This window comes from Lontra canadensis, unplaced genomic scaffold, assembly GCF_010015895.1.
Source record: "Lontra canadensis isolate GAN:19392208 unplaced genomic scaffold, GSC_riverotter_1.0 scaffold7, whole genome shotgun sequence".
Classification (NCBI taxonomy): Eukaryota; Metazoa; Chordata; class Mammalia; order Carnivora; family Mustelidae; genus Lontra; species Lontra canadensis.
In genome coordinates, this window is record NW_022631001.1 from 29,247,380 (window position 1) to 29,319,468 (window position 72,089).

At 38.0% G+C, this 72,089-nt stretch overlaps 7 protein-coding genes and 1 pseudogene across 7 annotated transcripts; 5 read left to right on the top strand and 3 right to left on the bottom strand.

Moving 5' to 3' along the window:
• Nucleotides 1–407: 407 nt before the first annotated feature.
• Nucleotides 408–1,348, top strand: LOC116864903 (olfactory receptor 52N2-like). The gene is given in 2 exon segments (XM_032852715.1): nt 408–1,299; nt 1,302–1,348. Coding segments are annotated over 2 exon segments (939 nt in total).
• Nucleotides 1,349–12,645: 11,297 nt separating this feature from the next.
• Nucleotides 12,646–13,568, top strand: LOC116864904 (annotated as a pseudogene).
• Nucleotides 13,569–21,157: 7,589 nt separating this feature from the next.
• LOC116865392 (olfactory receptor 52E4-like) lies at nt 21,158–22,088 on the top strand. The gene is given in 2 exon segments (XM_032853662.1): nt 21,158–21,321; nt 21,323–22,088. Coding segments are annotated over 2 exon segments (930 nt in total).
• A 5,210-nt stretch (nt 22,089–27,298) lies between these two features.
• Nucleotides 27,299–28,240, bottom strand: LOC116865391 (olfactory receptor 52E8-like). The gene has a single exon (XM_032853661.1). The coding sequence runs from the start codon at nt 28,238–28,240 to the stop codon at nt 27,299–27,301; it is 942 nt and encodes a 313-aa protein (XP_032709552.1).
• Nucleotides 28,241–32,824: 4,584 nt separating this feature from the next.
• Nucleotides 32,825–37,483, bottom strand: LOC116864905 (olfactory receptor 52E8-like). The gene is made up of 2 exons (XM_032852717.1): nt 36,555–37,483; nt 32,825–32,873 (listed from the first exon to the last, which is right to left on the bottom strand). Exons 1-2 carry the CDS (start codon nt 37,475–37,477, stop codon nt 32,825–32,827), a joined length of 972 nt encoding a protein of 323 aa, XP_032708608.1. The 5' UTR covers nt 37,478–37,483.
• Nucleotides 37,484–42,395: 4,912 nt separating this feature from the next.
• LOC116865393 (olfactory receptor 52E4-like) lies at nt 42,396–43,327 on the bottom strand. Its single transcript, XM_032853663.1, is given in 2 exon segments — nt 42,396–42,853; nt 42,856–43,327. Coding segments are annotated over 2 exon segments (930 nt in total).
• Nucleotides 43,328–47,319: 3,992 nt separating this feature from the next.
• On the top strand, nt 47,320–48,276 carry LOC116865394 (olfactory receptor 52E8-like). The gene is given in 1 exon segment (XM_032853664.1): nt 47,320–48,276. A coding segment is annotated over 1 exon segment (957 nt).
• A 7,180-nt stretch (nt 48,277–55,456) lies between these two features.
• Nucleotides 55,457–56,388, top strand: LOC116865395 (olfactory receptor 52E4-like). Its single transcript, XM_032853665.1, is given in 2 exon segments — nt 55,457–55,928; nt 55,931–56,388. Coding segments are annotated over 2 exon segments (930 nt in total).
• The last annotated feature ends 15,701 nt before the right edge of the window (nt 56,389–72,089 follow it).

Below are 72,089 nucleotides of genomic sequence, written 5' to 3' on the forward strand. Positions count from 1 at the left end.
ACAAACATGATTTTAGTGATAAGACTCATGAAGAATCCAAGAGGAGAAAATAGGAAGTGGCTTTTTGGGAGGAAAAGATAATTATAGCTCAGTTCACTACTTTTTACCAGAATGTGATGGAATAGAAGAGGTGTGCTGAGGAGAGGTTTAGAAAGTCAGGATAGTTATTTAGACAATCCAAGGAGACATCAAGTAGTACTGTTTAATTATTTTTAGATACAATAGTTCAAAGACTCTCTTGCTAGAGTGGGAGGAAAAATACTTTCTTATCAATACAAGGTTCATGGCACTTGTGGGTATTATTATCCAAACCACTCTCTCTTGTCTGGTTTCTAACCCCACTTTTCTCCTATGTAGGAAGCAATTGCTGACAAAGGATGTAAAATGCAGACTTCCTATGAGCCATTATGTGTGGGGGAAACAGCTCCAGCCTGACCCCAGGATTCTTTATCTTGAATGGTGTCCCTGGCCTGGAAGCTGCACACACCTGGATYGCCCTGCCCTTCTGCTTCATGTACATCATCGCTGTCCTGGGGAACTGTGGGCTCATCTACCTCATCAGCCATGAGGAGGCCCTGCACCGGCCCATGTACTACTTCCTGGCCCTGCTCTCCTTCACGGACGTCACCCTGTGCACCACCACTGTACCCAACATGCTGTGCATATTCTGGTTCAACCTCAAGGAGATTGACTTCAACGCCTGCCTGGCTCAGATGTTTTTTGTCCACACGCTGACTGGGATGGAGTCTGGGGTGCTCATGCTCATGGCCCTGGACCGCTACATCGCCATCTGCTACCCCTTACGTTATTCCACCATCCTCACCAACCCTGTCATCGCCAGGGCTGGTCTTGCCACCTTCCTGAGGGGTGTGCTGCTCATCCTCCCATTCACTTTCCTCACCAAGCGTCTGCCCTACTGCCGGGGAAACTTCATTCCCCACACCTACTGTGACCACATGTCTGTGGCCAAGGTGTCCTGTGGCAACTTCAAGGTCAATGCTATCTATGGTCTCTTGGCAGCCCTCTTGATTGGGGGCTTTGATATGTTCTGTATTTCTGTGTCTTACACTATGATCTTGCGAGCAGTGGTGAGTTTGTCCTCTGCAGATGCTCGCCAGAAAGCCTTTGGCACCTGTACATCTCATATCTGTGCCATTGTGATCACCTATGTTCCAGCTTTTTTCACATTTTTTGCCCACCGTTTTGGAGGACACAGTATCCCCCACCATGTACACATTATTGTAGCCAACATTTACTTGCTACTGCCTCCTACAATGAACCCAATTGTTTATGGAATCAAGACCAAGCAGATCCGGGAAAGCATGATCAGGTTTTTACTTGGAGATAGGTTGTCACTAGTCAAGACAAATAAATCATAAAATAGACATATTGCTTAGGGGAAAGGGGGGTTAAAAGGAAGTGGAGAAGACATTTGTAAATGCTGAGTAAAATGGTATTAAATACACAAGTCTCTCTAATACATAGATTTTCTGAAGCCTTTGTAACTATCTATTATGAAATAGTTCTTCTGTGTAAAGATCTGCCAAAGAAACGAATGCAGAATTAAAAAAGTAATGTACCCATTCCCTACAGGTTTTATGTTTTACAAAAGGGTTATAGATTTCTGTGTCTAGTAAGAACAGTCAGGTAATAAAATGAGGGATGCAGGCCTGGTGTTGGTGCATGTTCTGTGTGTGGGAAGGGGAGACCCTATGATGGGGAGCAAGTAGAGCATGTCTAGGAATCACTTGTTTTCCCCATTTCATCAGTTTAGGACCTCCATTTAAAATGTACCTACAGGGGTGCCTGGGTGGGACAGTCAATTGAGCATCCAGCTCCTGGTTTTGGCTCAGGTCGTGATCTCATGACCATGAGATCGAGCTTAACATCAGGCTCGGTGCTCAGTGTGGAATCTGTTTGAGAGTCTCTCACTCTCTGTCTCTCCCTCTGCCCACTCCCCACATTCTCTCTCTCTCTCAAATAAATAAATAAATAAATCTTTAAAATGCACCTATAAAATATAATTGTGATGTTATCAGTGAAACAGACAAAAGCAACAATTAAATGACTAGTATGTGTTATAGTTCATTCACTTGTTCATTCATTTTGAGATACTTTTTTAGGTCATATTATTGGTCATACCTCAGGTTTAATGAGAGAGAGAAAGGCAGAGTTGAATGGAAGCAATCCCTGACCTCAGGGTGCTTAGAACATGGACTCTGGTCAGGGACACAGGAGAGGAAACATAAAGGAAATAAAGGAAAGAAAGAAAAGAGATGATACAAATGTGCAGTATGGAGAGAATAAAATGTTACTTAGGAAAGATTTGGGTGAGTTTTGGATCCAGATAGTCCCAAGATTTAAATCTTATGTCTTCATTTTTAGCCACAAGACTTTAACAGGCCATTTAATCTCTCTAAATTTCAGCTTCTATACTTTTTATCAAATGTGGGGAAAACATACCACAAAGATTATCTGGCTGATTAAATGCTCTAATGAAAAACAAAAAAGCACTTAGCATAATTTCTAATATGTACTAACCATTTAATAAATTAGAGCTGAGATCATTATTATTATAACCTATATTTTTCAACTCTGATTCATTCTGAACATTGTAGATTGAGGAGAAATCTTTCCAATTATATAGGTAGTAGAAAATCAGTTTTATTTCATCTCCCAAACATGTCATCAAAATCAGCCCACAAAGTTTTCTGCATACCTTCTATGTGACTGATTCCATGTCATGCACTGAAAGATAGAAGGGAGTACAAACACACTAATGAATTTCTAGTTTAGTACAAGATATAAAATGCAATGGAATCATTATTATAAAATGGTAACAGGGTCATTGCACAAAAAAATTATTACAAAATTCATGAAAACTAAATGATTCTCAATGGCCATTGTGGGCGGTAAGTAAAGATTTTACAGAGAAGGTAGGAGATGAGATGAATCTTGATATATGTATAAGTATTTTAAAAGAAATGGTGGGTAGGGATTGTTATTCTTAAAAATGAAACAATACATGCAAAATTTTGAGGCCAAAGTGAGCACAGCCAGTTCGAGTCTAGAAATGTTTTGGGGTGACTGGAGATGAAAGAGAAAAGAGAAGGAATAAAAGACTCAGAAAAATAGATAGAAGTGGTACCTGGAAGTTCCCTGTCTGTGAGTTTCTGCATGACCTCAGGCATGCCAACCTCTGCTCTTGGACTTTGAGAGACACCAAGTTCTTAGAATTGCCCTTGACCAGAAAGTAGCTGCAGCTTCCTTTGTCACCTGCCTGGACTCTTCAGATCTCTATCATACCTTCTGCCCCTGAAGCCTATCTCCCTCTCCTTCTTCCTCCTCCAATTTTTTTCTCTCATCCCTAGGAACTCAAATTTCTTAGTGAGTTCTCCAGTGCCCCATCCCAGCTTCTGAAACTTTGACTCATGGCAGAGTGGAGATTCCTTGTGTATTCCCCCAAGTAACCTTCTATCAAAGGGTGGACAGCTTGCTTCCACAGAAAATGGTTTTGCAGGAAATAATAGTAACAACAAGAAAGATAACACAGCATTTATTTTCCAAGTACTTTTTCAAGAATTGTATACTTATTGGATCCTAAAAATAACTATGAGGATGATGCTATCTTATGTCCCATTTTCAGACAAGCAAACTGAGGCACAGAGAGGTTAATGACTAAATGAAAGTCACATATCCAGTAAGTGATAGAGCATGGATTTTAACCCAGCCAGTTTGGTTCCAGGGCTTTTGACTGTAATGTCTATAATATACTGCATGGTTTCCCTAAGAGATTAAGAATTGCTGGTGGCCCACTCTTCATGACTGGAATGGTGAAAAGTCCCCTCCCTGATGATCCTGTATCACTTCAAAGGACATTTTTAATGGCTTACTAAAATACAGAAGTTGGACATCAGATTCTTCAAGGTCCCTCACTGTATGGTCTCATGAGCAAACACTATTATTGCCTCTTTTCTAGTTTACACTGACAGATGACTACTACAAAGGGCCTGCGGACAAATTTTAGCAATTACATACTTTTCACTGTAACTTCTGGACTTTCTCCTAGCACGAATGGAAATATCAATTTCTTGCTCAAGTGCCGTCACATCAAAGATATCCACCCTAACAAGTCCTGTCTAGTACTCTTGATTTTCTTTGTCCTGCTCTCATGCTTTTTCATAGTGCATAGCCCTTTCTATTTTATAATACATCTTACCTAGTCATTATGTTAATATTTATTGGATGCCCTCCCCCACTCTACTCTTTAGGATTTTAGTATCCTGAATATAGATCTTTACCTTATTTGTTTACTGATGTACCTCAAGCTCCACATTGATTATCTGTTCACATAATAGGTGCAATGAAAGCATTTCACCAGGTACTTAGTCTAGAAAAGGCGAGTAGGGAGTCTATGCTGAGAAGGAGGCATTTAAATTGTTATGTGAAAGTAGAGGAAAAAGCCAACTAAATAAAGGAGAGAAAAAAAGATCTGTAACTGACTTGTCTTATGTGGTCACTCTGTAAATTTTTTGTAACTCATTTTATTTCATAACATATTATGAACATTTTTCATGCCAATAAATATACTCCCAACTTATAATTTTTGTCCTAGATAGTGATCATATATTTTGTTTTGCAGGGGATGGAAACCAGAGTCCCTGATTGGTCTGAAATTTTAACTGACAAAGAGAGACTAACAGAAGATAAGCCTGCACATTGTATCAAATTCTTACATGTATGTGGGAGCCTTCCTAAGAGAATGAAGTGAGGAAATGACCAGAGCAGGAAGTTTTTTTACTTTTCAGACAAAGAATAGACTTGGGAAGAATTGACACAGAAGTTTGGTTTAGGGGAAGTAAATAGTAAAGAAATAACTAGAAGATAACAGTGTAACAACGTTTGTTTGTAGGTTACTTTGGTTCCATTGCTGGGCTGGTGAGAGTCTGTTTCCACTGAAAGAATTTATTTCTTGCCTCCAGGCAAAAAAGCAGAAACTTTTTCTGCATTTACTTCTAATTGCCTTCAGCTCAAAATAATTTTTTTATGCCAAAGAGGCATATTTTGAGCTTACATATCCGGGTTTCCTTTAGTTTCATACATATTGATCATATATGCATGAAATTCAAGACTCAAGTTTACCAAACACTATATAGTGACATAAAATCTCTCACAACTTGGGGTGCCTGGGTGGCTCAGTCTTTAAGCATCTGCCTTCGGTTCAGGTCATGATCCCAGGGTCCTGGGATCAAGCTCCACTTTGGGCTCCCTGCTCTGTGGGAAGCCTCCTTCTCCCACTCCCACTACCCCTGCTTGTGTTCCTTCTCTTGTTGTCTCTCTCCCTGTCAAATAAATAAATAAAATCTAAAAAAACAAAAACTCATACAACATAAAACTCCTCTCTGGAGGCAATCACCATCATCAGATCTTAATGTGTTCCTTCAGATTCCTCCATGTACCTGGACTTTTTAAAATCTAGATGGTAGCATACTCAATACTTGAGTTATTATTCCTATATCCCATATCTCTTTATATACAACTTCTTTCCTCTTTGTATGATAATTTCCTTCTTTTACCTTTGGAGTGTATCTAAACAATGCTGGGGAGCATAAGCTTTACAAACTTCATTTTTTCCACTTAATTTTAAATGGAAACTTAAAAATTATTTCTGGGAGGAACTGTTGGATCTTAGTTAGGACACCTTCTCTTTCTTCAGAGAGCTAATATCAATGTATATCCCCATAAAGTACAAAATCTACTTTTTTTCCTATGTCCATTAAAATTTGTTTTAGTAAGCTTTCAAATATTTGCCATTTGGAGAGGTAAAACAGTGTACCTTTGTAATTTATACATTTTTTTTATTTTGAATGAAATTAAGCATACTAAAAATGCTTATAATTGATTTTTATGTGCATTACCTATTTATACCCTCACCTGTAATTTTATTAAGCATTTGAAAGTGATTTGTTATAGCTGTTTACTTATTTAGGTATTCATTCTTTTGATTTTGAAATGAATCCCAGCCCTCTGTGACCTTGAGTCTCTCTCTGGACCTTGTTTATAGCTATCTGTCATAAGGAAATTTATTAATGTATTTATGTATGTATTTATTTATTTAGCAGAAAGGAAGAAAGAGAAAGAGAGGCAGAGGGACAGAGAGAATATTGAGCAGTCTCCACCCCCAACGTGGAGCCCCACACAGGACTGGATATGAGACCATCACCTGAACCAAAATCAAAAGTCAGACACTTAACTGACTGAGCCAACCAGGCGCCCCAAGAATATTTTTGAGTCAAATGTACTGATCTTTCCTTTAATGACTACTGAGTTTTATTGTGAGCTTAGAATTGTTTTTAGCTCATCTGGAATTATTAAAATAAAAGTATTTTTATTTTGTTCATCTGAAATTGTTAAAAATATTCACTCATATTTTCTTCTATATTGTTCTTTTAATTTAATCCCCACTATTTAAAATAAGTGCAACGGAACACGTGTACAAAACAGTGCACAAGGCTCAGTAAATTATCAACATTCATGCAATGACAACATAGGTCAAGAAGTAAAACACTGTCACCCCCCAGAAGCCACTGTCATGGAAATTCTACTTACTACCTTTTCTTCCACACACCCTCAAATAGTAACCACTATCTTAACTTCCTGTTAATGTGTCCTGCCATCTAAGTTTATGGTATAATAAAGTGAGGCTAGTGTATTTGAAGTTGTCTTGGGCCACACAAGTGAAATGAGACCCTACGGGTAGGGTGGCAGTGAGAAGGAATTATGGAATATCTTGCTTAGCAGTGTTTCTGTTATAAACACTAAGGAAATGGTTTTTTAAAAACGGAGTACTTAAAGTCTGAATATTATCTGCCTCATTTAACAAAGTAGAAAGTTCATCATGGGTTTACTTCTTGGTTAGTGGCAGGGGAAGGCTACACATGTTAACTAGAGCATCCCCTAAAAATTCTGCCCTTCGTGTAAAGTAAAAAGATGTATCAGAGCAAGTACCCCTACTCCATGGAGGAGATGCAAATAATACCTCTTATTGAACTTCTGGTACAGAGGCTGAATCCCTCCTTTTCTGCCTCAAAAGCTCCAGCTTATTCCAGTGAGAGTTTAAAGGTTGGAGGTTTAGCTCTAGGCTACCTGAGTTCAGGCCCTTCCATTTACAGGAGCACCTGTCCTGGCTGTGCTTCATGGCATCTCTCAGGATCACACTGCTTCCAGCTTCTCTCCATTTGTCTATTTGAAATCCCTTTAGAAGATCATTTATACCCATGCTGCAGTTTCCTTTTAAATTTCCCTCTAAGAGGTATGAAAAATTGGCATGACTGCAGCCATTTTATGTTGGCTAACTAAATAAAAGAGGAAGAAAGATAAGAAAGGAAAGAAAGAAGAAAGGAAGAAAGAGAAAGAAAGAAAGAAAGAAAGAAAGAAAGAAAGAAAGAAAGAAAGAAAGAAAGAGAAAGAAAGAAAGAAAGAAAGAAAGAAAGAAAGAAAGAAAGAAAGAAAGAAAGAGAGAGAAAGAAAGAAAGGGAAAGAAGGCAAGCCAGAGTGGGCACTGCACAGAAACTACTTTACCTGCCTTGGTTTGAACTGGGCCAAAACCTCTGGACTGGGTAAAATGGCATTGCTTTAAGAAGTTGCTTGAGAAGTCAGCAACAGGACATCCTGATCACAAGAAAAATAGTTGTGGACTTTGGGAAGATAAAACCAGCAGTCTGTCAATGTATAACCCAGAAGAGTTTAACCTCTTAAAACACTCATGGAAATTTTTTTTTCCCTTTTCTTCAATTCATGTAATTGCCCCCTCTCATTTCCTCATAAAAATCTCTTGCTTTCACCCTACAAGTGAGACAGTATTTGGGTTCCCATCTGATTCTATGCTCTCTGAATTGCAATTCTTTGATCCCAAATAAATGCTCATTTGCCTCTCACTTTGGCTCCTTATCATTAGGTTGACAGAGGACAATGATCATGTGGATCCTGGATTTCCTAGAATCAAGGACGATCCCAATGCTAAAAGCGTAGGTGATCGATCAACCCGTGCCCACCATTGCCTCTCTGGGTCAGGGAACTACCATCCTTCATTGCTAACTTCCTTTCTTTTCTCTGCACAGATACTTTCTGCCAGCTTCAATTATACCTCACTAGAATTAAGATTTGAAAAGATATTGGCTTTGAATTCTGATGACAAAGAAAGAGAATTTCCTAGAAATGTGTACATAACAGACTTGCTATACTGAAAATGGAGGACGAACTAGATTAAAAAGTCAAACTCATAATAAACTCATACTAAAATTATATACCTGAGGAAACAGATTAAGAGAGTTCCTAGGTTTTCTAATAGAGTACCAAATAATGTGTGAATATATTCCTCAAGTTTCCCTAAGTAGTCCATTTTTTTCTCCCTTACCAATTATGCAATGATGCAGCCCTTCTCTTTATCCTCTTATTTTCAAGCTCCTTTCACTTTATGATTAAGTTCATATATATTTTGTGAACTTGGATTTATTCACACATTCATTCATTTATCCATTCATTCATTTGTTCACACACCCTACAAATATATGTTGAGTATACCTACTAGATGCCTTATTATAGGCAGCAAGATAAATCAGTGAAGAAAACAGTCTTACCCATGTGCACTGCTTACTAAAGGCTTACTATTCTCCTTCATGATAAGGTTGTGAGCTCAGTGAGTTTTCATTTTCCCTTTAACAGCTGAAACCTTACTTCCTTAAACTTAGATGAATTTTCATTCAAAGCTATTAATTGCCTAATTTTTGTATTAGTAAAGATTGGATATAACTTAGGTAATAATTAACTGAAGATGATTTGAAAAAAATTCACATATAAAATCCAAAATTATATATCAGTAAAAAAAAAAAAGAAAGAAGTATAGATTATTTTTGAAAGGACACAATTGAAGCTGAAACTAGATTGACATCTGGAGAAAGAAAATGAAGTGTAAGTTTTCCAAAATTAGAAGGATTTTTTTTTCTACATAGTTTTCCAAACCAAGGGTTGGCAACATTTTAGCTCAATGCCAAAATTTAAATTTTGCAAGTCAAGACACAAAACTAAGGATATTATATAATTATTTTAAAAACACCCACAAATTTCTAAATATTTTTACCAACACAATTAAAAATATGGTAATAATTATTTAGGAGATTTTGTTGGTAACACAGGTCTATCAGTGAGAGAAGGGAATCCTTCTCTGGGTGTATGTGGTAACATTTAACTTAAGTATAAGTGGGGTTAAGAGTTACTGGGTTTTTTTTGTTTGTTTGTTTGTTTGTTTGTTTGTTTAAGATTTTATTTATTTATTTTTCAGAGAGAAATCACAAGTTAGGCAGAGAGGCAGGTAGAGAGAGAAGGGGAAGCAGGATCCCCACTGAGCAGAGAGCCTGTTGCTGGGCTCAATCCCAGGACCCTGAGATCATGACCTGAGCTGAAGGCAGAAGCTTAACCCACTGAGCCACCCTGGTGTCCCAAGAGTTACTGTTCTTTATCATCAAAACTGATTGCAAATGTTCATTTGTTAATGCTGATCTATAAAACAATCCTGAGGGAAAAAAGAGGCAAACCAAGAAATAGACTCTTAACTATAGAGAACAAACTGATGGTCATCAGAGGAGAGGTGGGTAAAAGGATGGGTTAAATGGGTGATGGAGATTAAGGAGTATGTAAGTGCTGAATCACTAAATTGTACAGCTGAAACTAGTATTACACTTCATGTTACCTGGAATTTGAGTAAAACTTAAAAAAAATCTTTTTCACATAGATAGGAACTCTCAAATACTGATATCAATTCTTTATAGATCTTGGATACCAGCCCTTGATGTACTGTCATTTGTGAATATCTTCTCCCATTCCATGGGTTGTCTATTTGTTTTGTTGACTGTTTCCTTTGCTGCACAGAAGCTTTTGATCTTGATGAAGTCCCAAAAGTTCGTTTTCACTTTTGTTTCCTTTGCCTGTGGAGACATATCTTGAAAGAACTTGCTGAGGCAGATGTCAAAAAGGTTATTGTCTATGTTCTCCTCTAGGATTCTGATGGATTCCTGCCTCACGTTGAGGTCCTTTATCCATTTCAAGTTTATCTTTGGGTATGGTGTAAGACAATTGTCCTGTTTCATTCTTCTACACATAGTTGTCCAATAATTCTTCAGCATACAGTTTTAATTGAGCATATTTATCTCTTGGAAGGCACTTGTAGAATCCTATAAGACTTCTATCTTAATATTTGCCTTTTGCATTTTTAAATTTTAAATTTTATTTATTTACTTATTTGACAGAAAGAGAAAGAGAGTACAAGCAAGGGGACTGGCCAGGAGAAAGAGAAGCAGACTCCCCACTGAGCAGAGACCTAATTTGGGGCTCAATCTGAGGACACTGGGATCATAACCTGAGCTGAAGGCAGATGCTTAACAGACAGACACCCAGGCGCCCCTGCTTTCTGCTTTTATTATTTTTGAGATAATGGAGTTCAGGTTAGGCCACCCCAGAAATGCCTCTTTGGCATGCTGATAATTTCCTGAAGACAATCAAGGCCCAACAGACTTAAGAAGGGCTTTTAACCCCATAACTGCCTAAGAGAAATTAGATAGAGGACCAGTACTAAGAAGAGAACTATTTCCCAAGATGACTTTTTTTCTAAATAGGAAAGAATTGGCATGGTATGTATGGCAAACTTTTGTTTACCAAACACTGACTTTCCCCATCTCCTGTGAATTGTCTTCACCCCCTCTGAAGTTCCAAACTCTTATCCCCTTCTCCTTATCCCAAGACTGTTTAAAAGCCTCAATTGCCTTCTCAGTGGGTCTCATGTCTTTGGGACCCCCATACATAGGAAATTAAATTTGTTTTCCTCCTCTTAATCTGTTCCATGTTAATTTAATTATTAGACCAGCCAAAGAACCTAGAGGGGAAAGGGAAAATTCTCTCCCCTCCAGAGATCAACCACTTCCAAATGAAGGTCAGATGTTATATTTCTTTACACTTAACTCTTTGCCCCATTCTTGGAAAAGCTCTATTCTATTCTCAGAAATCAGCAAATTCCTGCCCCCACCGTATATTGTAATTTTTTAAAATACTGTTGTTTTTAAAGTCCCATCTGTTCCACATCTCATTTCTCCTTGTAGGTGGAGGATAGTGAGAAGTCTGGGGATCTGTAAGGGAAGGAAATATATGTGGGAGTGGAAATTATTGATTACAGGCAACATTGTATATCTCTCAATTCAAATATTAAGGATGCATATTGTTCACCATAGAATAATTATGACCATATTTAAAAAGGGCTATACCTCATCATTCTTTTCTAACCCAGTGCTAATCAGTCACTGTCCATTGTTAAGTATGAATAAGGATGCTAATTCTTCCATACCATGATTAAAGCACATGTATTTCCTGAACTTTAGCTCACATGCATTCCTATTATTCAGAGTTACAAAATGTGATTTTGCTTTCTTCAATGTCATACATTGTTACACTGTCCATAAAATAGATGATAGATAGATAGAGATAGATGATAGATAGATAGATATTAGATAGATAGATAGATAGATAGATAGATATTAGATAGATAGATGATAGATAGATAAATAGATGATAGATAGATAGATAGATAGATAGATAGATGATAGATAGATAGATGATAGATGGATGTAAACAGAGAAGGATTGGGAACTGAAAATAGGAGGATTATTAAAATTTTCAATTCATTCAAAGGGTATTTAGTGAGTGACATATTGCTCAATAATAAGTCTAAAGGGCTCACTCCCATTTAGGTTTTTTAATAATACGGGGAGCCCAACATGAAGCTGGAGAGGAAGGAAAGGAAACGAACAACATCCTAAGGGAGCAATGTGGCTGTAGTGGTCTGAAAGCACCTGACATGGTGCCAGTAGATTTGTGCTGATGCATTAGTTCCATTTATTAGCCATATAAAGACATTAATAAGTCTTCTTAATAAATAAGTCCATTTTCATTATTCATTGCTGATCAAACTATGTACATTATAGGGAGAATGACCAAGAATATAACTGACAGAGTTTTGAAATCTCCTATCTTATAACCTGAAGAATAGTTGATATTCATGATGATAAGAAGATCTCCTTACCCATATCCATATTCAGAAAAAGAAAGATTCTTATAACTCACTTGGAAGTTTGCTAACAAAAAGAATTTCAACCATCTTAATGTTCACTATTTCATACATTCTCTTTGGTCTAAGAATGTATTAATGCTTAGTTAGAAAGGGCTTAAGGGACTTAGTATGGAAAATTTATGTAAACATAAATATATATAATGTAAATATATACTATAGGTAAAATATAAATATGTATATATATCTTCATGGTAAAGAGCCAAGAATCCTGGCTTCAAGATTTATAATCAATGATGCCACACTAATATCAGTTCTTTATCTATAATACAATAATACTTACCCTTATTTTTTAATACAATAAATAACCTTTCATGTGGTAATTAAGGTAATTGAGATGATTTGTGCAAAAATATTCTAATATTAACTAATGCATTGTAAGCAATCAATACACATTTGCCTAAACTTCATTTCAGAGAGACAACAGAGTTGACATCAAAGTTGAAGAGTAACATACCTTCTAACAGGTCATCATGCATGATTACAACTGTACTAGACTCACTCTGGCATCATTTGTACTGAATGAAGCACCTGGACCAGCAAGTGCACATGTCTGGATCTCTCTCCCATTTTGTTTCATGTATGTTGTTACTATACTGGGGAACTATGGGTTCTCTATCTCATTCATCTGGAGGAGGCCCTATACCAGCCCATGAATTATTTCTTGGACTTAATCTTCTTCACTGACATTGTTCAGTGTGTAAGTATTGTACCTCAAATGCTGTGTATGTTCTGGTTTGATCTCAAAGATACCAGCTTCAATGTTCACCTGGTCCAGATGTGCTTTCTCCACACTGTCACAAGGATGGAATCTGGGGTGCTCATATTCATGGCCCTGGATCACTATGTGGCCATCTATTATCTTCTACACTATGCCACTATCCTCACCAATTCTATCATTGCCAAGGCTTGGTTTCTCACCTTCCTTCCAGGTGTGATATTCATCATTCCTTTTACATTACTCACCAAACATCTGCACTATTACAAGGAATATAATTTCCCACATCTACTGTGGGTTGTCCTGTGGCAATATCAAGGTCAAGGCCATCAAGGTCTGATGGTTGCCCTTCTGACTGGGGGCTTTGAACCCTGTGCCTCACACTCTCTTACACCATGATTCTCTGGGCAGTGGTCAGGCTCTTCTCAGCAGAGGCTCGGCAAAAGGCCTTTAGCACTTAAACTGCCTCTGCTATGGTCATCACTAATATCCTAGTCTTTACTTTTTTCACCCACCATATTGGGTACAATCCCTCCCAGCTTTCACATTTCTGTGGCTAACCTACACCTGCTTCTGCCACCTACCCTGAATCCTATTGTCTATGGGATAAAGACTAGACAAATACAAGAAGGGAAGCTCAAATTTTCCTTAGAAAAAGGCCACCAAGGGAAGAGATAAAAGTAAATCCCAACATAATGAGAGGAAAATGTTTTTGTAGATGAAGACGGCTTTCATACCAGACAGAGAGTGGATATGTGATTTGACAGTGACTAACCAATCTTCTTCTTTTTTTAAAAAATTGATTTATAGGTTTTATTTATTTGAGAGAGAGGGCACAAGTAGGGGGACAGGCAGGAGGAAAGGGAGAAGCCGGCTCCCCACTTAGGGAGCCCAATGTGGGGCTAGATCCCAGGACCCTGGGATCAAGACCTGAGCCTAAGGCAGACATTAACCAACTGAGCCACCCAGGTACCGGACTGATCTTCTTCTTAGTGGATCATTCCCATACTTTTCTAAGATCTTGTATATCAACTTGAAAACTTTTCTTTAAAAAGGACCCACAAACCAATTTAGTTAAATCTAATAAAACTATTTCTAATGCCTTTGTGTTATTTGTATGGTACTGAATTCGGTGCCATTTGAGAGTAATATGTAAGACAGAGTTTTGTCCCTGAAGAATTTCCCAGATAGTAGGTAAAACTGAAAAAAAAAGACCATACCAGTTTTTCAAAAATTCTGATTATTTCTAGCAAAAGCACTGTTCCTAGAACTCCATAGATTTTTGTTAAACTAGAAAATGTATTTTCCATTGTGATTTGACAGTGACTAACCAATCTTCTTCTTTTTTAAAAAATTGATTTATAGGTTTTATTTATTTGAGAATAAATAAACATGCAATGTTCCCCATTCATTTATTTATTTATATATACCACAAACATATATTGAGCACCTACCTTCTTAGGAAATTGTAGTATAGACACTGATAAAAATGAGCATTGCTACATATGTATAAACATGGGAAATCATCATTACCTTGATTACAATGAAGTTAATTAACATATTCATCATCACCTTTAAAATTTCCTTTTACAACTTTGTGATCCAAACATCGCTTAAACCTGACAGCACTGACATACTTTCTGTCACTATAGATTTGCTCTATACAATTCTGGAATTTTATATAAATGAAATATTACTGATATAATATTTTTAGCCTGGCTGCTCCCCTGGCCACTTTGTGTTTCATCAAATTATTATTCTGTTAATCACACATACATTTTTCTGCTGAGTAGTATTCCATTTCATGGATATACCAAAATTTGTTTATCCATTTATCTGTTGTTGGACATTTCCTTTGTTTCCAGGTTTTGTATAATACAAATAAAGCTGCTATGGGCATTCATGTGCAAGTCTTTGATCAAGCATATACTTTGATTTCTCTGGAGTAAAAAAGCCTAGGAGTGGAATAGCAGATATACATAAAGTTTTCCTAAGAAACTGACAAAATTATTTCTAGAATAGTTGTATTTTACATTCTCACCAGCAATGCATTAAAAGTTCTACTTGCTCCACACCCTCACACACATTTAGTATGGTCAGTCCTTTAAATTTTGGTCATTTTAGCAAGAGTCTACTGGCATCTTATTGTGCTTTTAAATTATGCTTGCCTAATGACTGATGATTCAGAGCATGTTTACCTTGCTTATTTGTCATCTGTATATGCAGAAAATGTATGAGATAAATATTTATTGTTTTAAGATGCTAAATTCTGGAGTAACTGAACTATATTTTTACTATTTTGGAAAACACTGAAGAGCCTATTGTTAACAATATTGCATTGTATACTTAAACATTTCCTAAAAGGGTAGTGTAGATCTCACATTAAGTGTTGTAATTGAGGAAAACATTTACTTGGAAAACCAAGTAAAGATGGCAAGAGAAAACTTTTGGAAGTGATGGTTTTGTTTTTTGTTTTGTTTTTTTGTTTTTTGTTTTTGAGAGAGAGCAGAGTGAGGGGGAGGGTTGGAGGAAGAAGGAGAGAGAGAATCTTAAGCAGGCTCCAGACTCAGCATGGAGCCTGACAGCCTGACAACCTCACAACCCCTGAGATCCTGACCTGAGCCAAAATTAAGCGTCAGATGCTCAAATGACTGAGCTACCCAGGTGGCCCAGAAGTGATGAATATGTTTATGTCATTGATTGTGGTGATGGTTTCACAGGTGTACATTTATTTTCAAACTCATTGTCATATACATTAAATCTGTATGGCTTTTTTATGTCAGTCATACTTCAATTAAAAGGTTAAAAAAAGAAAACAAAAACTGATTAAAAAGAAATTCTCACAGGGGAGATTATAAAGTATACTTCCTATCATTGACTTCTATTCTCCAGATCTCTTGCCAGAAAAAATGTCCAATACCAGTTTCTTGTGATTCCTTCAAGAGCCAATTTATTCATGTTTGAAAGCTACATAGCATCACATTAGATTGACATACAATAATTAAATGTAAGTAGTTCTCAGTTGATAATCATGTACATTATCGATTATCTTTATAGTAAAAATGATAAAATACGAAGTCATGAATGTTCAAGACGTTAACTTCTTGTTAAACAGAAAAATAAAAAGTTTTTGAACACAAATACTTTAGCATCAAGTACAGAACTCATTAAAGAGAAGGAAAATCACGCTAGTAGCATGATTTCTTTGTTTATTAGAACAATTCTTAGAACATATCAGATGCTAAATAAATATTTGTTGGAAGGACTGATGTATGCATGCATGGATGCATGGATGTATGGATGGACAACTGCCTATCTCTAAAATGGGAATTCATTCACCAGCGGTGAAAGTCAAAAAGACTGAAATCAAAAGAAGCTTTAGAAGATTTTGCCTGCATGATAGATAGCACAGAAAAATTGGGATATTAAGGAAGTTAGAGATCTATCATCAGTTTAAAGATCAGTTTAAAGTAAGGTTTAACTGAATGATTCTCTTCATGCATACATTCCAGAAATACAGCTGGCCTCTAACACATTGCCATGAACAACAGTCACTGTTAAGTGCTCAAGCTTGTTGATACTGGTAGTATCCCAAGACGCAGATCAGGGCGCTTGTCAGCCAGGTTATTGTCAGCAACAACAAGGCTTGGCTGCAAGTCCTTGGGTGAGGCCAGAGAAGTGTTGATTCTCATCCCCTGATACTGAGTGGTAGAAAGGGGTGAACTGTCAAGTCTCTCATGTGACCTGCTACTGAATCGTCTTAATTTGGACCCCATCCCTTAATCACTCTAGTTATTATTCCCCCAAATAATGAATCTGAGCTGGTGGAATAAAGTTATAAACCAATCATCTAGCCCATCTTATTATCTTGGGTCCCAGTCTCTTCTATCATAAGCAAGGGACTGGTGATTTAATGTCCTATAGCCCAAGGGTCAGGGTTATTTTCCTGGAGTCTGACATCTGACCCTACAAAGTATTTCATACTACTCTAGCATACATTGACAAGGAAAAATCCACACTTGTGCTACTACTCCTTTCTCCATAAGAACCTTACGATATTTTTTTTTTCCCTAAAGGCCTGGTCAGTGTGCTGTGTGGCACAATTAGTTCAGTGAGCTGTGCATCTGGTCAGTCAACTCTGCGCCTTCTGGAAATGAACCAAGTGAATGGAGATCAGAGAGCCATTTTAGAGGTAGGAACAGTCTGCTTGAAGTGGCAGTAATAGTCAAAGTTAAGGAATGGAATGGGGAGGGTGGTCGTCAAATATTTATGGTGACTTGTTTTCTAAGATCTGCAATTTTGTGGTGGTGAATGCCTCATAAACAAAGACAGTATTCTAAAATTGTTTCATTATTTTTTGTAATGGCTCTGAAGGGACCTAACCATGATGTCATAGATTTGTTGACGGACAGGCTAACCTAGCATCTTGATGCAGAAGGAGATGTGCTTTATTATGTAGATGAAAATACAATTGAAAAATCCAAATGCATTGAAGAGACTCCTGATGAAATTTCCTTGTATCTCCATGTCATAGCAAGTTGAAACAAATGAATTCCCTGAATCTCATCCTGAGACTGAGAGGGTCACTCAGAGAGCACACCATTGCTGGGCTGCTATTTGTCTTCATTAAATGGGAACAAGGAGAGAAGTTTACTGTGTATGGTACACGTATGGTAATGTGATTTCCCATCTTCTTCTTCCCCATGTAGTTGATAATTGCAAGGGGAACCAAGTAAGTTCATTGAACTAACAGGTGAGGTTCCCTGATTCAGGGGACACATGTGATGAGATTTACCGTGTTCCCAACTCTGGTTTATGACAAAAACACTGGGTTGTAAGGACTCTTTCTATGATTGTCAAAGGGTTTGGAGCTCACGCACTCATTGATCACTTAGCTCATGGCACACAGAGAATATTAATGAAGAATGTGAGCCATCTGGATGATGAGGGCAATGAAAATTATAAAATTATACTCCATCCCTAAGAGATTAGAATTGTCAAGAAGTTATTCCATAGATGTGACCCTGGGGGAATCATGCCAAAGATCCTCCTAGGACCCTAGAGTTATCTGGTGACTTGAATGACAAATCAGAGATACTGATTTTCTAAATATTTTTTTAAGATTTTATTTATTTATTTATTTGACAGACAGAGATCACAAGCAGGCAGAGAGGCAGGCAGAGAGAGAGGAGGAAGCAGGCTCCCCACGGAGCAGAGAGCCCGATGTGGGGCTCAATCCCAGGACCCTGGGATCATGACCTGAGCCGAAGGCAGAGGCTTCAACCCACTGAGCCACCCAGGCACCCCGATACTGATTTTCAAACACAGACTCCAACAAGTACCAGTTTAAGCACTGCAAAGATAACTCATGACCATTAAGATATCCAAATCTTATCTAAATCTTCGACAGGTCTTGAAGCAAGAGACCACTGGAAAGGCTAATACAAAGACAAATTGTGTGTGCCTAGTGCCTACTTTCCCTGAAGAATTAAATGAACCATTTGCATTATGACATAAACACCCTGAATAAAGTCATTTCTTATAAACTACCCATTGGTAGTATTCAGAGTACATTCATCACCATCCACTAGTATTATCTTCAATGATTTCAGTGAGGACACACTCAGCATTATGCATTTAAATGGCCAGAGTTTCTGATGGCATTGGGTAGGATAAATGGAAGCCATTCCTTGGAGTAAGTGATTAGACTGATAATAAGGGGTTAATCTTTCAGATTCCTTACAGGTTGGCCCCTTGGACAGGCAGTTGGTCTCCTATAGAATACCATGAAAACTGGCTAAAGATAAGTCATAAGTTCAATTCTGGAAGTGTGTTGAGAGGTGGGTCATGTTAGCAGTTCAACACATCACATATAGCAGTAAATTATTTAGTTCTCCCCCATCCCTTCCCCTCATTTAATTCTTACAGTTCTCATGGATTTCTCAGATTTCCATATTGCATTCACTAACCTATATCCACCCATTCTACTGTCCTGCTTGGGTAAAACTACTCACTTGTGGTGTAGCCTAAACCCTGCAAACCTAATATATGCTGATCTGAACAAAAAGGACATATAGCTTGGACAGCATGAGAAGGAACATCTGAGCTCTCAATTCTGACTTGGTAGAATAGGGCTGCAGCTTCCAGGTCACAGTGATGTTGGAGTCTAGGGGAGGAGATACTGAATCTCTATGTATGAATCCAAAATGCAATATGTAATGGAAGACCTAAAATCCAGCTATGGCTCCAATGTCTATGAAATTCCACTAACTACACAATTCTAAAAGATTTGGCACGTGCACTGTTTAGCCACTCCCTCTAATTTGAACTAGAGTAGGATGGCTCAGAAGGCCTTAAAGCCCTCTTCCTCACTGTTATTCAATACCACTTTTACACATCATGGTGTTAGTATTATTTTTATACTTGTTATTTCTCCAGCCTATGTTATACTTTCCTAATTATTTTACCTTGCTTCTATTATTGTAAATCAAAATCAACACCTCTGAAAAGTTTAATGTTGTTAGGCCAAAGGTAAAGCTGGGGAATAGAATCTGTGGGTCAGAGTAGAGACTAATAATGCAAGGCAACAACCGTAGATCCCAGAGTTCAGAAATAGAGTCATAGGAGAATTAACTGTCTTTTTTAGGGAAGAGGAACCCTCCAGACCCTAGGGATTAAGGGTTCTGTGGGAGATACACTGGGGTTTGGACATCTGCTGCAGCACAAGTATAAACTTTCCTTTGTAGACATGACAAATACAATGAAGTCTGAAGGGGAGATGTTGCTGTAGTCTGATTGTAAAAGAATCATGGTCATGGCTAAGCTAAGTGGTGCTGCTCAAGGGTGGGTTCTGGGAGTCGGGCACTGGAGATAAGGGATAGGAGGTCTGAGAAATAGTTGAAACAAGAAATGCCTGAAATAGGGTTGAAGCTGTGAGGAACAGAAGAACATTAGGTAGGTATTGTTTAAATATTTTTGGTAGAGGTAAAGTCTCTTACTTTGTTTCTCCTTAATTTCAGTATTTTTTTAAGTATAGATCGAATAGTGTATTTTAAAATAAAGTATATTATTTTGTTTTTATTTTTGCTATCCAGAATTTTTAGAGTAAACTTTGATAATATTTTCTATAGAAAACTTGAGAAAGCCCTCAGAAATAAGTACTTCCTTCATCTGTCCATCTTACCTGGGTTCTCACTGAGCTAAGGGCTTGGGGAACCGCCCAAGCAGAACCACCTCACTCCAACTTACCACACCAACCATGGACTGTAGAAAAAGAGGAAAATAAACTAAATAAGAAGAGTTCAATTTCTTTATTCCTTACAAACCTACTACCTGATATCCTAGAAAGAGAGTCACCAGCTTTCCTAAAATCTTATTTCACAGACTTATCAGAGAAGAGCATTTATCATTTTCAGTTCATGACCCACAAGGCTGAAGGATCCTCCTTTCCAGATTCAAATCCAAGGGTCATCCCATGTCTCAAATGTATTTGATGTTGATGGCTGCCAGAAGGGAGAGGGATGGGGGGATGTGCAAAATGGGTGAAGGGGACTAGGAAGTACAGGTTTCCAGTTATGGTAGGAATAAGTCACAGGAATAAAAAGCACAGAACAGAGAATATAGTTAATGATATTGTAATAGTGATGAAACAGGACAGGTGGTAGCTACACTTGTGATGAGTATAGAAGATGAACACTTAACACTAATGTAACATTGTGTCAACTATACTCAAATAAAAAACATATTTAATGCTCATTAATTTTACACTAAATCATCCCAATGTTGTATTCATTTATCTGCTTAGTATCACCTTGTTAGAGGGAACTTCCCTCACAATAAATTTAAATAGACACCAACTTCATTAGTATCCAACGTCATGCTTTGTTTTTCTTATATCACTTATATATCTTATATCCCTTCTATCTTATATCCCTTATATCTTCCCAGTATACATATTTGAATATGCACATATATGATATCTGTACCCCCCACACTTTTTTGTTTATTTGAATATTATCTGTCTCATCCCCCAAATAATAAATATTATAAAATCAGATTTTCTCACATTTGTTCACTACACTTAGCAGAATTGTTAATATTTTTTAATATCTGAATCAATCCATATATTAAGGGCTGGCATAAAACCTCCTTCTTGATTTCCTGTTGATCATCACCCAAAATTTACTGTATTCTTTATTGGATGTGGTTTGACCTTTTAAATATTTGATAATTTGTTTTATCTGCAATTTCAAAAGAACGGAGAGAGGATGTCCCCTTCAAATGATACCAAGTTCCACCCCTCCTATTTCCTCCTGCTGGGAGTTCCTGGCCTTGAAGAGATGCACGTCTGGATTGGGTTTCCTTTTTGTTCTGTGTATTTGATCGCCCTTGTAGGGGACATCACTATCCTGTTTGTGATCAAGAATGAACAGTCTTCACCAGCCTATGTTTTACTTCTTGGCTATGTTAGCCACCATTGATCTAGGCCTGTCCTCATCCACTACCCCCAAAATGTTGGCCATATTCTGGTTTAACTTAAAGGAGATTAGCTTTGGAGGCTGTGTCACCCAGATGTTCTTTATTCATATATTCACTGCCATGGAAACTGTTGTGTTGGTGGCGATGGCCTTTGATCGCCATGTTGCCATCTGCAATCCTCTGAGATACAGCCTGATTCTCACAAATAGGATGATTGGTCTCATTCTTGTTGTAGTGTTTGGCGTTAATTTCATTTTGGTAATCCCTCTGGTGTTTCTCATCTTGCGACTTCCCTTCTGTGGATGCCATATAATCCCCCACACATACTGTGAGCACATGGGAATTGTTTGGCTGGCCTGTGCCAATATAAAGGTAAACATGATATTGGGATTAATTCTTATATCAATGGTGTTTGTTGATGTTGTACTGATTGTTATCTCCTATGTGAGAATACTCCAAGCTGTCTTCTGCCTTCCTTCTCAGGATGCCAGACTCAAAGCGCTTCATACATGTGGCTCCCATATCTGTGTTATCCTAGCCTTCTTCACTCCAGCTTTTTTCTCCTTATTGACCCACTGGTTTGGCAGGAATGTTCCCGTATACATTCACATTCTCTTGACCAATCTATATGTTGTTGTTCCACCTGCCCTCAATCCTATCATCTATGGAGTGAGGAATAAGCAGATTCGAGAAAAGGTTTCAAGTATCTTTCTGAAATAAGACTGACATAAACTGTCTCAGAGATAACTCACTTTAATCTAGGGGAAAGAGATTATTTTTCTCAACTACAGAATCCTGTAACAGAAAAAAGACTTGGATCTTAGTATTATGTCATTCATAATTTCCCTAGCTCTCCCATCTTGAACATATAACAAGATTAATGTCAAAACAATCAGTGTGAATTTTATGGAACACCTAAAAGTTTTGGACAACTTAGTTATAAGACTTTATTACTCTCCAGTATAACTTCTACAGAGCATGTATTATAGACAGAACTATGGAATGAAATGCTTTTTATTTGCAAATAGTTTTGTGTTGGCCACATTACTAAATTTATATATATATATATCTACATCAAGGAATACAGGTATTTAATACTTGTGACAGATTCTTTCATTCCTTTCTTAATTGCTTAATTGTTGTTATCCATAATTTTATTGACAATTTATTATATGTTAGAAACTGATTAGTCATAGAAATATAAAAATAAAAATATACACAACATTTCAAGGTCTTATAGGAAGAAGAATTTAGGGAAATTTTCCTATGACTGACTCTGTGTGGAATATTCCCAGGCTCATTACATCTATGCAGATCTCCCAAAAACATCGTACTGTTCAAAGTGAACCAGTCTGTCCTTAATGTGCTATCTGCAAAACGGTAAAACCTATAGAAATAAAAATATATTTCTGTCTCTATCTATTGGTAAAGGGGAATTTCATAGACACATCAGTATGATAAGGAACTTAGGATACTCATGAATGAGCACCTCTAAACGAGTGCATTTCTAAACATGTCAGTTACATTCTCAAAAGTCAAATCTAATGCCATAGATAGTAATTACTCTTGGATTCACAAACTTTAGTTATTCATTCATTATTTACTAAGTAGCTTGTCCAGTACTTTTTAAATTTGCACTTCCTCCTTGTGGCTTATCAGATGAACCCAGTATCCTATCCACATTTTATAGCTTTTGATCAATGATATGTATTTGGCCAATGTTTACTTCGTGGTGTGTTGCCACTCATATATTAGGTGCTTAATTTTTTACTTAAAAAAATTTATCTTCCAGAGAAGACATACAGATGGCCACCAGGTACATGAAAATTTGTTTAGCATAACTAATCATCAGGGAAATGAACATCAAAACTACAGTGAAGTAGGGGTGTCTGGGTGGCTCATTTGCTTGAGTCTCTGACTCTTGATTTCAGCTCAGGTCTTGATCTGATGGCTCACGGGATCAGGCCCCACATCAGGCTCCATTCTCAACAGGAAGTCTGAGGATTCTCTTCCTCTACCCCTCTCCTGCTAATTCTCTCTCTTTCTCTCTCTTAAATAAATAAATAAAATATAAAAAAAAAAAAACCTAAAGTGAGATGTCACTTTACACTTGTTAGAATGACTATTATCAAAAAGACAAGAAATAATAAGTGGTTGGTGAAGATATGGAGAAAAGGGAATACTTTTGCTCTGTTGGTGATCATGTAACTTACTGCAGCCTCTATGAGAACAGTATGGAGTTTCCTCAAGAAAGTAAAAACGGAACTACCCTGGGATCCTGAAGGAAAGGAAAATGATAACTGGAAAAGATATCGGCATCCCCATGTTCATTGCAACATTACTGACAATAGCCAAGATATGTAGCAACTATATGTTCACCCATCAGTGAGTTGATAAAGAAAATGTAATACACACACACACACGCCCGCATATGCACAGGAATACTATTTAGCCATAAAAAAGAAGAATATCTTGTCATTTGTGGCAATACAGATGGACCTTGACAGCATCATGATGAGTGAAATAAGTTAAAGAGAGAAAGACAAATACTGTACGATCTCACTTACATGTAGAATCTGAAAAACAAACAACAAAACAAAAAGAACTCATAGATACAGAGAACAGATTGTTGGGTGCTAGAGGTGGGGGAGTGAGTAAAATGGGAGAAGGCCAAAAGTACTAACTCCAGTTATAAAATAAATGTCATGGGGATGTAATGTACAGCATTGGGACTATAGTGAATTAACACTGTATTATATATTTAAAAGGTGTTAAAAGAATAAATCTGAAAAGTTCCCATCTTAAGAAAAAAAGTATAACCATGTGGATGAACTAAACTTATTGTGGGATCATTTCACAATATACTCAAATTTCAAACCATTATGTTGTTCACCTAAAATTAATAAAATGTATATGTCAATTAAATAAAAAATTTAAAACTAAAATTTAAAAATTAAATAAATTAAATAAAATTTTAAAAGAATTAAATTAAAATTTAAAAGAAATTAAATTAAATTAAAAATTTAAAAGGTATTATAAAATTATCAAATATAACATACATACCACTTGATGGCTTTTTATGAATGCACAGACTATATAAAGAATACCATTCTTGAAAGTTTCTAAGTCCCTTTTGGCTGGGACTAGTTACCCTTCCCCAAGCTCAAAGTACCCTCTTAAGAGCTTTTCTGTTTCTTGAGTTTAGGAAATTCCCTTTTGGGACACTCTCTAACCCAATATTCTGCATTAATGGTCTTGTACAGATGCCCAAAGAGCTTCAGGGATAATGCCTATAATTTCTCAAGGCCTTTTGAATGGTCTCTATTCTAACATGATGGCCAGAAAAGTAGATTGCTCTACTGGGTGGTGCAGTATTTATTTCATGGGATTGCTAAAGGCTAGTATACCAGAAAGAGCTGGCATGATGACTTAGAGTGGTTCAAATTGTATAAGTCATCAGATGCCCCATAGAAAGTATTTGTGGAGTACCTACACACCTTGTGGACAGCCCAGAACCTAGGTAACTACTCCTCAGATAAAAACACATGGCACACCAACAACTCAAAAGAAGACTTCATGACCCTACAAATGAATAACTTCCAGAGTTCATCATTTTTAATATCTAGTAGTACAGATTGGATAGTTTATGGCTGTAACATTAATTAGCATTAATATTAATTAAACATGTGATATATATCCTGTGTAATGGCTTACTTCACTCAAAATTATGTCTGTGAGATTAATCCATGTGATTGAATTTAACTGTAGCTTGTTACTTTTTTTGTTGCACAGTATTCTTCTTTATAAATGTACCAAATTTAATTATTTATTGTGGATGGACACTGGAGTTTCATCTTATTTTTTTTACTACTTTGAATAAAGTTATTATTATTTCTCTATATGTTGTTTAAGAGACATTTGCCATCGTAATGATTCCTCTGTATGATTGCTGAGTGATTGGGAGGATTTTTTTAAAATCTTTATTAGAAAGCCCCAACAGTTTTCCAAAATTGTATGTATAATTTTACATTTTGACCAGTTTCGTAGAAGCCAATTGCTTCATATCTTCATCAGCACTCTTGGTTTTGTGTGTGTTGGTGTAGGGGTGGGTATGTATGTTTATGTTTATTTGTTGCCATTATCTGTCAGCATCATGTAATGCTATTGTGATATGGGTTTAATATGCGTTACCTTACCACTAATGATGTAAAAACTATAGCTATTGGCCATTTGGATGTTCTTTTTAGTGGAACACCATTATTTAATTTAAAATCTGTGCCCATTTCTTTAGAATTGTGTTGTCTTCACCTAAGGAAGTTGTAAATGTTCTTTTTATAGTCTGTGTATAAATCCTTTCACAGATATATATCTTTCAAATATCTGCTTCCACTATGTGAATTGACTTTCCACTCTTTACATGGTCTTTTTTGAGGAATACAAGTTTTCATGCACAATGAAATCAAATTTATTAGTATTTTACATTAAAGCTATTGCTTTTTGTGTCCTGTTGAAGAAATCTTTGTTGACCTTAGTCACATGAAGATATTCTTTCATGTTACCTCCAATATTCTTCAGTATTCTTTTTAGTCAATATTTTTTATTTAAATTCTAGAGAGTTAACATGCAGCATAATATTAGTTTCAGGCATAAAATATAGTGATACAACATTTCCATACAATATCCAATGCTCATCACCAAGTTCACTCCTTTTAAAAATAAGTATACATATTTCTTATTTTGATGAAGTCCTTACAGTCATAGTAGGGACTTCATAGGTCAGGTGATCAATGGGTCTCCAAAATCATCCTGTAGTTATTTCCCCAGTTACAGAATGAATAATTGGAATAGATATACTCAGCAACCGGCAGAATCCCTCTTGCTCCATGAAGTCTGTCTTTGTTCTATGCAAGCCTTCAACTGATTGTGTAAGGCCCACACATATTATGGAGGCCCCAGTTTTTGCTATGTAACCACTAAGATTTAAAAACAAAAAACAAAAAGCAAAAAACAAAAAAAAAAATTCCTCTCATTAACCTTCTGTGTTGGCTTAGGTGAAACAAAGGTATCTTTTCACATTTTTAGTGTCTCACAACGAAGATAAATTTCATTCTGCACAATTGAGAAAAGGTCCTAAGAGTTGTGCCTGAATTTTTTTAGATCTTTCTGTGTTTACTTGTTCTATTTCTTGTTCCTGTTTTATTTTACCTTGAATTTACTTAAAGCCTAAAATGAGTATATCTTGAGGAACCCCATGAATCCTTTCAAATACTTTTAACTCTATGTAGTTGCTGTAGTTGCTATTTCAAAACTTATAAAAATGGAGTATACAATGATGTCTATGGTGGGGTTTTTTTTAATTAACATATAATGTATTATTAGCTCCAGGAGTACAGGTCTGTTGAACCGCCAGGTTTGCACATCTATCGTGTTTTATTGATTATTTTTCCCTGTGGTTACACGATTAAGGAAGTCAACTGGGCCACAGGAGAAATAAAATTGGTGTTTGATTTTTTTAATTGTTGCTCCTGGAACTCAGATACTATGACTTATCTGGTCAGTACCATTACAGCTATGACAGTTCTTCGCAGCTTAGCACTCCTTTATCATAATCAGTAAATTCTGTAAAGAGACTAATTAATAGTACTTGAAAAAAATAGTACTAGAGTTGCACTAAGACTTTATTCTTGGATCCAGATTTTAATATGAGTTCCAGAAATAAGTGATCCATATTTGTTTAACAGTAATGTTCATAGTTAGTCTAGGAACAATATCTACTATGTCAATTTATCTCTAATTTGATACTGCACATAAAAGTGTTTAAAATCATATACTGGAAAGCATTTACTCTATAAAAGCTTAACAACACTTACCCCTTTTATGGATCAAAAAGAAAAAGATTTGAAGACTCTTTCCAAATCAAGTGTTTGGAGTCAAACTTCCTTAAAAAGGAAGATTGTCACTGCCCGCTCTCGGATCTGCTTGGTTCTCACTCCATAAATAATGGGGTTAAGAGCAGGGGGGATGATTACATATAAATTAGCCAGGAATATGTGGATATAACGTGGAATATTGTGTCCAAATCGGTGAGTCATAAAGGAGAAAAATGCTGGAGTGAAAAAAGCTAAGATGACACATCCATGGGAACCACAGGTATTAAGCGCTTTGAGCCTGGCCTCCCAGGATGGGAGTCTGAAGACAGCATGTAGAATCTTCACATAGGAGATAGCAATCAAAACAACATCCAAAAGTATCATAGAGATGAGGATTAATCCAAATAATATATTGACCTTTATGCTGACACAGGCCAGGCGGGCAATTCCCATGTGCTCACAGTAGGTATGGGGTATAATATTATGTCCACAGAATGAAAGCCTTAGAAGGAGAAACACAAGTGGAAATACTAAAGCAAAATTTTTCAACATTCCTACTCCAGCAATAATACAAATAGTTCTGTTGGTGAGGATTGTGTTGTATCGAAGAGGGTAGCAAATGGCAATATAGCGATCAAAAGCCATAGCTACAAGCATGAATGTTTCAAAGCCTGTGAACAAGTGTATGAAGAACATCTGAGTTAAGCATCCCCCAAAGTCAATCTCACTAAGCCCAAACCAGAAAATGCTCAGCATTTTGGGAATGATGGCAGTGGAGAGGCCCAGGTCAGTGAGAGCCAACATGGCCAGTAAGTAGAACATGGGTTGATGAAGGCTGTGCTCAGTCTGGATCACAAAGAGGATAATGACATTCCCCAGGAGGGCAATCAGATACACTGTAGCAAAAGGGACACCAAGCCAGAACTGCATATTTTCCAGTCCTGGGATTCCCAAAAGCAGGAAGGATGAGGGGTGAATACATGAGGTATTGGCTGGAGACATGCTAGCAAAGCCTTCTAATGGTCAAACTCTCCTCCTTTGAAGGAATCTTTAATACTATATAAGGCTTCCCAATGTCACCAATACTGCTTATACTGAATAAGAACAAAAAAGATGTAATTACTATATTCCTTCTAGGAATATAGAAGAAAGATCATGTTTTTCCTCATACATCTTTTCTTCTCTTTTACTTTCATTGATACATACATATGATGAGTGAAGGAGAATATTCCTTAAGAAATGTTAATGAATATTTACATATTAAATGAGATCATCTAAATTAACTTTAGTAAGAACACTAATTAAGCCAGTTGATATAAGATCCTATTTTAGACTCTTTTAAAAATATTTAATTATAGATGGGAGAAGATATACATATTGATATCCCACTGATAAAAGACTATAATCTGTGAGTACAGGCAATATTGTAGATTTCAGAAGCATCTTTTAAGATCACTTGTTTAAAAACAAAAAGCAAAAACATAACCGTAAATACAGAGAACAAACTGATGGTTGCTAGAGGACAGAGGTATGGGAGAATGGACAAAATGGATGAAGGGTAATAGGGAATACAGCCTTCCAGTTATGGAGTGAATAAGTCACAGGGATAAAAGTTACAGCATAGGGAATAAAGTCAATGGTACTATAATTGTGTTGTATGGTGACAGATGGTAAGTATGAGATAATGAATCAGTTTGTCAAATCACTATGTTGTATACCTGAAATTAATGTAGCATTGCGTATCAACTATACTTCCATAAAATAATAATAATAATATAATAATAATAATAAAAGTTAAAGATCATTTGTTTAACTAGAAATATGAGTCCAATATATTCCTCTGTGCATTCCCACTTTCAACCAAAGGACTTTTATTTCTGCTACTTAATATGGTCTTTCTTCTTCAACTTCTTTGTAAATAACTTTCAGCAAAATCTAAGCACATTTTTTGCTTTTTCTAAATTTGTGTTACTTTTATATCAAGGGATGAAGACATTTACTTCATTCTTCAAAACAATGACCTTGCTTTATGAGGCCACAGAGTTCACAAAATTCAATGTAACATAATTAATCTTAGATATAAAACCACCATTTTTAGAAAGATTGACTGAGGCTTAAAGCACTGACTGAACCATTCAGGCTCCCCATTTATGTCCCCTAATCCTCATAGAAGACAAGTTGGCTTCACTTTACTTCTAAACAATGCATACATTTCCAACTTTGTCCCTACATGGGAATTCATGTTTAATGTTATCATTATTATTGCCATTGCTATTAGAAGCAAAAAAACAACTACAGAAATAATAGTGTTATATAAGCATTTAATATTATTTATTTCAGTTTTACAAAGAAATTTCAGATGAATTATACCACTTGCTACTCACATCAGCCACACGGGAAAAACAGGACAGATTCTGGCTCCTAAATCAGTGGATTTCTTTTATGTTTGGATCACAGAAGCATGTCTCCATCCTCAAAATCACTGCTTGCTTGCAGTCATCAGCCCTCTGACCTCCTGGTGTTCCTAGGAGTCTACCCAAATGCACATATTTATGGAATTCTTGTATAGTAATAAAAATTTAGCCCTTTATTGGGTTTCTTGAGCTACATGCCCTCATAAACAGCACCCCAAATTTCCTCCCACTTTCCAGTTCTCATTCTCTACTACCTCTTGCGTATTTTCTAATATAATTGTTCTAAATTTACATTTCTAAAGAACTGGGAACCAAAATGAGCATGTTCTTAATTATAATAAAGAATAGCCCCGGGGCACCTGGGTGGCTCAGAGGGTTAAGCCTCTGCCTCCAGCTCAGGTCATGGTCTCACAGTCCTGGGATTGAGCCTTCTATCAGGCTCTCTGCTCAGTGGGAAGCCTGCTTTCCCCTTTCTCTCTGCCTGCCGTTCTGCCTACTTGTGATCTCTCTCTCTCTGTCAAATAAATAAATAAAATCTTAAAAAAAAAAAAAGAATAGCCCTTTGAAGAGGATGAAATAGCATTAATATGAGACATGACCTCTTCCTAAAAGGCAAGGGAGTTAGGATATTGCACAATATACTATGCACTTGAGACTGTAGACAAAGTAGATTTTAAGAATAAAAGAGAAATGCCCTGTGAGAGAAAAAGAGGAAGATGAAATCTCTAAAAGTGAAAACATACCTGTAGGAGAGATCCTCAAGACAGGTGTGAGGAAAAGAGAGGAGGAACCAGCATCATTCTCCAATTAACCCTCCACATCCTACTCAAGTTACCCACTCTCAAAAAGGCCTTCTCTAAACTTATATTCAGTGTATTGGCTGGTGATATCCTCTCCTAAGACTTTCTTATTCTACTACATAGCTCTCTGTATGTCTACTTAACCAATGTCTGAGTTCCCATTGAATTGTAAGCTTCACACAGAGTTGCAGAAGAGGCCAGTGAGCACTTTTGTTCATCATTGTTTCTCTAGCACAACATCTGACAGCTGCCACTCAAAACATTTGTGAATGAAAGACTGGATAAGTAGGTAATTGTTACTTCTAACTCCTGGTGAAAAATCCTCATGTTAGGAGCACAGGAACAGAAATCACACAGTGTATGTGGCAGTTAAGGACAGAGAAATGTGAATCAAAACCATGAATTAAAACTGTGAATATACATGGTAAGTCCTTGATCAGAGGCTTTCCTGACAAGGGGTCTATTAATGGGCTTCTGGCGTAGCAAAAGGAGAATACAAGGCAGACATTGTAGGTAGGACTTAGCAAAAGCAGGTGGTATGACAATCAGAAATAGGCAGCAACATATGCTTGATTGATTTATGTATATCTTATTTTTCTCATGGAAACCCTTGACTCTTTTATTGCTCTATGGTATTAATAAAATATCAATAGAAAGCTTTCATAATAATGCATTTTCCAAAATCTGAGTTATTCAATCTTTTATAATGCCAACTTATTTTCACATAAAATCACTATTTACTCTATAATAGAGTGCCTAAATAAATAGAATCTTTCAAGGGCCAAAAGGATGAGAGCAGAGATTTGTGAAATCTGTAATCAAAGCTCTAGACTTGCAAAGGAATTTAGGAGGCCTCATGAAAGAAAAATAGATTAGGACAGGAGGAAGAAAAGAAATGGCTGAAAGGCAGCCTCATTCTACATGCCAACTAGCCAGAAGATGCTTATGCTGTCTATGCAGACCAGATCTTTATCTTTGCAGAGATGGAACAACAAAAGCTCAAGAACTGTGTTAAAAACAAAACACATTCCATCAGGTACTCTGCAGTGCTGAGTAAAGGAAGAGCCTTTTCTTAGAGCAGAGTCGTATCTTCGCAAACCACTGAGCAGGACTAGTTCAGGAGCAATCGCCATATGCCAGATTCATATCAACCCAAATGAGATCCACTCTCCCAATCGAGATCAAACAGGCAGGTGGAGAGTTAAATAAATACATTCTATGTTCCTGATGTGGAGACAGAAAGAATATCATCTTAGTTTTATCAAACTAGGCCCTAGTATTAGGAAAATAGTAAATGTAGATAGACTGGAAGGGTTAGTAAGTACAAAGTGAGTGAGATCTGCTGACAGGAAAGTGATGTCCTTATATAAATTTATCATTTTTTTCAATTGTTTTGCATTCTTATCTACAGCTTATGTATGTAATGTTAAAAGTGCTTGATAATAAGGAACACTAAAGTAAGAGTGAATATATATGTAAGCATGTAGCCATACAGTATGCATAAATCAGAATGAAAAAGTCCACTGTACTTTTAAGAAGCTGCATACGGTTTGGAAGCTGAAGGTATTAAACAATTGCTGCTCTTCCGCATTAGTGACAAGGAAATAAAAATAGAAAATGTATTACTTTGATTTGAAAAAAATTTGAGAATGTCAATTTTTTGGATATTAAATACAAAAGAAATTCTGAAATAAGCATTCACATGACAAAGTTCAGTAGAATGGCTAAAAGAATTAGAAATGGGAAGGAAAGAAAGAGAGTGAGAAGAGGAAAGACAGAACAGAGAGGGAAGAGGGAGAGGGAAATGAGGCAAAACAGAACAGAGTGGGAAAAAAAACAGAAGAGAGGGAAACGAATGCAGTAATATCTCAATAAAATAAGTTGTTTAGTTTTTTAAAAAATTTTCCTTATCATTAAAGTAGGTATGCTTGTTGTGAAAAAAAATTAAAAAACACTAAAATATGCAAAATTACCTGAAATTCTACCAATTAGAAATTTAATATAAAATATTTTGGCTTATGTCCTCCAAATTAATATTTGTATCATATATAAATGTGTGTTATTAATTTAATGAAGGGTTTTAATCAATAGAGCCAAGCTCAAACCTTCCCAACCTATATGTTTAAATACATATAGCAGCAAAGCCTATATCCAACTCACCGTCTTCAGGAATAGCCAATATTGAAAGAATCTACAAACCTGACCAAGAACTGCTCCAAGCATGTCTTAGCACTATAACTGGGGTTCAAGGAAAAAAGTTTATAATGAGATTGAAAATCATCTCCCTGAAGGGGAGTAGCTGCTCTTCTGCAGCCACACGGGATGAGAACATGAATGACAACGAATTCAAAAGTTATCAGACATAGGTGATATCACCATAGGCAGAAAAAAGCACAGGGGCAAGGGAATCCCTTGGGACTTTCAAGTTTCTCCTCTTAGCTTTCCAATTTGAAAGAATTGCTCATTCTCTAACAACCCACTTTTTCTAATTATTCTCTTGCCATCAGTCCTACAAGAATAATATCTGAGCCAACCTATAATTTCTCCAACTCATTACCCATGGTTGGTCCATACTCTGATGATTGTGCCATTCTTTTCCAGCAAATATCATTTATTTGATTTAGAAGTTAGGTCAGCCACTGAACACTTATTTAAAATTAAGTTTGTGGTCAGTAATGTTTTGCATCTGTAAATCTCTTACCCAAGAAGCTTATATTCTGGTTGCATAATTAATACTAACCATGTATGAACATACAAATAACTAAGTTTTAACATACATGAGGCCAAGTTTAGAGCTACAGAAATTTAGGGAATTGGTGAGTTTTCTAGGCTTCCTAACTCAATTTCCTTTAGATGAGGCTTAGAAGAAGTTGGCACAATAAAAACTGCAAGGTAAAATGGAAACATACATCATTTGAGGACATCACAGAAAGATTATGTACTGTGGTTAGCCTAGAGAAGTATAAAATCATGAGATACTGACTTTCTTCTGAGAAAGGAAAAAGCAGCTCTAATATCTGTCAGCTGATATCTTTTCTGGCACAAACATCTTGATTGAGGACGTCCACTTAGTATAAACAATTTCACTAAGTATGAGCATCTTTTTTTTTTTAAGATTTTGTTTATTTATTTGAGAAAGAGATAATGAGAGAGAGAGAGAGAGTGAGCATGAGAAGAGAGAAATCAGCAGGAGAAGAAGACTCCCTGCAGAGCAGGGAGCCTGGTGCAGGACTTGATTCCGAGACTCCAGGATCATGACCTGAGCCACAGACAGTCACTTAACCAACTAAGCCACCCAGGCACCCAAGCATGAGCATCCTGAAAGCATCTACTTCTGGAAAATATCCTCTAAAAACTCCAAATCCAGTATCAAGCTCTTCCTTGAACACTCTTACTGAGACCCCTACCATCGCACCACTGTGTGTGGTGTCTCTCATTAGAGCAGGTGATGAATCCTCCTATTTTAAAAACTGTAATTGTATTCCTGGTGACTGTTGGCTAGAAAGCCGTAATATTCCCTATGTAGAAGACTATCAGTTGGTCCACATGTTCATCAGTAACTGGTGTTCTCAGGGTTTCTTATCTGAATAGGTTCTAATGTTGCCTTCTTGTGTTTTAGTATACATTTCCCTGAAGCCCAGTGATGCTGAGCATCTTTTTACATATTTATTTGCCATCCATACAATTTTCTTTGGTGAAGTGTCTGTTCAAATCATTTCTCCATGTTTTAAATTGGGTTGTTTCCTTATTACTGAGTTTTGAGAGTTCTTGTATATTTTGAATATAAGTCTTTCACAATGTATATGTTTTGCACATTAAGGTTTTAATTCCAGTATAGTTAACATACAGTGTTGTATCAGTTGCAGGTGTACAATATAGTGATTCAACACTTCATATGACACCCAGTGCTCATCACAAATGCCCTCCATAATCCCCACCACCTATTTCACCCACTCACCTCCCCTCTGGTAACCATTAGTTTGCTCTCTACCATTAAGAGTCTGTTTCTTGGTTTGTCATTCTCTCTCTCTCTCTCTCTTTTGCTCATGTGTTTTATTTCTTAAATTCCACATATGAGTGAAATCATATGGTATTTGTTTTTCTCTGAATGACTTATTTCACTTAGCATAATACTCTCTAGCTTCATCTGTGTTGTTGCAAATGCCAAGATTTCATTATTTTTATGGCTGAATAATCATATTTATATATATATATTTACCACATCTTCTTTATCCATTCCTCTATCAGTGGACACTTTGGCTGCTTCCATAATATGGCTATTATAAATAATGCTGCTATAAACATCAAGGTGCATGTATTCCTTTGAATTAATATTTTTGTACTTTTTGCATAAATACTCAGTAGTGAGATTACTAGATCATATAATAGTTTTATTTTTAACTTTTTGAGGAACCTCCATCCTTTTTCCACAGTGGCTTCCAAGTAGGTTTAGAGGAACACACCTCAGCATAATAAAGGTCTTAGATGAAAAACCCAGAGTGAACTTCATACTCAGTGGGAAAAAACTGAGAGCTTTTCCCCTAAGATCAGGAACAAAACTAGGCTCTCCATTCTTACCACTTTTATTCAACATAGTATTAGAAGTCCTAGCGACAGCAATTAGACAACAAAAAGAAATAAAAGGCATCCAAGTTGGTAAGAAAGAAATAATATTTTCACTATTTGCACATGATATAATATAAACATATACATACATAGAAAACCCTAAAGATTCCACCAAAAAAACTACGAGAACAGATAAATGTAAGGTAGCAAGATATAAAATCAGCATACAAATATCTGTTGCATTTCTATATACTAATAAAGAAGCAGCAGAAAACAAAATTAAGAAAAAATCCCCACTTAACAATTGCACCAAAAATAATAAAGTACATAGGAATAAACATAACAAAAGAGGTTAAATTCCTGTACTCAGAAAACTATGAAACACTGATGAAGGAAAAGGAGATGACACAAAGAAGTGAAAAAACATTCCATGCTCATGGATTGGAACAAGAAATATTATTATTCAGAAATCTACAGATTTAATGCAATCCCTATCAAAATACCAACAACATTTTTCACAGAACTGAAACAAACAGTCCTAAAATTTATATGGAACCACAAAAGACAATGAATAGCCAAAGCAATCTTGAAAAAGAAAAACAAAGGACAAAACTGTACCACTGTCTTTCACCATACACAAAAATAAATTAAAAAACGGATTAAAGACCTAAATGTGAGGTGAGACCTGAAACCATAAAAATCCTAGAAAAGAGCACAGGCAGTAATTTCTCTGATATAGGACAGAGCAATGTTTTCCTAGATCGGTCTTCTGAGGTAAGGGAAATGAAAGCAAAAATAACCACAATCCTGATTTCTAACACTTGTCTGCAAAAGGAAGCAAAAGATTAGCAGCAGACCTGAAGCCATTTTTTCTCTTCTACCACTGAAAGATAGCAGTCCAGTTTCATCTTTTTGCATGTAGCTGTCCAGTTTTCCCAACACCCTTCATTGAAGAGATTCTTTTTCCCATTATATTTTCATTCCTCATTTGTTGAAGTTTAGTTGACCATATAATTGTGGGTTTACTTCTGTGTTTTCTATTCTGTTTTATTGACCTATGTATCTATTTTTTGTGTCAGTACAATATTGTTTTCATTACTATAGCTTTGAAGTATAAGATGAAGTCTGGAACTGTGATTGCCTCCAGCTTTGTTTTTCTTTTACAAGAAAGAAAATCCATGCTGTCTTCTGCCTGCCCTCCTGTGAAGGTGGATGCAATACTAAGCATCATACTCTCATCTGAAAACTTGTGAATATAATAATGATTTTATAGGACTACCTTGATTATCAAAGAGGATAAATACAAGCACTTTGTAAAAGATGCAATCCTTAAAAATTGTAATATTATCACCAACAAATTCATTATTATCTGTAATAATAAAAGATTACAGAAAAAAGAAATGTTTTTTTCTGTTTGTATTTATCTTTGCTACTTCTCTTCTATAGTTTTAGAAAATAACCCCCTTCTAATGAGCAAATGGAGTAAATATGAACTATAATTCTAGGAATACCAATGGTTAACTGACTTAAAAAAAAAAAATTCTCAAAACCTGCTCCCTAATCTGCTTGGTCCTGACCCCATAGATTACAGGATTCAGGGCTGGTGGAACAACCACATATAGGTTGGCCAAAAGGATATGGATACACTGGGGGATATTATGGCCAAAACGGTGTGTCAAGAAAGAGAAAAATGCTGGTGTGAAAAAAGCTAAGATAACACCAATGTGGGAGCCACAGGTGTTGAGAGCTTTGAGTCGAGCCTCCCTGGAGGGCAGACAGAACACAGCATGGAGAATCCTGGCATAGGAAAGTACAATAAGAAGCACATCCAATAGTAAAATAGCCATATCCCCAAAACCAAATATTATATTGACTTTGATGCTGGCACAGGCCAGACGGGCAATGCCCATGTGTTCACAGTAGGTATGAGGGATGATACGGTGGCCACAGAAGGGCAGCCTCAGGAGAAGAAACACCAGTGGGATCACCATGCATAGGCTCCGCAGAATAGCAATGCCTCCAATAATACAGATAATTTTGCTGGTGAGGATCATGGTATACTGAAGGGGTTTACAAATGGCTATGTAGCTGTCAAAGGCCATGGCCACCAACACAATGCTCTCCATGGCAGTGAAGAAATGGATGAAGAACATCTGGGAAAGGCAGCCTTTAAAAGATATATCACTGAGCCTGAACCAGAAGATGCCCAGCATTTTGGGGATGGTGGCTGTGGACAAGCCCAGGTCGATGGAGTCCAACATGGCCAGAAAGTAGTACATGGGCTCATGGAGACTCTGTTGAGTCTGGATCACAAACAGGACAGCAGCATTCCCCAGGAGTGCAACAAGATATACAAAGAAAAAGGGAAATCCAATCCAAATGTGCACACCTTCCAAACCTGGGATACCCAAGAGGAGGAGTGAAGAAGGATGGAACTGAGTGTCATTAAGTATAGCCATTCTTTCTGCCACAATTTTTGCACACTTCTGTTGTGGATGCAATTATTGACTTCACATTAGTGAATTTTTCTCCTCTTCTCCCTTTGTCCAGATTTCTGATAAAATGCAAAAGAACATTTTTTTAAACTTTCTATTATTATGTTCAATTTTGATTCCCTCATTCTAACTCAGAAAGAAGTAATTATTTTAGTCAACAGTACAATATTATATACTTTGAAATTGCTGAAAGACTATATCTTAAGTGTTCTCACACCAAAAAAGAAATTGATAATTATGTAACATGATAGGAAAAAACTATGGTGGTAATCATACTGTAATATATAAATGCATCAAATCAACACACCATATACCTTGAATTTAAGGAATTTTTTATGTCAGTTATAACTACATTTTTTGAAAAAGGAAAGAAGATTAAAGACACTCCTCACTTTGTGTAATCCTCTCCTGAACATCGAATGGTACCAGAAGCAGAACCAGCCTTAATCTGCTGCCACTGTACCTAATAAGAAAACTGACAAAAAGACAAGAGGTATAGTTTAAATTCAAACTCTGGAGTGTAACCAGAAATAAATGAGAAAGATTAAATTCCATAGTCTGTGTATCTGATCATGTTCCACATATTTTTACTTAATGTGCATAGTTCTTTGTTTGGTGTTTGTAATCCCAGTCATTCCCCTATTAGGGAATCTAAAAACCCCAAAATGTAGTGTACATAATCCTCTGTGTTCATATGCATGTTGTGTGCATATTTGTGTTTATACATTTCTATGGGCACTTGTGAATACTAGATGGTCTGGTTCTTAGAGCAGAAGAAACAATTTATCTTTGTTTATTCATATGCATGAAAAAAACTCCACCACATAAAAGTTGTCAATTTAAGAAATTCTGAAATAGAGGAACTAATTAAAAAGAGACAGGCCAAGAGGCACCTGGGTGGCTCAGTTGGTTAAGCAGCTGCTTTTGGTTCAGGTCATGATCTTAGGGTCTTGGGATCAAGCCCAAAATTGGGCTCCCTGCTCAGCTGGGAGTCTGCTTCTTCCTCTCTCTCTGTCCCTCTGCCCATCCCCTGTGCTTGTATGTCCACACATGCACATGCACTCTACCTGTCTCTCTCAAAAAAATAAATAAAGTCTTAAAGAAGAAGAGACAGAAGAGCAAACAATTTCAGTGTCATATTTCAGAAAATAAACAACTCAGTTCCTATCATAATTTGTTCTTGAAAAAAATTACCTATCAGATTTGAAAAATAATGACTAGGAGAGGGAGATAGTTGACAAAAATATTTTACAGTTATGGTTAAACATGACTTGAGAGATTATTTTAAACTAGGTAAACTTATCATTAGGAGAGTAAATATACCCAGTAAACAAAATGTCCAGATATAGGCCACCCGGGGGAAGGAAAACTAAATATTCTGGGCAAAGTTTCAAATATATCTCTGCTTTATACCCATGGGGAGAGGGCAGGAACATCTTAGACATCGTCAAATTCAGCTCCTACCAAGAGTCTATCCTACCTCTAATGTCTTTACTGATGCCTCCCTTAAAGTCACATTGGAAGGGGAAGTATCAAATGATTTCATTTTATAGCACTCATCCAGAATATGTGGGAACTCTGAACTTATTTATATTAAATTAAAAATTTAAAACAAAAAGGAAGAAGTTCATTACTTCACAGTTTATTTGGGAAAAACTAGTCCCACAGAAAATGTAGAGCTGATTGAATGTGATGCATGCAATTGTGCAGAAAGCTTTGATTCAACCTTAGGAATACTTGGGTTTTGGTGTAAGTCAAAACTGACAAGGCTCCATTAGAGAGAAATGGAGGCCACTAAGTGGTAAGAAAGATAAAATTCCGAAGATGAAATTTAAAAATTGCATTGCAAGTGTGTGTTAGGAGTGTGCACAGAATGCTGTGAATGTGGAGGTGGAGCAAGAAAAATTACATGAAGGAGATTAGTTCTGAAGCTAAGAACTCACAGAACAATTCTTAACTCTAAGGTGCTACATGAAATTATATCCACCAATCCAGCAGCCATTTCCTTCATGTGTCGTCCCTTTATTCTACGTTATTCCACCAACCTCCACTATACCCACTGTATCCACTTTCCCATTTCCTGGAACTGCTGGCAGAAGGAAGAGAGCTGGCGGACACCTACTTTCCCATACTCACCTAATCTTGCAGTCTCATGGCTATACTGCTTTCATGCCCCTTATTAATTTTCTCAGATGCTTCATCAATCTAGGTCTCATTTCCAAAAGAAGTATATCCCTCAGGGCCATCCATCAAGATTCATTTATTCACGAATTCATTAATTCAGAAACACTGATTAGTCATTCACCTTTACTATTCCTGACACAGTTCTAGAAATAGAGAAAGCAAGTCCTCACCATTTTGATACTCACATTTATGCAGCCATACGAAGAGTCAGAAACAATGCGTAAACTGATACAGGATGCATTTGTGCATCTCTTTCCACATCTCACCTTTTAGTTTTACATGTGAGATTTTGCACAGTCATAAGTATAAACACACACAGGCAAAAGTGTAGCCTCAGGAGGTTAGGAATATGAGTGTACACTCTCTCTCTATCTTGTTTTCATTTTCATCTTTCCTCCATCTCTCCATACTATCTCTCCATACTACCTTGCCATAAGCTCTTTCCTCATCCCTTTTGCTGTTTTTTTACAATTTAATCATGATATGACTTACGTTGTTCTCTAAATCTCCAAGAAACATTCTGTGGTATTTTCTTGGGACATGTCTTATTATGCTGAATAGAAGATGTTTATATCTTTCTTAGCCCCACTTCCCCTGGGACGGGGATAAATAATATCCTGGAGATCCATTCCCATGGACCTGTAACTATTGAACCTGTCTGACAGCTGCCAGGAAATACCCCTCAATAGGGTGTATCTTTATATGACCTGACTCAAATCTCATTTACTATGAGCAGCCTTTTCCCTGGGCTATTACTCAAAAACAAGTAGAAATTACTTAACATTGCAGCTTCCTGAAGCAGGAATATTAATTGGACCTAAAAAGAGACTGAGATAAAAGGAAAAAATGGGGAATGTATTGACCATACAGAGTTTTTCAAAGTTCTGAAATAATCCTAAACTATAAAGCCACATACATGCAATGACCATGTACATGTCCAGGAAGGACCTGAGAAATCTCTAATCTGTCATCTCTGCCTGACCTTGAAGAAATAATATCAAAATACAGAATACAGTTGATTATACTAGAAAATATCTGGTGCACTCAAGAAGCCATTTCTACCCCCCCATCTCTCTCCTTCTCTGTCTCTCTCTCACGCACACACACACACACACACACACACACACACAAATAAGGGGTGTGTGGGGTTGTCGTTACATTGCAGAATGTAATTTTTTTTCACAAAAAAACAACAGAAAAATATCCCTAAGAATATAAAGTTTGTATCATACTCAATAATGAAAGACTGAAAACATTCTCCCTAAGATCATACACAAGACAAGAATGCCTGCTTTCAACATTGCTATCTAACATTGTACTGGGAGTTCTAGCTAGAGAAATTAGGCAAAAAAAAAGCTCATTCAAATGTGAAAGGAAGGAGTAAACTATGTCTATTTATAAATGATATAATCTTATGTAAAGAATATTGTAAAGAATATACCAAAAAATGTATTAGAGGTAATAAATGGATTCAACAAAGTTACACAATACAATTTTAACATACAGAAATCAGATGTATTTCCATATACTAGCAATGAATAATCTAAAAAAGAAATTGAGAACAAAATTCCATTTACAACACCATCAAAAAATAATAATATATATATTAAGGAATAAATTCAACCAAGGAAGTGTGATATTTTTATATTAAAAGCTATAACATACTGCTAAAGGAGAGCAAACTATACCCCCTTGATATATCTGGAGTTTAGAAATGGGAATACATATTGGAAATCTACAGGATTAATAAATTATACTGAGATTGTTCTGAACTTGATATCAAGACTGCTTTTGTCTTTATCATATAATGATCCTAATTTCTTCTCGAAATTTTCTAAAATCATGAATGAAAACAGTATAGCAAACTAGGTAAATATTAGGTAGAATTCAATTGGAACTAGACACAGCACATATACAATTATTGACATCTAACATGACTTAGTGTCAAGTGAGAAAATATCATGTATCCTTGATCCTAAGCTGTAGTCTCACACATTCTTCAAGTCACAGATACTTAGTTTACTGGAGAAACAGGGACGATGAGATAGAAAGAGATAAAGAGAGAGGGAGAGAAGGCAGGAGGAAGAGGGAGGGAGAAAGAGTGAGGGAGGGAGGGAGGGAGGAAGGGATGGAGATGGGAGGAATCAGATTAGAAAGAAGAAAGGGAACAAGAATAACAGCAAGAACAAGAAAGGGAGCATTAAAATGCAAATGAGTAATGACTCTGGAGAAGGAAGACAAAGCTTGAGGATTAATATGCAGAATATACTTCTATGGAACAGATGTTCTAATTCAAAAATTGTCACTCAGCCATGGCTTGCACTTTATTTTCTTCATCTACAGAATGACATCGTTGGATCAGTGTCCCTTCAGGATCTAAGCTTAGCTAAAGAGAAGACACAGAGCAATGGGGAGAGTTCTCACCCTTTCCCATCAGGCATTCTACTCCCAAACCACTGCTGCCTCCAGGACACCTTCCTTTTCCATCAGCGCTTTCCCTTTGTCCACTTACATGGGGTGGGTGAGCAGAGTGGGCAGCAAAGGTGGTTTTGGCTTATCTGCCAACTCTAAAGGAATTCCAGTAACAAATAAAAATCTGGCTACTACTACCTACTCTAAAGGAAATCTAAAACAGAGGTGAGATTATTAAAATGTGGGTAGTATGTGCCTGTGTTTTCCAAGTGTTGGCACAGAACTCTTATTTCTGTACAAATATCTTCACAACCCTCTCTCGGATCTCCTTGGTCCTGACTTCATAGATGACTGGGTTCAGGGCAGGTGGGACAACCACGTATAGATTAGCCAAAAGGATGTGGATATAGCGGGGAATGTTTCGACCAAAACGATGCATCATAAAAGAAAAAAATGCTGGTGTGTAAAAGCACAGCATGACACAGACATGAGAACCACAGGTACTGAGAGCCTTTAGTCGGGCGTCCCGAGAAGGAAGGCGGAAAACAGCTTGAAGGATAAGCACATAGGAGGAGGCAATCAGGATCACATCCACAATGATGTTGGAAATCACCATGAGCCCATAGATAATGTTGACCTTGATGAGTGCGCAGGCCAACCGGGCAAGACCCATGTGCTCACAGTACGTATGAGGGATGATGTGATGCCCACAGAAGGGCAGCCTCAGGATGAGAAACACGGAGTCACCAGAATGACGTTTCTTCCAACAACAACAGAGGCCAGGATGCCAATGGTTTTATGCGTGAGGATCATGGTGTACTGGAGAGGGTTGCAGATGGCAACAAAGCGGTCATAAGCCATGGCCACCAGGAGAACAGTCTCCATGCCTGTGAACATGTGGATAAAGAACATTTGAGCAAGGCAGCCCCCAAAGCTGATCTCTTGGAACTTGAACCAGAAGATGCCCAGCATTTTGGGGACGGTGGATGTGGACAGACCCAGATCGATCATAGACAGCATGGCCAGGAAGTAGAACATGGGCTGGTGGAGACTGTGTTTGGTCTTGATCACAAAAAGAATGGTGATGTTCCCCACGAGGGCAATCAGGTACACGATGCAGAATGGGAAAGCAATCCAGATGTGGACAGTTTCCAGTCCTGGGATTCCTAGCAGGTGAAAGAAGGGGGGATGGAACTGGGTGTCATTGGTGGAAGTCATGCTTCAAGCAAGTGTCACTGAATTCCTGTCAAAGTGTAGGGATCTTATTCTCTTTTTGGTCTTTTTCTTATCAAGGTCCTAAGAAATGAAAAGAACTTTAATTCGTATGCGAGAGGCAAGGGCAGAAGAGGTTGGTTACAAACATTAGACAGTCTCTTCTTTCCAGAGGGTAACTGAATAAAGTAGTGCTCTTCATACACATTGTTCTGAGATTTTTCATTGGCAATATTATCTGTGCCTTAAATTAATCATAATATGAGATATTTGTAGGAACTGAAAATACTTCACATTGCAGTACATATCTACTCTCCTTCAATACCAGGTCCTCCATGATAGTCTTCTGTATGAAACATTCTGATATGATCTCTACATCTCTTGTAGTTTCCTATAACATACATATTTTTCCTTTCCATTTTTTCCCATTTTATTCAATTTTTATTATGATAGACTACACATAACATAAAATTTACTATCTTCACCATTTTTAAGTCTAAGTTTCAGTAGCATTAAGGAGATTCTTGTTTTGTACACCATAACCACTATCTCCAGACTTTCTTCATTTTGCAAAAGCTGAAAATCTGTACCCATTTACAGTAATTTCTCCATGGTTCCCTCTCACCATCTCTAGTCACTACCAATATACATTTTTTTAAAACTCTCCCCTTTTCACACATGTGCCAAGGTCTTGTAACCACCATTCTACTTTGTTACTGTTAGTTTTGCCTTTTTTTTTTTTTTTGAGATTCCACATAAAACTGAGATCATGCAATATTTATCTATGTGACTGGCTTATTTTACTTTAGTATGATGTCCTTAGGTTCATCCCTGTTGTTGAAATGGCAGGATTTCCTTCTTTTTTAAGGCTGGATAATATCCTATTGTATGCATAGAGTACATTTTTAAAATTTCTATCCCCAAATAGGAGTTTAAGTGAGCAAAAGTAAATGTTAAGCTTTGAAGTTTCTTCCTCATAGCTGTTGACTTCTGCAACCAATGAGAGAAATGAGACAGCAAATCTGATCTGATGCCTGGAGCTGGAAGAATGGGAAGTGATTATTTAATGCACACAGGATTTCATTCTGGAGTGATGACGTTTTATACAACTAGATAGTGGTAACAGTTGCACAGTGTTGTAAATGTACTAAGTGCTACTGAGTTGTAAACTTTAAAATGACTAAAATGCTAATTTTTATGTATATTTCACAATAAAAAAAGAGTTGCTGGAGATATATATAGGTATATAGAGATATATCTATATATACCTATCTTCCAAAGAATTAGTCCAAACATTTCATAGACTGAAAACAGAACAGAGTTGCTGGAGATAGAGATAGAGATAGAGATAGAGATAGAGATAGAGATAGAGATAGAGATAGAGATAGATAGAGATAGAGATAGAGATATATTCCAAAGAATTAGTCCAAGCATTTCACAGACTGAAAACAGAATAAGGAAGAAGGAAGGAGAGAAAAAGATAAAATATTAATGATCATAAATATTATGTGAAATAACAAAAACTGTCAATTGACTGAGTAGCAGACAGCAAGGTTCACTGAAATTTCCCTAGAGCTTTCTCTTTGGCTGGTGTAATGACCAAAGGGACTCCCTATTTTTTTCATTTCAATGTCTCAGACTACCTGGCACCTGAAGACTTCATTACAAATCCCCTCAACACACACAACAACATTTTGTTAATACTTCTTAGTGTGTATTGAGGTTATATATATATATGTATGTAAATTTCAGCATCTGAATTCAGAGTTGTTAAATGACTCCCTAAGATGTAAGATAGGGAACTTGGTAAGTTTTTCTGATCAGTGAGTCTACAATATATGCTTAAGATTGTAACTGGTTTCATAGAAATTGAGTTAAGACCTAGAGTATTGGGGTAGGGAATGAAATGGCACAGATCACTGGTCTGGGGAGATGTAGGAAGAAGACTAAGCTGGGAAAAATTTGGAAAGGAAATATCTGCTAGGCACCGACACTCGTTCAGGCACATAAAACCTCATCCAGCAAGAATAGAATCAGAATCCATTCCATACCACAATGCCAGTGATATTAAATGCTATTACTTTTGCTTCTTTTTCCTATACATATTGCCTTCATAGTGAGTGAGATACAAAGAAAAAAAAAGTCATAGTAGGCAATTAAGGATAGAGTAATGAGCTTGAACTCCCTTATAGTTAGACTGATTCCACACATATCCCTGATATGAAAAAGGATACAATATGCTGATCAGCTGTTGGTCTCTCTCTATACTTTACATTTCAAAAGGATTAAACTGAATTCAACCTTGATTATTGGGAGACCTGACTTTACAACTGATACCATGACCCAAGAGAAGAGAAGAGGTGAAAATCATAGCTACAGCAAAAACAAAAAATATCTTTGGAACTAAATGAATAGATGTATAGAAAGGAATTTTGCCTTACCTAAGAGAGGTCTGGCCTTTGTTCTTGGCTTCTAGGAAGTAATCTGTCATATCTGATAGGAGTTTAGGGCGGGGGTTGCTCAAACCAGATCTTAATGTGAGGGGACTGGCCATACATAAATAACAACAATATAACTTAGGAAGAAGACTTTGGGTCATGTGGCATCAGTCTGAAGATTGAGTTCAACCATCTGTGCAATAAATCAATCATGTATACATAATGAAGCTCCAGTAAAAACTATGGACACCAAAGCTAAGGTGAGCTTCCCTGGTTGGCAATACGACTCTATACATATTGTCACACATTAATGCCAGGAGGGTAACTCATCCTGACTCCATGCAGAAGGACAATGGATTCTTTATATTTATAAACCTCACACTCTGCCCTGAGCATCTCTTCCTTTGTCTGATTTAAATTTTTCCCTATAATAAACTGTAACCATGAGTGTAATAGTTTTCAGGGAGTTCTGTGAGCCCTTCTAGTAGATTACTAAACTTGGGGGTAGTTTGGAAAACTTCCTGAACTGGCAGTTGATGTCAGAAGTGAAGACCTTATCAGGAACTGTGCCTTCAAACTTTGCTGTGTAGCCAGCTCCAGAGCGCAGATCAGATTTAATTATCACATTTTCCTCTCAACAGCTATAGAAGTCAACAGGTTCTTCAGAAAGAACTTCATCTGGGAAAGATTATCATTCCTCCTTGACAATTTATCTTAACTTCCTACTTGGGAATATCTTAATTTTGGATATCTGAACCCTAAGAATTTTGTGGGTCTGCTGCTAGATTCTCAGTTCTGTTCCATTGTCTCTTTTTCTTTTTCTTCTTTTAACAGTAACACTGCCATAATCATCACAGTTTTGTAGAAAATTTCAATAGATGATATGGCAAATCTTCCCGATTCTTAGCTCTGAGGTAGTTTGGTTATTCTAGGTCCTTTGTTTCTCTACTCTTTATTTTTCCTTCTCCCTCCTTTCACTATTTCAATGAACAAGTTTGCAAAGACAGATCCACATTAGTGTCACAAAGCTTAGTTTCACCTAATTTCACATCTTGATTATGCTGCTTATTAGTATAGTAAGTAATGGGAAGTTAATGAACCTGTCAAAGTCTCACTCTTCCATAAACCAGACACCAGCAGAACTTGTGCTATGGAACTGTGGGGGAGAACGAAATGAGATAATATTGGAAATAATGACAACAACAATGCCAAATTAATGATAGCCATGACTATCATGGCAGTTTTTATTATTCTCAATTTTATTATCTCCTAATATTGTTTATTTAGTGCATTTAATTCCTCTGAACCCATAATTTCAAAAAAGACACAGTGTTAGCCTCTACCTGGCTCATTAGCTTCTCACACTTGTGGTGTACATCAGGAGTGATACTGGAATTACTTATGGAGAGCTGAAAAAGACGAAAGAATCAAAGGTTTTTAGAAAAATTTATTTCCAAAACCAATCTTTTGTTAGGAAATATTTTTATTTTTAATTTTTGTAGATCTCAGTTCAACATGAATGCATTGTCCAATGGGAAACAGCAATAACTTTTGAAAATCATGCCATCGTCAGCCTACAGAATGTCTTCTTTCAACATCACTGACTCTCACCCTTCTTCATTCCTATTGCTGGGGATTCCAGGGTTGGAAATTGCACAAATCTGGCTTGGATTTCTCTTCTGTGCTGTGTATCTGATTGCTCTTGTTGGAAATGTTATCATTCTGGTTGTTATCTGGATTGAACGTAGCCTTCACCAACCCATGTTCTACCTTCTGGCCATGCTGTCAGTGATTGACCTAAGTCTCTCTACTACTACTATCCCCAAGATGCTGGGTATCTTCTGGTTCAACCTTTAGGAGTTGTGCTTTGGATGCTGTGTTGCTCAAGTCTTTTTTGTCCACTTTTTTACAGTCATGGAGAGCATTGTACTTCTTGCCATGGGTTTTGATCGCTATGTGGCTATTTGCAAACCCCTCAGGTACAGTATGATCCTCACCGACAGAGTCATTGGTGTGATTGCTATGGTGGTGGTTCTAAGAAGCTTATGCATGATTGCACCCATCATTTTTCTCCTCCTGAGGCTTCCTTACTGCGGACATAGAATCATCCCTCATACCTATTGTGAGCACATGGGAGTGGCACGTCTAGCTTGTGCCAGCATTAATGCCAATGTCTACTATGGTCTTGGGAATATTTCTATCTTGTTTCTGGATGTGATTCTCATCATTATCTCTTATGCTAAGATTTTATACGCTGTCTTCCACCTCCCCTCCCAAGATGCCCTCCTGAAGGCTCTGAATACCTGTAGCTCCCATATTTGTGTCATCTTTGCCTTCTTTGGTCCAGCTCTCTTCTCCTTTCTCACTCACTGCTTTGGTTATGGCATCCCCAAGTATATCCGTATCCTTCTGGCTAATCTCTATGTAGTCATACCCCCTGCCCTCAACCCAGTCATTTATGGCATCAGAACCAAGCAGATCCAGCAGCAGGTACAGAGTCTGTTTGTTGAAAAATGATTGAATGAGGGGTAATTCATTCAGTTTATGAAGGCATAGAGTCTGAAAAGACAAACATTTATGATAAAATTAATATAAATTTCTCTCACCAAAATTAATTGTGTGTGTGTGTGTGTGTGTGTAATCAGAAAAGCATATTGTTTGTAGTTGTTGGAAGCATATATGTGTCTTTCTAACTGTGAACCTGCAATGATATCCTCTATTGACCCCTGGCATAGAATATTACATACAAGAGTAAATTTGAAGGGGGAGAACTTTGATTCGGTGAAATAACTTTCTGTTAAAACTGTGTGGTGTTCTAGATATCTTACAAGTAATAAGATTTCTTTCATACAGGTGTTCAACTAGAGATCACATAGTCAATGACAGGTATTGAGTGAAATGCAAAAATTTTCTATAAGTAATAAAGTACTGCCTAAAAATAAGTAGTATAATTTTTACTAAAGACTTTGGAAACAAAAGATGGAAATTAGACTAGACCTTTTGGTATTTATTTTTTCCCTTTCTGTACTTTCAGGTTTCTGATTCTTTGAAGTTCCTTATTAGCTTAATCCCTATATCATACACTCTCATTCTTGAACTGGCAAATTTAATACTGTATCATATGGATAGCCCTTCTTGGAGTTAAAAAATACATATGGAACAAATGAAAATTGTAAAAGGGAATATTTGTCAACAACTAATAAAGTAATTTAGTTTAAAACACAGACAATAAAAATAGATAATATTACTTAACAATTAGAGTCATATTTTGGATTAAAAGCATACAGTGGTCTGAAGTTTACTGTATAGAAAATTGAATATTACTGAAGTTTATGAAGTGGTGAGTAAAATGATTGTGTGGAATTTTAGAAAGTCTTATCTCGTACTAGATTTGGGAAGGGTAAGATATAGACAATTAGTGAAGCACAGTTAATTTTCAGGTATCTTTGTGATTCAAGAAGAACTAGAATTTGGATAGTGGTAATGCAAATGAAGATGAGGTATCTGGTGTGAAATAGGAGACCTGGCATATCCTTTAGCTACAAAGTAGCTGGAGACAGCAAGGATGAATACTTATTTACCCTTTTTTTTTTAAGATTTTATTTATTTGATAGAGATCACAAGTAGGCAGAGAGGCAGACAGAGAGAGAGGAGGAAGCAGGCTTCCCACTAAGCAGAGAGCCCGATGCAGGGGTGGATCCCAGGACCCTGGGATCATGACCTAGCCAAAGGCAGAGGCTTAACCCTCTGAGCCACATAGGCGCCCCTTTTTTACCCATTTTTAACAGGATGGCTTTTGCTGGGCGTTGAAATATGTAAGAAGAAAAAAGAAAATTATTCATGAACATCAAAAATGCAAACATAAGAAATGGGATGGAAAAATAAGCTGGACTGTAAAGAACCTTAGAAAATTTGGAATGTTTAAAAGTGAGTATAACAGAGGTTTCTGAAATGGATGAAGGCAGTATAAAAAAAATGCAATCTTGGTTTTCAAAAACAGCAACAGAAAAGAAAAAATGATAAATAAGATCAAATACAGTGAAATTTTACTCCAGGAGTTACCATACTAATTACTTCACCCAATTCTATGCTAATCCCAGTGATTTTTGTTAATTTAATATACAAAACAAATGTTTTTAAAGTATATTACTAATGATGATCATTCAATCTCAGTGAAATGAGTTAATATTGAGGTAACAGTAGAAGAGAAACAATAAGAACTAACATGTCCACAAGTTCTTATAATCATCCAATTAATTTTACATGTAGGAGTTAGTTTCATATTCGTTATCCCTTAAAGTAATGAGGTACCAAATACCCCTTGACTTAACCATGGAATCTCTCTGGTCAGTCCCTAGTATGAAACTAAATCACACATGGAATCTTACCCAGCATTAAAAAAGAAGGACCTCTTAATTCTACTCCTGAAACAAATATTGCACTGTATATTAACTAAAATTTAAATTAAAAAAAGAAATTAAAAAAAGAAGGTAATCCTGCCATTGAAAGAACACAGATGAACCTGAGGACATCATGCTAAAGTGAACTATGACAGTCATATAAAGACAAATGCTGCATGATCTCAGTTTTATAAGGAATTTTTTTAAAAAGGCCAAACTTACAGTAACAGAAAGTAGAATGGGGTTGGGGTAAAAAGAGAGATAAAAAAATTAAAAGTAGAATGGTAGTTGCCAGGGGAAAGGGTGAGGGGGCTATGGGGGAGTTTTAATCTTTGCAAATGAAAAAGTTCTAGAGATAAATGGTGGTTATGAATGTGCAATGATATAAATGTACTGAACTGTACACTTAAAAATGGTTGAGACAGTAAATCTTATGTTACATATATTCTACTACAATAAAATTTGGAAAAAATTAGGAAAGGTAGGAAACACTAAAACCCAAGGAAAAAATGAGTATGTTATAATAGCAGTACACAACAATATAAAAATAAGAGACCTAGAGATGGTATCTGGATGATTTTTAAAGAAGGTCATCATAGAGGGCATGGGAATTGGGGAGAAAGCCAAAGGAAAGTGGAAATGAGCAGCAGCTTATTTCCTAAGTAGGACTTTTGATCACCAAAGATGGTGTAATGGTTTGGAGAGTCATGAAGTAGAATTAAAGGGTATGTGGACATTCACTGAAGGACTTTCCCAATAGTGGTGTTCATAATTTATCATTTAAAGCCCAGAGTATATAATGGATCCACAGAGGTCATAAAAAGAAATATTAAGTAAAAATTAGATTTGATTTGGAAAGATAAATGTTGATAGAGTAGGGAGGATGGATACCATGAAGGAGTGACCAGAGAGAGGCTAGGGAGTAAGGTTTTCATTCATCAAAAAGAGAGGAAATGCAAAGGAGAACATAGCAGCAGATCTAACCAGAATTCTTTTGGATCACAGATATTTTCTTCTCTTTCTTAACCACTGAAAATTATCTGAACTTAGAAGATAAGAAACTGGTTTTCTAATGTATTCAATTGTCCTCCAGTCTTCCTGTCTGTACTCAGGAAAATTCTGCTTTATGGCCTATGGTACTAGCAGGTCTACTCCATCGTCATCCAGGGCAGGAGACTCCAAGTAAACTAGACTTTGAGCTCTAGCTAGATTCTGTTTTCTCAGGAGAATGTAGAGTTTCCTTCACCTTCTGCCAAAAGAGCTAAAACACATGAAATCCCCTCTCCAAAGACTGTTTACAATTAGTTAGAGGTTGTAAAGGAACTCTTGTTGACTTGGAAGAGAGTTGATACTATTATCGACAGGTACAAACACTGTTTAAATAAAATAGAGTTGCTGCCACAGTCTAATATATTTATTTTGGTGGTCCTCATCTTTTGAAACCACAGTCATAACCCCAAACTTCAGCAGGATTCACACATTTATTATATTAAACAAAGCAGAAGTGTCACTAGTGGCAGTTTCCTAAGAAGACACACTTTGAAGACTTAATGGTGTAAAACTTAGTATTTTCATGGCTTCTGAAGGGAGCAGAATCAATATCATTCCCTGTACAGACTCCCCTTCAGGATATTTCCCTTCCTAACAGCTCAGGAGACATAATCTCCCCTGAGCTAGGAGTTATATCTGGTCTGGTGATCTGTCTCTGCAGAAGCAGTAGGGAGGAACAAAGAGATGGGCTTAATGACCCATGAGCCCAAGTTTATGCCCAGAGGACTCTTGGGGATTCTGGATCATGCCTAGAATTAGGGATGTCCTCTTCATTATAAAGATTCTCTCCATGTGATAGGATGGTCTTGGGACCAGGAGGCTTGAAGGGGCTCCCATCACCATGTGTAAGCACATGGGCTCATGCTGTGATACTGCTCCAAGCAAGGGCTGGGAGAGGAAATATTAGAAAGGTAAGGATACATGGACAGGGGAGATGAGATCCTACAGTGAGGAGGAGAAAAGGTAAATGAGGACAGAGAGGACAATGGCCTCTCCTCTGCTTAGGAGTTCTCCAAAGCCTCATTGTCCATTCTCTTCACAAAAGAACACAACAGAGCACATGGGATTGCAACAGACATCAGAGTTTGAGCACAGAGATATGCCAACAGGTAATATGCAGGATTTCTCTCTCTTTCTCTATCTCTGTCTCTCTCTCACTCACACACATATAGCTCACATAGTATACTCCTCACAGCTAGAAAGCCACAGATAGTTTTACAGTAGCATAACTTCATCTGCTATCACCAAAGAAATGAAGACTGCTCTGATTAGCCAATTGTTGGTAGGGAAGCAGACAAAGCAACTAGGCTTGCTGTGGTTCATCCAAAGCAGAAGGAAGCTACTGCAGGCCGCTATCTTATGTGTAAGGTTAGATGTGGAAGTGTGACTGATGTCACATCCAAATGAAATGATGTAGGCATTATACATTTGCTCTGCATTATTATCTTATTTTTTCCCCCACATATCCTGCTTTAGAGATTGTCAGTTCTAACATGGCCACCTCGTGGGCCCACTACTTTATGGCAACATACCCAAGCCTTTTTTATTAGAGCCCAATACATCTGCTAGCTCAGCCACATCCAATGTTGTCTGCCAAGTGGCCCATTCATGACAGTGCCTGAAAGAAGGTACCCACACCCATCAACTCTTAATTCCACCCAGTTTGACAACTCTGTAAGAATGAGAAAGAAAACAGTTTGCTTTCAAACTGAACTGTATTGGTTTATGTGTGCTTCTATAGAGTTATAGAAAATATGTCTAAATATGAAGCCCCATCCTACTCATTCACTTTGGGATATTTTGTGTCATCCCTCCCTCCATACTTCCTTTATTTCACCTTATAGCCACCATGAGTTATTTATAAATAATAAACTTTTACAAAGTTATTTTGTAAGTTATTTGCACTAATAGGTAACATTTTTAGCTGTTTAGAGTTAAAAGAAAAATAAAATTTGGGGAAAGACTAGTAGTTTAAATAACTACAATTTACTGAATATATCCTATGAGCTAGTCCTTTACATGCATTGGTCTTATATGTGTTTAAAACAAATAGCATTAGATAGAATTTATTCACCCAATTTTACAGAAAATAAAACTGACTAAAAAGTAATTTGTCCAAGAAGCCTCAGTTAGTAGATGACATAGCAAGACTTCAAGACATATTTGAATGAATCTGAAGCCCATATAAATCATCTATAATATTTTAATATTAGAGGCAATGGAAAAGGAGCCAGCAGGTTAAAATAAAAATCACAACTTCAATAAATTGAGAGTTGGTGGGCACTAAAACAGAAAGATCTCTAACTAGTATCAATTAAGCTTTTAAAGTGGACTCTGGGTCTGGGCTCTTTGTCAATGTGCACATCTAGAAAAAGATGAATTTACTGTCTTCCCCTCCAGGAAAAATCCTTGAGCTCATTGGCCCCACACTATTTGCCATTATTTGTGGCACACAGCTGCAGCGGAAGGAAGTCAAGCTTTCTGACCAAAACTGTGAGAGGGTAGATGTCCTCTTGAATTTGAACTCTACTGTCAGAAAGAGTTCCCTCTGCCACTCCCCTGGAAAACTCCTCCTGAGCTGGAAGTCCTTGTAAAGCAGCTGCCCTGAAGATGGGGCTGACTGCAAACTGTAAATCTGTTGTGTCCTCCTTAGCTGCTTCCTCAGACTCTTCTAAGCTCCAGCAACTATTGCTCTCTGGTTCTCAGCCTTGTATCGACCCCTCTACACTGGTAAACATTGTTTTCTCCCTATACATGATCAATTTTATCTCCAGCTTCTTTGGGGACCAGAAAGGCTCCTCTTTCTCACATAGGATCGGAGACTATTAACTTGCTTGCCTGGGTGTTACTACTCTGCAATAACTAGCCAGCAATGGTATATGCAACCACATACATGAGAAGAATTAGTTTTAATAACTAACTCTGTCTCTCTCTCTCTCTCGCTTGTGCGCGTGCACACACACACACACACACACACACACACACAAAATCCCAATTTAGCTATTCAGCAGCTAAATTGTAAACTGGGAACCATACCTTCCTAAGGCAGTGTTAGGAATACTAAAATGAATATCCCCTGCTTCTTTGTCCCAAAGCAATAACATTTCTATTGGTAGAGAATAGGTAAATACATAAAGTCATGTTATACTGGATTCATCAGAATTGTAAAATATACTTGCAACACAAAACTTAAAAGAAAATAATTTTTCTTTATTCATTTTAGGGATCAGGGAAGAGTCATTCACAACACCTTCATTTCTGAGTTATTGAAATTTGTTAGTTATTTGATTTAGTCATACAAGAAGCTGGGCAAAACTTCAGGACAATGTGTAATTCTGTATGGTCATTATTCATGTTATATGTTTTAAGGAAGATGAACATAATCTAACTGATAAGCAAAAGGCAATTTATTAGAAGAATATCGGGGCAGAATAAACTGGAGTCTGGAGGTATGGGGTGGGAAACCAAGTTTTTCCATAATATTAGAAAGCATCAAAAACAACAAAGGTCTCAGAGTAAAGACAGAATGAGGAAAATTCAAAGGTCATCTGATTAACTTCCCTTATGTCATGTGACTATATGAGATCCATGAGGCAAATCGTTACATTTATATTAGATCAAAAGACAGACAGTGGTATAAGTCAGCCATTTTCGTTTGACTTTGGATTCTTTAACAATTTGTATAGCAATTTCCCAAAAGTAAACAATGGACTATTTGGAAAAGAAATGGAGACAAACCATGAGAGACTGTGGACTCTGAGGGTTTTGGAGGGGAGGGCGGTGGGAGTTTTGGTGAGCCTGGTGGTGGGTATTATGGAGGGCATGAATTGCATGGAGCACTGGGTGTGGTACATAAACAATGAATTCTGGAACATTGAAAAGAAATTAAAAAAATAAATAAAATTTTTTTAAAAAATGGAAAAGAGTACCAAAACAGTAAGTATACACTATAATGTGAAATACTGTCAGTTCCTTCAAAGATCTCACATTATTACAAAACCTAAAGGCACACTTAATAGCCCCTATACTGAATCTCAGAATAATAATGTGTATGAAGAGCACTACTTTATTCAGTTACCCTCTGGAAAGAAGAGACTGTCTAATGTTTGTAACCAACCTCTTCTGCCCTTGCCTCTCGCATACGAATTAAAGTTCTTTTCATTTCTTAGGACCTTGATAAGAAAAAGACCAAAAAGAGAATAAGATCCCTACACTTTGACAGGAATTCAGTGACACTTGCTTGAAGCATGACTTCCACCAATGACACCCAGTTCCATCCCCCCTTCTTTCACCTGCTAGGAATCCCAGGACTGGAAACTGTCCACATCTGGATTGCTTTCCCATTCTGCATCGTGTACCTGATTGCCCTCGTGGGGAACATCACCATTCTTTTTGTGATCAAGACCAAACACAGTCTCCACCAGCCCATGTTCTACTTCCTGGCCATGTTGTCTATGATCGATCTGGGTCTGTCCACATCCACCGTCCCCAAAATGCTGGGCATCTTCTGGTTCAAGCTCCAAGAGATCAGCTTTGGGGGCTGCCTTGCTCAAATGTTCTTTATCCACATGTTCACAGGCATGGAGACTGTTCTCCTGGTGGCCATGGCTTATGACCGCTTTGTTGCCATCTGCAACCCTCTCCAGTACACCATGATCCTCACGCATAAAACCATTGGCATCCTGGCCTCTGTTGTTGTTGGAAGAAACGTCATTCTGGTGACTCCGTGTTTCTCATCCTGAGGCTGCCCTTCTGTGGGCATCACATCATCCCTCATACGTACTGTGAGCACATGGGTCTTGCCCGGTTGGCCTGCGCACTCATCAAGGTCAACATTATCTATGGGCTCATGGTGATTTCCAACATCATTGTGGATGTGATCCTGATTGCCTCCTCCTATGTGCTTATCCTTCAAGCTGTTTTCCGCCTTCCTTCTCGGGACGCCCGACTAAAGGCTCTCAGTACCTGTGGTTCTCATGTCTGTGTCATGCTGTGCTTTTACACACCAGCATTTTTTTCTTTTATGATGCATCGTTTTGGTCGAAACATTCCCCGCTATATCCACATCCTTTTGGCTAATCTATACGTGGTTGTCCCACCTGCCCTGAACCCAGTCATCTATGAAGTCAGGACCAAGGAGATCCGAGAGAGGGTTGTGAAGATATTTGTACAGAAATAAGAGTTCTGTGCCAACACTTGGAAAACACAGGCACATACTACCCACATTTTAATAATCTCACCTCTGTTTTAGATTTCCTTTAGAGTAGGTAGTAGTAGCCAGATTTTTATTTGTTACTGGAATTCCTTTAGAGTTGGCAGATAAGCCAAAACCACCTTTGCTGCCCACTCTGCTCACCCACCCCATGTAAGTGGACAAAGGGAAAGCGCTGATGGAAAAGGAAGGTGTCCTGGAGGCAGCAGTGGTTTGGGAGTAGAATGCCTGATGGGAAAGGGTGAGAACTCTCCCCATTGCTCTGTGTCTTCTCTTTAGCTAAGCTTAGATCCTGAAGGGACACTGATCCAACGATGTCATTCTGTAGATGAAGAAAATAAAGTGCAAGCCATGGCTGAGTGACAATTTTTGAATTAGAACATCTGTTCCATAGAAGTATATTCTGCATATTAATCCTCAAGCTTTGTCTTCCTTCTCCAGAGTCATTACTCATTTGCATTTTAATGCTCCCTTTCTTGTTCTTGCTGTTATTCTTGCTCCCTTTCTTCTTTCTAATCTGATTCCTCCCATCTCCATCCCTTCCTCCCTCCCTCCCTCCCTCACTCTTTCTCCCTCCCTCTTCCTCCTGCCTTCTCTCCCTCTCTCTTTATCTCTTTCTATCTCATCGTCCCTGTTTCTCCAGTAAACTAAGTATCTGTGACTTGAAGAATGTGTGAGACTACAGCTTAGGATCAAGGATACATGATATTTTCTCACTTGACACTAAGTCATGTTAGATGTCAATAATTGTATATGTGCTGTGTCTAGTTCCAATTGAATTCTACCTAATATTTACCTTGTATGGTGTATAATTTACCTTCAAATATACAAGATTTCAGAAAATTTGGAAATAGAAATCAGAATCATTCCTTGGTTACGCACAAAAGCAGTCTTGATATCAAGTTCAGAACAATCTCAGTATAATTTATTAATCCTGTAGATTTCCTCTACATAGTTCCATTTCTAAACTGCAGTTATAAAGAATGTGGTTTGCTTCAAACTAGATCAAAGGAGCACTGAGCTTTAATTTGTGACTGACCGTGGCACTCTTCCTAAGAAATCAGAAGTTTCCATCATATCCTCTGTTTGAGAACCATTCTCTAGTTTTTCATGAAAATAAGTGAAATACTCAAAAGCATATCAGGGTGGAATATCAGAAAATCATGCAGATATAGGCAAGAATACAAGGACAGCAACAGTACCTAATTCAATTTCTGTAAGTTGGTCAATTTCTCTGAATCTGGGCAGCTCTTGGCCTGAGATTTGACACTGGCAAAGCAAAATTCTTGCGTTCTATAGCACCCTATGAAATTTCCTTCATCCTGGGAGCATGAATAAGTGGTTTGTTTGTTTGTTTAGTTTTTTTTTTTTTTTTAGCCTATCTCATGGCCCTAAAATTTTGTGGGAACAAAGTATTTTAATGTTGGAAAGTTATTAAAATTCTCCTAATCTTTCTCTTTTATTTTACAAATAAGAAAACCAAGGTCCAAAGAAAAACAGGAACTTGTGTACATAAAATAAATGTATTTTAGCATCATTTTGATGTAACAAGAGTATATCACTGATATATACATATCTCTTTGACCACAAACTCTTAGCCTTTTAAGACAATTAAGTTGAATACATTTTATGTGTGTATGTATGGGAGGCTCCACTATTGGTTCCATGTGGAGATATCTAGGAAAGTGGGAGAGAGAGCAAGTAGCCTAGGATTGGTATTAGTGATGAGAAAGAGGTGACTACAGAAACTCTAAGTGCAGGAGCAAGTAGAAAAGTTAACAGAGTGACTGAAATTGGTACAGTCTTCACCTGTGTGGTCCATTGGTGGTGAGTGGTAAAGATTGGTCAGTTTCCTGCTCATCCATATCTGTACCACATATAAGCTCACTAAAGACAGAGATTTTTCTTCTGTCAATCATATGAAAGGAATGTTAAAGTAACTTTCTGGTTAAATCTATATATGATATTGGGAAAATTCAGTATAAAAGTAATAGTGTACACAGTGTGGATTGGGGTTCACAATAATGCTGGCCCTGAGATGGATCAAAGCACACTACTTAGACCTCACTCGGCAGAAGCCATGTCTAAGGCTCCCTTCCCAGGGCAACTGTCTGCTTTGGAGTAGCTTCCTCAAAATTTTCTAAGTCCGCTTCTGGTACATGGTGTTAGGGTCCGTGATCAAAGGAATGAGACTGATATAAAGTGAAAATCAAACAAAACTTCATTTCACGCCAAGCATCAAAAATCAAACTGACCAGTCAGGGATGTCTCTTACGAAAAGATGACAACGATGATTCCGACAAGGTCACTCCCAAGAAGGCCGCTCCAGACGAGGATGCTCCGCAGATGAGGCCACTCCCCGGTTGGAGCCACTCCCAAGAAGAGGCCACTCCCAAGAAGGCCGCTGCTGGTGAGGTCGCTCCCCGGACAGGGCCACTCCCAAGAAGAGGCCACTCTGGAGGAAGCCGCTCCCAGGATGAGGCCGCTCCCAATGACAAAGAGGTGATGATGACAGCGCCGATGATGAGGACAACACTGATGACACAGACTCTGCTCCCCATGACACCACTCTGACAAGGCTGCTCTGGCGAGGCTGCTCCCCAGACAAGGCTGCTCCCGAGGCCGCTCTGGAGGAAGCCTCTTCCCTGATGATGCTGCTCCTGCAGGGCTGCTCACCGAGGAGGCCTCTTCCCAGACGAAGCCACTCCCTGGAATGACACAGCTCCAGCGAGGCAGAGGCTCAGGGTTCGCGTCGAGGTTGCTGGTGTCTAGGCCGTTCCCTGTGGCGCCGCTGCCTAGGGTCGCGGTGTGTGGGCAGGGCCGCTGGCGTTGGGGCCGCTGGCGTCTTGGTGCCGCAGGCGTCTCAGGGCCACAGGCGTCGGGGCCGCTGGCGGCCCACGACCGCTGGCGTCGGGACCACTGGCGTCGGGACAGCTGGTGTCTCGGGGCCGCTGGCGGCGGAAAGGCCAGCGTCTCGACCACTGTCGTCTTGACCACTGGTGGCTCGGGGCCGCAAGCAACGGGACCGCTGGCATTGGGACCGCCGGCATCTTGACCGCTGGCGTCTCGACCGCTGGCAGCTCGGGGCCACCGGCATCTTGACCGCTGGCGGCTTGGGGCCGCAGGCATCGGGACCACAGGCAGTGGGACCGCTGGCGGCGCTTACAGCTCTTACAAGAGCTGTTACAGCCCCTATAGCTCTTAGAAGAGCTGTTACAGCTCTTCTTTTGCTCCCACCGACTCTTCTGCTGCTGCTGCTCCCGCCAACTCTTCTCCTTCTACTTCTTCTTCTTCCTTCTTCTTCCTCTGACAGCTCCCCTTCTTCTCCCCTCCACAGCCTCGCAGACCAACCTTTATGGGGGTGGTTAAGCCCTGCCCCTACACAGGTGGCCAATTGAATCCCAATTCATCCCAGTGGATATACGTGTGCCCCACCAATTGGACGTCTCCACCCGGCCAGCCCTGCCCCTACATCCGGGGTCCCCAAGCCAGTTCCTCTGGGAGGGGCAGGCCCTTACACATGGGACTGGCTAGGAACAGCAATACTGTTTGGGCAGGGTGTCCTGAGCCTAGACAAAGCACATTTGGACCCATTCCTGAATTCTCCTCTTTAAAGAATTCTATGACTGTCTTTCCTATACTCACCAGCTTGTGAAATCAGTCATTTGCCCTAAGGAGCTCTGTGACCCACATCTTTGGGGTTGTCCTGAGATCTCATTGCTCAGCCTTGGTTTCAGTAGAGTGGCTTGGTGATGAGCAGGTAAGATTTTTCTAGAAAAAAGTTTTTGTTCTCATGGAAGTTCATGAGATGGAGCCACCACAATAGTGCTCCCATATTGATTGGATGTGACACTCACTCATCACTTATGTCAGACATAGGAGTTCAGGCCTCTGGTTTAACCAATGGTCCTCTCCTGAACCTTAGGCTTGAGCTACATGTTAAAGCTGCTCACTGACTCCCACCCATCTGTGTTCAACTTATCCTGCTGCCTCATAGCTATAGCACCCAAGCGTGGCAGTGGGAGCAGCAGATATCCTCTACCTCACTGCCTCCCCTACCTTGGCATTGGTGACCAGACTGATCATCCCACCCCCTCCACAAGCTCCACACCACTCATCAGGTATTCCTCCAGAGGTGGTTGCATCTACCTACTCCAGTGGCTTTTGAGACCACTGTTCTACAATGTCACCAGGTACTTTCAATCTATGTCTTATTTTATCTCCAACTGATATGATGACATGCTTTCCTGAGTTAATGTTAAGTAATGTCAGATGAGGTAGGTGCATTCCTTGTATGAAAGAGAGTGCTCTTCTCATTCTGCCCATGTACCTCACCTATACTCCAAGCTGGTGACACTGTGTGAAAGGGAGCAATGTGATCAGAATTGAAAAAGATCACTGTCTAGAACCTTAAAGAGAGTCATTGGAAGCTGCTCTTCATAAGTAGTACAATGTATGATGCAGCATCTGGAGTAGTGGTGCAATCAGCATTAAATAAATGGAATTTGGAAATGCTAGAGTCAAGATAATCTACATTGTTCTGAAGAACATGGCATTATAAGTAATAACAGTGTTAGTACCTTCTCTCTGTGGCAGGAGATATGAAACAGCAAGACATGGCCTGTTTGACAATTCAAAAAAAAAAAAAAAAAGGATAGTTCATGGAACTGAAGAGAAAGAAGAAATAACCTGGAAACTACAAAGAAGATTCATGTGCAATGATTGGACAACTACAAGTATATAATTAATTCTCTACCCATTATCCTAAATCTTCACTGTTAAATTATTAATCACATAGATCCATGACTTTTATAATACATTTGTAGTCAAACTGTTAATATATTCAGGAACCCCACAAAAATATTTGTCCAGGCACTACATACAATGTAGGGTAGTCCCTGCATACATTTTTACATCCAGTCTCAGTGCACCCAATTTCTAACTTCCCTTCTCATTCTTGTGATCTGTGTCAAAGCAATGCTGTGCTGGACCTGGAATATGGACTCAGTGTCTTGGGAATAATCTGTATGCAGTTTGAGAATTGGTTTGTGTATGAAGCTGTGTGTATATGTATGTCTATACACATGCTTATGTTTGTGTTAAATATGGCATACATTTACTAGTGTCTGCAAGCATTAACCACATTTACACACAGGCTAGTTAATAGCAAATATTTATGACCTAAGAGGATAAAATATACAAAAGAAAAAAATAATTGAGGAAATGGGAAAATTACAACTCCACATTTAATTATATTTTATTAGATTAATGTTCCAAGACATTGTTGTTTTCTTTTTTTTCTTTTTTTTTTTTTTTCAGCTTAACAGTATTCATTATTTTTGCACCGTAACCAGTGTTCCATGCAATCCGTGCCCTCTACAATACCCACCACCTGGATCCCCCAACCTCCCACCCCCCACCCCTTCAAAACCCTCAGATTGTTTTTCAGAGTCCATAGTCTCTCATGGTTCACCTCCCCTTCCAATTTCCCTCAACATTGCTGTTTTCTATAAACCTCTTCTGCCCTCCCAGACACTCCTCCTCAGGAATCCTTTATGCTTCCTGGATACTTTGCAGAATGTAGAAACCAGTCTAGCTCATTGAATATTAGTGCTTCTTGTCTCTTACTCAGTTATCTATCAGCGCCCTAGGAGCAGACATAATTCAGTTACACCTAAAGAGCTAAACGTTCATGAAATTTAATCCAGATACACTATCTTCTCAAATCTGTTCCAACATTGACCTACTAAGTGGCTTTTAATCCAAAACTCATGATATTTAGTCAGAGCTTTGGTAGTATCTTGGTCTCCCCTCAAAAAAAAAAAAAAAAAAAAAAAATCCAAAAATAAAACAAAACAAAATTCCAAAAAAATTCCAAATGCTTAGAGACCCTTCCATATTCCACATGGCAAGTTTTAAGAAAATTCCCAACAGTGTTCCTCAGTGCTTTGTGATTTTTATACTTTTACCAACAAATATGAGAGTTCCAAATGCTACACATTCTCACCTTTTGGTCTTTTGGTCTTTTGGTCTTTTGAAATTTAACTACTCTAGGGAGTGAGAATCAGTATCTCCTAGGGTCTCAGTCTTCCATTTTCCCACGATTAATAATGTTGTTCATATAACCAGCACTTAATGACCATTTTTAAATCTTTGTGAAGTATGTCTTAGTCTTTTCCACCAACTACAAAATTAGCTACTTTGAGACATATTTGAGTATAATTTTAAAGTCTTTGAGAAATTGGAGTTCCAAGGAATAATTGCTTATCTCAAAAGTTAAACAATAAGACTAATATATATAATTATATATGTATAATTATATGTAAATATTATATAAATATGATTATATATACATATATGTTAAATATCATATGTTATGTATTATGTATTGTGTATTATTATATAAAGTGAAATTAAGTTTAAATAGATGAATCTTCAGGAAAAGATAGGGCTGCTTATTGGCTATATTGTTAGAGTTTAGGAAAAAATAGTTGGCAAACTCGGGCTAGGCCCCTTATATTACAACAAATGTTAGGCACACTGTGGGGAAACCACAAGGAATAATAAAGATAGTACAGGTGAGGGATATTTACAGTTTCTCGGCCTGAAGACAAGAAGTAGTTCCTGGAATCTAGAGACTCAGAGAGCATTATGAAGAAGGCTACCTGAGAGGAACTCGGATTTATTTTAAAGGAATCACTCATCCCATGATGACTGACAGGTTACCTGTAAGGAGAGAGCAGGTGGAACCTAGAACATCCTGACTTTATTCCTGCCCTACTCTCTCAGATGGTACTTTCCTATTTTTTTAACCCAACCAGATACCAAAGGGCAAGAGAGGATATTGATGCAATGCCTACTTGTGAGTTCTCCAGGATACAGATTATGGAGTTGTCCTTACAGAGGCAGAGAAGACATTCAATAAATTGTCTCAGAAAAATAAAGAGCTGGAGGAAAATTTTGAACAAAATCTTGAGAGCCTGCATTCTTATATATTCTCCTTTCAATTTCTGCTCTATATTTTTTTTCAGGATTATATCTATTATATTAGATACTGTCTCTTTTTGTTCCCCAGGGTCCCCTTTAGAAGAGATTTGAATTTCCTTTTATCGTTTTTAGCAAAACCAAGAGTTATCCAAAATAATGCTGATTTTTAAGAAATCATGTGGACAAATACACTTATTAATCCAGTCTAGTATGTTTCCTTTGAGGGTTAAATTAAAAAAAAAAAAAAAAAGAATCAGGGATGCCTGGGTTAAGTTAAGTGGCTGCCTTCAGCTCAGGTCAAGATCCCGGAGTCCTGGGATCCAGTCCTGCATCCAGCTCCTCGCTCAGCAGGAAGCCTGCTTCTCCCTCTCCCACTCCCCCTTCTTGTGTTCCCCTCTATTGCTGTGTCTCTCTCTGTCAAATAAATAAAATCTTTTAAAAAATAAATAATTAAAATTTAAAAAGGAATGTAATAATCATGTTATTGCCACCCATGTTCTATGTTTGTGTTCCTAAGTATTGTCATATAATCTGAGGATCACAGTGAGATGTAAAGTGTAGTTAAGAGGCCATTAAGCCTCTGATTGGCTAGTAATATGGGATCTGTTGAGGATGGTACTTGTTGGAGGTTATAGATTGCAGATCATCTCTAACCAGAAGGTATCTCTGACCAGAAAACATAGAGCTCTAAAGAGGCAACCCACAGAATGGGAGAAGATATTTGCAAATGACAGTGAAGACAAAAGGTTCATATCCAGGATCTATAAAGAACTTCTCAAACTCAACACACACAAAACAGATAATCATATCAAAAAATGGGCAGAAGATATGAACAGACACTTCTCCAATGAAGACATACAAATGGCTATCAGACAGATGAAAAAATGTTCATCATCACTAGCCATCAGGGAGATTCAAATTAAAACCACATTGAGAGGAGACATGATGGCGGGGAAGTAGGAGGAGGTGCCGTTTCAACCTGTACCCTAAAGTGAGCTGATTACCTACCAAAGAACTCCGATCACCCATGAAATCAGCCTGAGATCAGAGTTATACATGTCTGGATCTCTACAGGGGCAGAAGACACCAGTGGGCAGGTAAAGCGGAGTGGGAATGTTGGACTGATATAGGAAGATAAACAAAGGGGGAGGGAGCCACCAGAGGTGACCGACTGGAAAGTAATAACCCAATACGAGAGTGCCCTGCTTCTGGGGACCAGCATTAACTTGGAGTCTGGTTGAAAGCACTCAAATAGAGCAAAGGATTGGGGGGTGGAAATTGTGGGAATCGGGGCGGTTAGGGACAGGGGCTTAAGTCCCCGGGCCCAGGACAGCCCCCCTGGCGCTGAACCAGAGAGAGTGTGGCAGAGAAACCAGGTCTTGGTCCCTGAGTTGCCAGCACACCCGAGAATGCGTGGGGGTCCAGCTCCTGTGAGGGGCTGGGAGCCTCGCCAGATGGCAGAATGCCGCACCCTGCTATCAGAGCCTGAGACACACGTGCCCCACACCCTCCCCTGGGAGAGATGCGCCCAGGTGCCAGCCCAGTGCTCTAGGACCCAGAAAGACCAGGTACTCCCAGCCCAGGCCAGTGGGAAAATCTCAGTGTGTGATCGCTGCTTGGAACCTCTCTGGCTGTCTGGAGCTGCCCAGACAGCTGCCGCCCGCCGTGGTTTTGGGTACAAGGAGGAGATCCTGCATCCCTAGGAACCGTGACTCGGAGCCTGCTCTGCCACCAGCTCTGCAGCACCTACAGGGGAGCAAACTGAGGCTTCTCTCTGAGAGTGAGGTCAGGGTGCAGTTTGCTTTCCTCTAAACCTCCAAAAACCATCAAAAGCTGTCAAGGCGAGAGAGAAAAAAAAAAAAAAAAAAAAAAAAAATCCCAAACAACAAAAACCAAAAAAAAAAAAACCCCAAAAAACAAAACCCTGAAAAACCGGTTTCCTCAGAGCCCACCCTTTGAGGGAGGCGGGAGGACTTAACGCAGGGAACATCGTTGACTGAAATTCCACTTGGCAGGCCCCTCCCCCAGAAAACCAATCAGTAAAGGAAAAAAAAAAAAAAAAAGACGACAAGAGAACAACCACCACTACGTCATAGATACAACTTTTATTTTAACTCATTCCCACTATTCTGGTTCTTTTTTTTATATAGATAATTTTTATATAGATAATTTTATATAGATAATTTACCATCACAGTGAGATATCCAGTATATCAAATTCCATAATAACCTTCTAACCTGAACTTTTTAATACATACACCTTTGTTTTTCTTTTGCTTTTCTATTTTTTATTTTTTTCTTAATTTTAGTTTAGTTTAGTCTAGTTTATTCTTTTTTTATTTTTATTTTCTAATATTCATATAGAGTTAAACTTCAAGGTAACCCCCTTTCCCCAATCAATGCTACCCTTATAGGTAAACCAATTTTTAATCCCCCTTTATCTTAGGGAAGTTGAGTCCTTTAACAAGATATCAAGATACATCCAGGAAGAATAAAAATAACCTTCCTTGCCCACACTGAGAATTTATAACCACTCTTCCATCTTTTTCTTCTGCCAGTGTTTCTGTGTATTTGTGTTTGTCCTGATAGTATATAAATCTTATACTTGGGGTTCTTTTTGAGGAGGTTCTTCCTTTTTTTTTTTGCTTTTATATATATATTTTTTTTTTTCTCTTGTCATATACTTTTATCAGTCTTTTTGTTTGTCTGTTTTTGTTTGTATACTTCATAAATCTTACCTTGGGGCCCATTTGTGCTTAGCCTTCTCTTTTATCTTCCTTGTTTTTCCTGTCTCTCTCTCTCTCTTTTTTTCTTTTTCTTTTCTTTTTTCTATCATTTGGGTGGGGAATCCTGATTGCTCAGAAGTGTTCCGCACCACAGTTGATACATCCAGCTACATCCATTCAGTCATCTCTCACCAAAGTGACTAGGATGAGGAATGCCCAACAGAAGAAAAATACAGAGGATGGGCCTTCTGCAACAGAGCTTAATGGCTATCGACATAGACAATATGTTGGAAAGGGAATTCAGGCTAGCAATTATCCAGGCAATAGCTAGGTTGGAGAAAGCCATGGATGACCAAATGGAATTGATTAGGGCAGAACTGAAGGCCACCAGGGATGATGTTCACAATGTTAGGGCAGAGCTGAAAGCCACCAGAGATAATGTTCAAAATGCTCTCAATGAGTTCCAATCTAATCTAAATTCTCTAAAAGCTAGGGTAACTGAGACAGAAGATAGAATTAGTGATTTGGAGGACAAACAGATAGAGAGAAAGGATCAGGAGGAAGCCTGGAAGAAACAGCTTAGAGGCCACAAAAACAGAACCAGGGAAATAAGTGATGCCACGAAATGTTCCAATGTCAAAATTATTGGAATCCCTGAAGGGGAGGAGAAAGAAAGAAGTCTAGAAGATATAGTGGAACAAGTTCCCCATGAAAATATTCCCAATCTCACGAATGGAACAAGCGTTCATGTACGAGAGGCAGAACGGTTTCCCCCCAAGATTATAGATTCTCAAAAGTCCTTGAGACATCTAATAGTAAGAATGAAGAACTATAATTGTAGGCATACCCTCTTGAAAGCAGCCAGGACAAAGAAGCTCCTTACATACAGAGGAAAGCCCAACAGAATAATGTCAGACCTGTCCACAGAGACCTGGCAAGCCAGAAAGGGCTGGCAAGATATATTCAGGGTACCAAATGAGAAGAACATGCAGCCAAGAACACTTTATCCAGCAAGACTGGCATTCAAAATGGATGGAGAGATAAAGAGTTTCCAAGACCGGCAAGGCTTAAAAGCCTATGCAACCACCAAGCCGACACTGCAGGAAATATTAAGGGGGGTTCTATAGAAGAGGAAAAATCCTAAAAATATCATTGAAAAGAAATATAGAGACAATCTACAGAAAGAAAGACGTCAAAGGTAACACGATGTCAATAAAAATGTATCTATCAATAATCACTCTCAATGTGAATGGCCTAAATGCACCCACAAAACAACACAGGGTTGCAGATTGGATAAAATGACAGGACCCATCCATATGTTGTCTACAAGAGACCCATTTTGAACCTAAAGATAAACCCAGACGGAAAGTGAAGGGATGGAGAAGCATCTTTCATGCTAATGGGCCTCAAAAGAAAGCCGGGGTAGCGATTCTCATATCAGATAAATTAGATTTTAAACTAAAGACTGTAGTCAGAGATACAGAAGGACACTACATCATTCTTAAAGGGACTATCCACCAAGATGATCTAACAATTATAAATATCTATGCCCCCAATATGGGAGCAGCCAAATACATAAGAAAACTATTAACCAAGATAAAAAGTCATATTGATATGAATACATTAATAGTAGGAGATCTTAACACGCCTCTCTCAGTAATAGACAGATCATCGAAGCAGAAAATCAATAAAGAAACAAGAGCATTGAATGACCCATTGGACCTCATAGATATATACAGAACATTCCACCCTAAAACAACAGAATACTCATTCTTCTCAAGTGCACATGGAACCTTCTCCAGAACAGACCACATACTGGGTCACAAATCAGGACCCAACTGATACCAAGAGACTGAGATTATTCCCTGCATATTCTCAGATCACAATGCTTTGAAACTGGAGCTCAATCACAAGGAAAAGTTTGGAAGGAACTCAAACACCTGGAAGCTGAAGGCCACCTTGCTTAAGAATGCTTGGATCAACCAGGAGATCAAAGAAGAACTTAAACAATTCATGGAAACCAACGAGAATGAAGACACTTCGGTCCAAAACCTATGGGATACAGAAAAGGCGGTCCTAAGGGGGAAATACATAGCCATCCAGGCCTCCCTCAAAAAATTGAAAAATCCAGAACACACCAGCTGTCTCTACACCTTAAAGAGCTGGAGAACCAACAACAAATCAAACCAACTCCACACATAAGAAGGGAAATAATCAAGATTAGAGCTGAGATCAATGAGGTAGAAACCAGAGATACAGTAGAACATATCAGTGAAACTAGAAGCTGGTTTTTTGAAAGAATCAATAAACCATTGGCCACATTAATCCAAAAGAAAAGAAAGAAAGCCCAGATTCTTAAAATTATGAATGAAAAGGGAGATATCACAACTAACACCAAGGAAGTAGAAACAATCATCAGAAGTTATTATCAACAGTTATATGCCAATAAGCTAAGCAACCTAGATGAAATGGATGCATTCCTAGAAAACTATAAACTCCCAAAATTGAACCAGGAAGAAATTGACAACCTGAGTAGACCGACATCTAGTAACGAGATTGAAGCAGTGATCAAAAACCTCCCAAAAAACAAGAGCCCAGGACCTGACAGATTCCCTGGGGAATTCTACCAAACTTTCAAAGAAGAAATGATACCTATTCCCCTGAAGCTGTTTCAAAAAATTGAAGCAGAAGGAAAACTTCCAGACTCTTTCTATGAAGCCAGCATTACCCTGATCCCCAAACCAGGCAAAGACTCTACCAAAAAGGAGAATTTCAGACCAATATCACTGATGAATATGGATGCTAAGATTCTCAACAAGATCCTAGCAAACAGGATCCAACAGTACATTAAAAAGATTATCCACCATGACCAGGTGGGATTCATCCCTGGGTTACAAGGATGGTTCAACATTTGCAAATCAATCAATGTGATGGACCAAATCAATAAGAGAAGAGAGAAGAACCACATGTTCTTCTCAATTGATGCAGAAAAAGCATTTGACAAAATCCAGCATCCACTCCTGATTAAAACGCTTCAAAGTATAGGGATAGAGGGAACATTCCTGAACTTCATAAAATCTATCTATGAAAGACCCACAGCAAATATCCTCCTCAATGGGAAAAAGCTTGCAGCCTTCCCATTGAGATCAGGAACACGTCAAGGATGCCCACTCTCACCACTCTTGTTCAACATAGTATTAGAAGTCCTAGCAACTGCAATCAGACAACAAAGAGAAATAAAATGTATCCAAATTGGCAATAAAGAAGTCAAACTCTCTCTCTTTGCAGATGACATGATTCTTTATATGAAAAACCCAAAAGACTCCACCCCCAAAGTATAGAACTCATACAGCAATTCAGTAATGTGGCAGGATACAAAGTCAACGTACAGAAATCAGTGGCTTTCTTACACAGTAATGATGAAAATACAGAAAGGGAAATTAGAGAATTGATTCCATCTACTATAGCACCAAGAACCATAAGATACCTGGGAATAAACCTAACCAAAGAGGTAAAGGATCTGTACTCGAGGAACTATAGAACACTCATGAAAGAAATTGAAGAAGACACAAAAAGATGGAAGACCATTCCATGCTTTTGGATCGGAAGAATAAACATTGTTAAAATGTCTATACTGCCTAGAGCAATCTATACTTTTAATGCCATTCCGATCAAAATTCTACCAGTATTTTTCAAAGAGATGGAGCAAATAATCCTCAAATTTGTATGGAATCAGAAAAGACTACAAATTGCCAAGGAAATGTTGAAAAACAAAAATAAAACAGGGGGCATCACGTTACCTCATTTCAAGCTTTACTACAAAGCTGTGATCACCAAGACATCATGGTACTGGCATAAAAACAGACACATAGACCAGTGGAACAGAGTAGAGAGCCCAGATATGGACCCTCAACTCTATGGGCAAATAATCATCGACAAAACAGGAAAAAATATACAGTGGAAAAAAGACAGTCTCTTCAATAAATGGTGCTGGGAAAACTGGACAGCTATATGTAGAAGAATGAAACTCGACCATTCACTTACACCGCACACAAAGATAAACTCAAAGTGGATAAAAGACCTTAATGTGAGACAAGAATCCATCAGAATCCTAGAGGAGAGCATAGGCAGGAATCTCTTTGATATCAGCCACAGCAACTTCTTTCAAGATATGTCTCCAAAGGCAAAGGAAACAAAAGCAAAAATGAACTTTTGGGACTTCATCAAAATCAAAACCTTCTGCATAGCAAAGGAAACAGTAAACCAAACAAAGAGGCAACCCACGGAATGGGAGAAGATATTTGCAAATGACAGTACAGACAAAAGGTTGATATCCAGGATCTATAAAGAACTCCTCAAACTCAACACACACAGAACAGATAATCATATCAAAAAATGGGCAGAAGATATGAACAGACACTTCTCCAATGAAGACATACAAACAGCTATCAGACACATGAAAAAATGTTCATCATCACTAGCCATCAGGGAGATTCAAATTAAAACCACATTGAGATACGACCTTACACCAGTTAGAATGGCCAAAATTAGCAAGACGGGAAACAACATGTGTTGGAGGGGATGTGGAGAAAGGGGAACCCTCTTACATTGTTGGTGGGAATGCAAGTTGGTGCAGCCACTTTGGAGAACAGTGTGGAGATTCCTCAAGAAATTAAAAAGAGAGCTTCCCTATGACCCTGCAGTTGCACTACTGTGTATTTACCCCAAAGATACAGATGTAGTGAAAAGAAGGGCCATCTGTACCCCAATGTTCATAGCAGCAATGGCCAAGGTCGCCAAACTGCGGAAAGAACCAAGATGCCCTTCACCAGATGAATGGATAAGGAAGATGTGGTCCATATACACTATGAGAAAGGATTGTGCCTCTATCAGAGAGGATGAATACCCAACTTTTGTGTCAACATGGATGGGACTGGAAGAGAGTATGCTGAGTGAAATAAGTCAAACAGAGAGAGTCAATTATCATATGGTTTCACTTATTTGTGGAGCATAACAAATAACATGGAGGACATAGGGAGATGGAGAGGAGAAGGGAGTTGAAGGAAATTGGAAGGGGAGGTGAACCATGAGAGACTATGGACTCTGAAAAACAACCTGAGGGTTTTGAAGGGGTGGAGGGTGGGAGGTTGGGAGAGCCAGGTGGTGGGTATTATGGAGGGCAGGTATTGCATGGAGCACTGGGTGTGGTGCAAAAACAATGAATTCTGTTATGCTAAAAGAAATTAAAAAAAAAAAATAGAGCTCTACCCTCAGGGATGTGGAAATTTTCTGTCCCATATTCCATGTCCAGGGACATGGGCCGCTGTGAGAGGTTCTTCCCAGAGGACTAGGTTCTTATATAACTCTTTGACCCTGGTTATTGGGAACTCAGTCACAAGCAGCTTGCAGTCTGTGGTATCCAGTTCTTGGTAAACGATTTCTCAGATGCTGGGCAGAGGTAGGTGAGTAAGTCACTACTTAAGCTGGAAGAGGGTTCACAGTGGCAATAAGAGAAGTGGCCCATGGGACAAGGGAGCTCTGGTGGCTCAGCTAGTCTTTGTAGCTGGAGCCACCTCCAAGTGGTGCAGCAAAAGAGAGAGGAGTTGTTTAGAGAACAACCTGGATTCATAGCTGCATGCCAGTGACTCACACAAAAATACACAGCAAAATACTCACAGAGCTAAATGACAGAAGGACATCAGTGAACCCAAGAACTGATATATAAGTACAAACATTTAACAAAGAATGTCATGTACAAACCTGAAGGGATGCCAATGGCAAGTCTCATTACCTGATCCAAATGAAATCTTCCCTTCCCTACATCCTTGTATTTTGTCATCTCAGAGGGGAACCTCCTACACTGGGAATCGAGATCCTAGTGGGAAGAGTTTACAGCATATCCGAGAAAGCGGAACAGACAGGTTGAAAAATGGGAAGCCTGGGAGCCTGATCCAGA

Excerpts from the sequence above, each read along its gene's own strand:
- LOC116865391 (XM_032853661.1), bottom strand. The coding sequence starts at position 28,240 with ATGTCTCCAGCCAATACCTCATGTATTCACCCCTCATCCTTCCTGCTT.
- LOC116864905 (XM_032852717.1), bottom strand. The coding sequence starts at position 37,477 with ATGGCTATACTTAATGACACTCAGTTCCATCCTTCTTCACTCCTCCTC. Across the intron at positions 32,874-36,554 it reads GAGCAGGTTTTGAGAATTTT|AAGTCCCAAGGGATTCCCTT; the intron begins TTTTTTTTAAGT and ends GGAGAAACTTGA.